We start from the raw sequence: 71,653 nt of genomic DNA, 5'->3' as shown, positions 1-71,653 counted from the left end.
GGTGTTTTCTTGCTTTTTAATGAACGGTGTTTTTAAGGCAGTAGAGATTGGGTGTCAGCAGGATTGATATATGCTGCTTCCCTTGTACACCATCTTCCCAGAAGTCCTCTTAGTTACTTTAAAAAAAAAGTTCCACTTGAGAGACTTCCGGGAAGATGGCGACCGAGAAAAGTGGGGCTTAAGAGCCCCGCTAACAACCAATCTCCATTACCACAAAATCAGCGCCTTTCATAGCCAGAAAACACCATCACCAGAGAAACAAAAAAATCACCAGGCTCCAGAGAGAAAGTGGACTGAGAACAGAGCTCAGAGCCACAGAGGAGATACACCGGCCTCACGCCTGAGGACGCGGCAGCAGCGCCATATTGCCGGTGGCAGCGGCGATTTCACCGGACGGCTACAGCAAGCCGAGGGATTCAGAGTGGAAATCAAAACCAAGAAGAAATACGCCAGCCTCACGGCCGAGGGCATGGCAGCGGCGCCATATTGCCACTGGCGGCAGCAGCAGCAAATTCACCAAGTCCAGTACGGCTACATCTGCGTACTCAAGAACAGTGAGTCAAATTGCGGGCCACAGAGGAGAAATCCCAGTACTGTACTCCCTGGGACTTGACCCAGTGGGGGAGTGGCGATGGCAGAGATATCACACCATAGGAGAACGTGCAACCTGGCACCCCCCACAGTCTAAAGCAGCCTCTATCGACTCTCTGGGTCGGAGACTCTGTGATACAACCCAGTAAAGGAGTAGTGGGGTCTGAGATACTACTGACTCGAGATCCAGAACACCTTAAGTGAAGTCATAGTGACCCAAGGGAAGAACCCAGAGAAGGCACAAACTTCCGAAATCATGGGAAAGAGGAATAATACTAGAGCAATGAATGCCCACAACCCCACAACATCAGAACCCGATAAAACAGAAAATCAGAGATTTCTAGAAGATCAAATCAGGAAAATAACTGTAGAAATAATAGAGGTGCTTCGAAAAGAACTCAGAGAGAGCCAAGAAGAGATAAAGGACGCAATTAATGAAGTAAAGGCCTCAATTCAAAGCACAAACAACCGATTAGACCACATGGAGAACAGAATCTCGCTCTTAGAAGATGATCATTTGAAAAATGAACACATAGTTTCTAATCTAGAAAAAAATATCCAACAGCAGGAATCTGACATTGAAGAAATATGGGCCCATTTTAAGAGAGCTAACCTAAGAATAATTGGAATAGAGGAGGGAAAAGAAAGTGAAACCAAAGGGACCAACAATCTCTTCAAGGAAGTAATAGCAGAAAATTTTCCAAACATAGAGCAAGAGGTTGATACACAGGTCCAGGAAACTTATAGAACTCCCTTTAGACAGGATCGGAGAAGAGGATGCCCACGCCACATCATTGTCAAAATGAACAATGTGGAAGCCAAGCAGAGAATCTTAAAGGCAACAAAAACAAAGGGCCAAGTGACATTCAGAGGCAAGCCAATTAGAATCACTCCAGACTTCCCAAACCAAGTCATGAGAGCCAGAAGGGCTTGGAGCAACATATTCCAAACTCTGAAAGAAAACAACTTCCAGCCAAAAATTTTCTACCCAGCAAAACTTTCTATCAAATTAGAAGGAGAAATAAGAAGCTTCCACGACAAACAGAAACTGAAGGAATTTATGTCTTCAAAACCAGCGCTAGAGAAAATACTCAAAGAGATTAACTACAAAGAAGAAATAGGTAACACACACCAGAACCAGAGAAATAAGATTTTCCATCCAACAGACAACTAAGATTGGTTATCTGTGGAGATTCATTATTTATGTTAGTCTTTTACCTATCTCTAAATTGTATTTTTTGCCTTTATTGTTAATTTTTAGGATTTCTAGTTGGAATATTAATATACCTTCAGATATAGCATTTGGAAATATTTTATCCCATTCTATTAGTAACTTTTAACTCTGTTTACATTGTCTTTGGATATACAATTTTTTTTTATTTTTTAGGGAGTTTGTATACTCTTCTGTTGCCTGTGCCATTGAAATCATAACCAAGAAATCACTGCCAATTTCAATGTTGTGAGGTTTAATGACCCGGATTTTCTCCTAAAAGTTTATAGTCTTAAGATTTATATTTAGGTCTTTTATCTATTTTGAGTTAATATTTGTATATGGGATTAGGTAAGGGTCCAATTTTATTCTTTTCCATGTAAGTATTATTTTTCAACAATATTTAGTTAAAAGATTATTATTTCCACCACCAAATGTTCGTGGAAACCTTGTCAAAAATAACTTGACAATATAGGGAAGAGTTTAGCTCTAGGCTTGTATTTAACTCCAATGGTTTATATATCTGCCTTTAGAACAGTACTACACTGTTTCAATTATTGTAGCTTTATATGGTTTGAAATCAGAAAATATATATCTTCTAGCTTTGTTCTTTTTCAAGATCGTTGTGGGTATCTAGAGTCCATATTCCATATTAGGATAGATTTTTTTCTGAAAAAAAATATATAAGTATATGATAGTTTCACAAAAAAAAATAGAAAAAATATTCTCTGGTAAGAAAGAAAGTAAAAAGAAATATTGAAATGTTATCTTTAAGTCATCAAAAGCTTGGTATCAGACAAATGAAACTGTTATGTGAGATTATCATTTTTAAGTTTGGATAAATTGCTATAATACTAGATGTCAACCACTAAGCCAAGCATGGGAGGGAGGGATGGGAGAGAATGGGGTGGGGATTGGGAGAGGGCTGACTGGGCGATGTGTGCATGTATGTCTACAAAAGTTTGTATCCCACTATGATGTATGAATACAGTGCTCCAATAAAAAATTAAAAAAATAAAAAAAAAAGAAAAAAAAAGTTCCACTTGAAAGGGAGATGGAAAGGAGCCCCAACTGCTACCCTGAAGAATAGTGGGCTGGTGGGAAGACCTGAGTCCTCCTGAAATCACTCTTGGGATGGACACTGTTAGTCCTTTTGTTTTAGGATTTGGCATTAAGAAAAGACACTCTTTGTCCTGAACTTCAGGAATCTCCTTTATTAGAGGTCTTTGGCCTTGCCCTCTTTGGTAATTCTCTGTTTTTTATCAGTGCTTAACACCTTACAGCAAATTAACCTATCAGAATGCTTATTTCTCAGCAGGACTGGGAGATGGTGGAAAATGGAAGGGACAGAGGGGAAGGAGCATTAGTCAAGGACTTCTGATGAGCCAGGCATGGTGACAGGATTGGTACCCACAAGTCTCATTTAATTGTCTCAACTGTGCAATTATTTTGACCTCAGATGCAAAGGGTTGATCCAACCATTATCCCTCCTTTTTGGTCAGTGCAATGTCTCTCTCCTATTTCTTTCAAAGTAAATAAGGTTTAAAAACATTATAGGTGAATAGATTCAAGTATATCTGATCATGTCAATGATTTGCAGTTATCATCCATATCCACTCTCAAGTTGTCCCAATTTTTGGTAGATGGGACCGATTCCAAATTGTTGTTTCCTTTGTTATTGAAACGACCTCATTAGCCGTTGATAGCTTCACTCTGATAAGCTGTACCTTGCTAATTGTGTACATTTCCTGCCCCATAGCTGGAGTCAGTTATTTCTCTATGATGCAGGTGGGAATTAAGCAGAAAGTGTGGCCATGATCACCTGAGAAAACAATGGGGGCAGGCCCGGGAAGGGGATCTGGGCCCTGCAGAGAGACACCTGCAGTTCAGTGGTTATGGGAGAACATGAAAATGCAAAAGGACCGGAGGGGCTGCCAGACAGGCAGGAGCAGAAACAGAGAGAGGAGCCAGAGGCCCCTGGAAAGATTTTTTTTTTTCGGTAATGGGGATGGAACCCAGTGGCATTCTACCTCCAAGCTATACCCCCAGCCCTATTTTTTATTCTTTATTTTGAAACAAGGTCTTACTAAGTTGCAGAGGGTCTCATTAAGTAGCTGAGGCTGGCCGCAAACCTGCTTTATCCTCCCAAATACTAGGATTACAAGCATGCACCACCATGCCCAACTAGGATATATTTCTAGAAGGGAATCTCACTGCTGATGAAAGGAGTTCAGGAAAAACCAGGAGTAGTCAGGCATCCTGGTGCATGCATTCCAGTACTTGGGAGGCTGAGACAGGAGGATCACAGAGTAGAAGCCAGCCTGAGCAATTTAGTGAACCTCTCAGGAACCTATCAAGACACTGTTTCAAAACAAAACAAAACAAAACAAAACAAAACAAAACAAAACAAAAATAAAATGGTCCGGAGGTGTAGCTTAAAGGTAGAATACCCCTGGGTTCTATCCCCAGCACTAAACAATAACCAACCAACCAAACAAACACAACAAGAACAAAATCTCAAATACCTCCCCCCTCCCTTTTTCTAGCTTAGGATCCTGGAGGAGAGGGATGCTGAAGCCAGAAACTCAGAGCTGCTGGAATAGGGAATCTATGTCTGGTTCCACGGCTGTAACCGTCTTCGAGGCATGGCACTGAACGCACGCGCCGGGCTGAGTCTTACTCATGGCTGTTCTGTTAAGCATGTTTCACTGAGGAGCAGCATGAAATCACCCAGTTCCAAGCAGAACAGAAAACCTGTCCAAGTTGCACAAATCTCATTTAAAATCCTAACCGTCAGCGGTAAGAAAAGTCCCTGCAGTCACATCAAAGAACGAGAATAGTTTTCAGCAATGGTTTTCATGGCTAAGTTGTTACTATAAACATGCTTTCACCCAAATAGAGCAAAAATAGGCAATTTCCTGAAAATAGGAGCTATGAAGCCACAACCCCAGAAAATCTATAATTACTGCCGATGATCCATTTGTTAGCATTTTAATGTGCGTTTTGAGGGGAAAGGACCAAGCACATCAGCAGGCAGCAACAATTAGTAGAGCTACTACCGTTTCTTCATCTAATTTGATAAAGAAAATGGCCTGATGGCTTGGATTCTTTCTTGAGTAAAAATTAGAACTTATTAATGCATTTATGCTACTAATACTTTAAGCACCAATCTAATTAAATATTAAGGCTTTATATATGCTAAAAAGTAATTTTGCTCTTCTTGCCAAAATATTTGTGTTAAATAAAAACAGACATTTACACTGGTTTCTTTTACAGTCATTGCCCATCAGTTGGGAACAGATGAAATTAATATTATTCTGAATTCTTAACCACCACCATCCTGGTCATGCAAGCTTATTTAAAAATGTACAAATGGCCGGGCATGGTGGCGCACGCTTGTTTTCCCCGCGCTTGGGAGGTGGAGACAGGAGGATCGCGCAGGTTCGAAGCCAGCCTTGCTGGCTTAAGAGACCCTGTTTCCAAATTAAAAAATATAAAATAGGTCTGGGAGTGTAACCCGGAGGTACGTGGGTTTCCAGGAACCCCAGTACCACCAAAAAATTAAAAAATAAAAAATGTACAAATGTACAATTCACAATAGCCATATCATAGAACCAACCTAGTTGCCCATCAACAGAAGAATGGACTACAAAATTATGGGATATGCACACAATGGAATTCTACTGAGCAGTAAAAAAGAACAAAATTACATCATTTGCAGGAAAATGGAAAGACCTGGAGAAAATTATGTTGTGAGCTTACCAGGCACAGAGAGCGAAGGGTCATGTTTTCTCTCATATGTGGAAGCTCAGGAGTAATCAGGACACAAAAGGGACTTTAGGTAACGGAGGGAAATCCCAGTGGAGAGATGAAGGGGGTCTTGGGAGGATGGAGGAGGAGGGAGAGTTAATGAAGGAAGCACTTCCGTTGACCTCATGTACATAGGTAAACTTATCGATGCCAATCTCAATGCCGTATACAGGGAGAGTAGAGAGGGAGCTGAGAGAAGCTCACCAAGTGCTGAGTGCATGTACGCCTCTGTCACTCTGAGCTGCATTGTGATGTGGGACTATAATGCACCAAAATATTAATTCAATAGGAAATGTGCCAATGTCGTGTTTGCTGGTCCCCACATAATGAAGTTAGAAGAGCTGGGGTGACCTCTGCATCTGTCGCCACCACGGCTAATTGGCTCTGTCTATCCCTGGCCAGTTCTTTGAACAGACGATGCTCAGAGCTGCTGGGGCTGCTAATCTTTGTCCAAGCTGGTTGCTATGGTTTGGATATGGCTCGAGTGTGTCCCCAAGGGATGGGTTCATGTGTTGAAACTTAATTCTCATTATGAGGTATTAAGAGGGAGCAAACTTCATCTGAGTATAGTGTTTAGAGGAGGGCCTCTGGGAGGTGATTAGGATTAAGTAAGGTCTTTAGGGTGGAGTTGCTATAATTGAATCCAGAACTCTTTCTTTCTTTCTTTCTTTCTTTCTTTCTTTCTTTCTTTCTTTCTTTCTTTCTTTCTTTCTTCATTTTTTCTTTTCTTTTCTTTCTCTTTCTTTCTTTCTTCTTTATTTTCTCTTTCCTTTCTTTCTTCCTTTCTTTCTTTCTTTCTTTCTTTCTTTCTTTCTTTCTTTCTTTCTTTCTTTCTTTCTTCTTCCCTTCCTCCCTCCCTCCCTTCCTTCTTTTCTTTCTTCTTTTTTTGTGGCGATGGAGACTGAACCCAGGAGCATTCTACCTCTGAGCTACATCCCCAGCCCTTTTTATTTTTATTTTTATTTGGAAACAGGGCCTCACTAAAATGCTGGAAGCTTTTCTAAATTGCTGAGGCTGGCTTTGAACCTGTGATCTTCCTGTTTCAGAAAATTCAGGAGACTTTATTAAAAATGTAGAGAGAATGGAGGAGGTATAAATACATGCAGATACATGCTCTTTGTCTCTCGCCATGTGCAGGGCTGCCTCACTTCAGGATTCTGCTAGCAAGAAAGTAATTGCCAGATGTGGCCCTTTGACCTTGGATTTCCAGAACCATGAGGGAAAATAAATCCTCTTTAAAAACAAGGCTATCTGGCCTCAGGTATTTTATTATAGTAACAAAAATGAACAAATACACTAGATGTAAGTGTTAGAGTCTTCATTTTTCTTGTGAGAGCCGCCATATACACGTTAAAGTCACTAAATAAAATTTATGCAATTTTTTCCTGTCAATTGATCTTTATATCAGTTTAGTTTTGGAATCTAGCTAGAGACCCTAAAAGGACAGAAGAGAAATTTTACCCTCCCCACAAAACTAAAAAGGCTGCCATGAGAAGATGTTCCAAATCAGTAGTAATATGATAAATGCAAGTTGGAGTGAGATAGAGCTGATCACTTATATCTACGAGAATGGTAAAATTAGACAGCTGGATTATGCCACCTGGTAATGGAGATATGTGGGGATGGAGGGAGTCATGCAGCGCTAGCAGGTGGGTTGACCCATGCTGCTGCCCTGGAGATCATCTAGGCATCTCTACCAGATTAAGGGCGTGCATATCCTTTGACTCATCAGTGCTGGCTGTATGTGTTAGTCTTTTTGAGAGCCATATACAGATGCTCCTCGACTTAAGACGGGGTTATGTCCTGATAAACTCATGGTAAATTGAAAATGCATTCATTAGACTAAACCTACTAAACATCGTAGCTTAGCCTAGCCTACCTTAAATGTGCTCAGAATACTTATATTAGTCTACGTTATATTAGGCAAAATTGTCTAACACAATGACTATTATATGTAGAAGTGTTGAGCAAGTCATGCAATTTATTGAATATCTGCATCAAAAACACAGATATTTATTTATATAACAGCTCACTGTAGAGTGTTAGTCGTTTCTCTTCCAGATCATGTGGCTGACTCAGGAGTTCCTGTTCACTCCCACTGCCCAGCAGAGTAAGAGAGTATTGGAATGTGTATCATTAGCCCAGGCAAATAAAAACTCAACATTCCAAATACAAAATACAGTTTCTACTGAATGCTTATGGCTTTCACATCTTTGTGTGTGTGTGTGTGGTTCTGAGGATCGAACCCAGAGGCATTCTACCTCTGAGCTACATCCCAAGCCCTATTTTTTATTTTTTATTTTGAAACAAAGTCTCACTATGTTGCAGAGAGCCTTACTAATAAACCTGTAATCCTCCTGTCTCAGCCTCCCAAGTACTGGTATTACAAGTGTGCGCCATCACACCCGGCTTCCATCTTTTTTTTTTTTTTTTTTTTGGTATTAGGATTGAACCCAGGGACATTCTACCTCTGAGCTACACCTCCAGCCCTTTTAACTTTTATTTTTAAACAGGATTTTGCTAAATTTGGAGGGCCTCACTAAATTTCTGAGGTTGGCTTGAATCTGTGATCCTCCTGTCTCAGCCTCCCAAAACTAGGATTACAGGCATGTACCACCACACCCAGCCTCATACCATCTTAAGCTAAAAAAACAATTATGTTGGACTATCATAAATGAGGATAAGATTCGATCCAGCAATACCACTTCTGGGTATCTAAACTAAAGGAAGGAAACCAAACTACCAAACTGATGCACGTGTATCTGTGTTCATAGCTGCACAATTCACCATAGCCAAACTATGGAACCAGCCATGATGTCCATCAACAGATGAGTGGATTACAAAACCGTGGGATATGTACACAATGGGATTTAACTCAGCCATAAAAAAATACAATTGTGGTATTTACAGGGAAATGGATGGATCTTGAGGACAATATACTAAGCGAGATTAGTCAGTCCCAAAATGTAAGGAATTGGATGCTTTCCCTAATATGTGAAAGCTAGGGTGAATGGGGTCATAGGAGGAACTCCAGGTGAAAAAGGAGATCCTATAGAGGAGCAAATAAGGCAGCCTAACTGTGGGGATGGGAGATGGGGAGAGGGAAAGGCTTTAAAGAGCATGATGTACTTATTCATATCGAAGTCAACCACTAAACCAAGCATGGGAGGGAGGGACGGGGAGGGAGTGAGGTGGGGACTGGCTGGGGGCTGGCTGGGTGATGTGTGCATTTATGTCTACACAAGTTTTTTACCCCATTATGATGTATAAATACAATGTGCTAATAAAAATATATTAAAAATTTAAATTAAAATAAATGAGGATAAGTTGGGGACTATCTAGATATCCCATATATCTGTATATATGGAGTATATATGTATATATGTATTATTTTCCTGGAGAACTGGAGAACCTTGGTTAATACAGGTGTATGTGTGTTTGTGTGTGTGTGTGTGAGACAGACAGAGAGAGAGAGAGAGAGAGAGAGAGAGAGAGAGAGAGAGAGAGAGAAAGAAGAATCTTTTTATTTCATTGTGGGTGCTAATAGTGTATAATCTGCAAGGTAGGAAGAGAGGCTGGAAATTGAGGCCAGAGTTGCTGTTGTGTTCTTGAGTCTGATGTCTGTAACTCAGGTAGAACTCCTACAATGAAGTCTAGAGGCAGAGTTCCTTTCTCTCTGGGGGAACCTCAGATTTTGCTGGTAAGGTCTTTACATGATTAGATGAAGTGCATTCTCATTAAGAAGGGTAATCAGCTGGGTGTGGTGGTGCAGACCTGTAGCAACTTAGTGAGAACCTGTTTTTAAGAAAGTTATAAATAGGCATATATATGTTTATCTATCTATCTATCTATCTATCATCTATCTATCTATCTATCATCTATCTATCACTGGGTTTAGGTCTTAGCTTGGAGGTAGAATGTCCCTGGTTCTATTCTCAGAAAAAACAAACAAACCAAAACAAACAAAACAAAAATAAGAAGCTGGGTGTGGTGGCACATGCTTGTAATCCCAGCATTTGGAGGCTGAGACAGGAGGATCAAGGTTTGAGAACAGCCTCAGCTACTTACTGAGGCTCCTTGCAATTCAGTGAGACCATGTTTCAAAATAAAATAGGATAAAAATAAGGGCTGGGAGTATAGCTCGGAGGTAGAATGCCCCTGGTTCATCCTCAGTATCAGAAAAAACAAAACAAAACAAAACAAAACAAAATAAAACAACCCCCAGCGATCTGCTTTATTAAAAAGCTACTGATTTAGGTGTTAATCTCATCTAAAAATAACATCTCTTCACAGCAGCATCTACTTTACAGCTATATCTACATTGGTGTTTTATCAAACAACTGGGCATCATAGCCTAGCCAAATGGACATAAAAAATGAACTCTCATAATATTTGTTATAGACAGAATTGCTTTCCTCCCACATTTCTATGCCGAATTCCCCAGGGCCAGCACCTCAGAATTCAAGTATGTTTGGAGATAAAGTCTTTAAAGAGGTAATGAAGTTGAAACAAGGTCTTTAGAGTGGTCCCTAGTTCAATGTCACTGGCGCCCTTATCAGAAGAGGCGCTTTGGACAGACACACACAGAGGGACGGCCATGTGAAGTCACGGGGAGGCAGTGGCTATCTGCACGAGCTAGAGAGAGACCCGGGAGAAACCAGGTCGGTGGACACCTTGGTCTTGGCCTTCCAGCTTCTAGAATTACCAGAAAACACATCATAGTAGTTTAAGCTGCCTTCACTACGGTAGCCTAGCAATATCCTCCAGAACGGAGCTGGGCTCACCCTTTGCATGGCATTTCTGGGAGCAGCTGGGAGAGTAAAGGGAAACAGGACCCAGTATCTCAATTCCCTGGGTTCCCTGTATCCACAGTTCCACGCAGCAGGGATGCTCTCTCTGTGGGGAGGAGGGCTCACAGTCTCAGGGTAGAGTCAGCCGTGGCTAAATGGGAAGGCCCTTCTTATTCATCCACCATGCAACTTGGGAGCAGAGAATTCTGAGGCTCCTGGGCTTAATGCTGGGCCAGCTCTCAGAGGGAGACTCTGGCTTCTTCCCCATCCTGAGGTTGACCTTATGTGGGGAGGGATCACGTAAGTATTAACCCTCCTCCCATTCCCCATGTTTCTGGCTTCAGCCTCGAAGTCCTCTGATTAGTGCCATGTGGGCAAACAAGCCGGCCAGATGTACGCATTTGAAGCGACCAGTCATTCACACCTTATTAAAGTTAAAAATAAAATCTAGGCTGAAATGTGCACAGGAAACGCCTGGTTTCAAATGGTTCTGCAAGTGCAGCACGTATAATCGTTTTCCCCCTAAATCCTGAGAGGGCTTTGTCTCTGCCCTCTGCACAGGAACCACGGGATGGCTGTTCTCTCTCCAGCTTCAGCCTGTGTCCTTCTGGGAAGCCCCCCACCTCTGTATCCCTTTGTGCACCCTGTGGAGAATATTTAGACATCTGGAGAAGTTTTATAAAGACCTTGTTTGGCTGTGTTAAAACCAAGCTCTTGATATGAGGGTGTCTCTGAAATGAAAGGGTTTATGAAGAGGTTATTAATAGCCAGAAAAAGTAGCTGGGACCAGCTCCTGTAGCTACCAGCGGTTGGACGAGGTAGCTGGTGGAAGTATGGCCACTGGACCTGTGCTAAGAATCCTTTTTTATACTGAAAAATTGGAAAAGGAAGATATAAATTGTTTACATGGATCCTGAGTTGGGTATAGACAGGAGGGGCGGGATTACTGTGCAGGGAAAGCTCTGGGGTAGGAGGTTCTTGAGAAGAAGCAAAATTGTGTGTCTGCATTGGTTGTGGCCAACAGTTTGTATATAAACATAATACAGTGCACTGGTGGTTGGCCAGGGTGGGATTTAAATCAAGGTTTCAACATATATCCTTTACAATTAAGTTTTTAAAATTTATCTTGTGGTACTGGGGATGGAACCTAAGAGTATTTTACAACCCCAGCCCTATCTTATTTTATTTTTTTTAATTTGGAAACAGGGTCTTAATAAGTTGTGGAGGGCCTCACAAGGTTATTGAGGCTGGCTGCAAACCTGTGATCCTTCTTGTTTCAGCCTCCCAAGTACTGGGATTTCCAGTGTGCACCACCATGCCTGACTCCTTATAATTAGGAGACTTTTAAAAATTTAATCAGTGCAGCTGGGCATGGTGGCACATGCTTGTAATCCCCGAGCTTGGGAGGCTGAGACAAGAGGATCGCACAGGTTCGAAGCCAGCCGCGCATGCTGGCTTAGGAGACCCTGTTTCCAAATAAGAAGTATAAAAAATAGATGTCTGGGAGTGTAACCCGGAGGTAGAAGGGTTTCCAGGAACCCCAGTACCACACAAAAAATTTAATCAGTGCATTATAATTATACAAAATAGTCTGATTCATTGTGATACATTTGTACATATACGTGACAGAATTTGGTCAATTTCATTGGAGTTTTTGTTTGTTTTTGGTACTGGAGATTAAACATAGGGCATTCTACCTCTGAGATATACTTTAAATCTTTTTTATTTTATTCTTATTATTTTAAAATTTTGAAATAGGGTCTTGCCAAATTGTCGAGACTAACCTTCAACCTGTGATCCTCCTGTTTCAATCTTCCAAGTACTAGGGTTATACAGGTATGCTCTACAATGTCCAGCTAAGATTTTTAAAAAAATTGTTTGAAAGCATGTTATGAGCTGAACTGAAAGAAAAAAATAAAAACAAACAACAAAAGAAACCATGTTCCTTCCCAATCATGCCTATGGGCCCCCTCCTGAGATGCACAGAGACTCTATAGGACATGTGGAGTGCTCATGGGATACCACTGGGGAGAAGGTGTACTTTGCCTCCCAGAAAGCCTTCTTTGATCTGTACATTTGAAGACAACAATATTATTCTGTCCACTTTACATCAAGGAATCCAGGGCGCACTGGAGTTAAAGGACAGCCAAGCAATGTACAATAGTAATATTTTAGATCATTTGCAATGAGGCTCATTCAAAATTGTCAACCAGGTCTGACTCCAATCCCTGCTACCTGATTTTCTTTTGCTTGGAGTGAAGAAATTGGAAGGGACCCCAGACCCCAGGGTGATGAGGAAACAGGGCTGGTAGGGGGGAGAGGGAGGGGAGGTGAGACAGTGAAATCACTGTCAGGTAAAATGACTTGGCCAAGGGCCCATGATCATGAAGTGACTGATAAGTTTCTGCCTCTTATGACAGGTCAGGCCTGGAGCCCTGGAGCGAAGGGGCCTCTGGCTGAGCAGGGTCAAGGCCTGAGCACGAGGGTCTGACCAGCAGCCAGCACCAGCAATCTAAACCAGCAGAGAGTGGATGACCCAGGATTGACAGCCTTAGTAGGAGCATTGGTTTTCATCCTCTCTTAATTATGTATAAAGTAAAACTAGGTATAAACTCTTTATGCTTACAGCTCTTGTGCGTATCTAAGACCAAATCCAAATTTCGAATAAAGGCAAGAGAAAGTACACGGGGCACAATGTCTTAATAAGTAACATTATTTTGATGGGATTTACTATGAGGCTATACCAAAAATAAATCACTGTTGTCAGCTTAATCATAGAAAGATGTGGCCTTGGGTCTAGTTCTTTATTTCTGTGTTTTGTTTTTAATAACACCCGTGCAAAGACCATCTCTCATCATCGTAGCTCCACGTGATGGTTTCGATTATGCCAAGGCTGTATTTGCTAATGTGGGACAATCACACTCTATATAACCCAAATTTGGCCAGTGAGCAAATCTTAATTGTGGATTTTAATGAAGTGTCACTCAGTAAATGTGTAGATTGCTCATGTTCATTTAAAGATATGGTTAGCATTATAGCCTCATTAAAATCTACTTTAAATGGGGTTTCTCTCCTATTGATTTTGGAATAGGAAAAGAAAATATCTTAAACGTATACTTACCACTCACTGCTGGTGAACTGCTACACACTGCTAAATGGACAGGACACAAAAGGCGAGTCTGTCTGGAGCTAGTTTGACCACTATGTGCTGGTCATTTCAGTCTGTTTTGCTTGTCTTGTGCCATGAAATTTCCTATCTTGGTCCTTCTATTTGTACTACTTCAAAATTGGCACCGTTTTACTTTGCAAAACACAAATACCACAGGTACTTCAATCTTGTAGGGCATCCCTTACAAAGGGGTAGCCAGATCATATGCAATAGTAATATTTTAGATCATCGGGAAATGGAAAAATCAAACAAGTAAATAATTCTGCAGAACTGTGGACCCCTGAGAACATGTCTGTGGATCCCAGATTGAGAAGCACTGGCTAGAAAATGGGGCTATCTGAGTGGGGTGTTGTGGAGCTTGCCTGTAATTCCAGTACTGGGAGGCCAAGATAGAAGGACCAAGGCCAGCCTTAGCAATTTGGCAAGACCTTATTTCAATATAATAAATTATCCAGTTATACCTCTCCTGGGTATCATCACAAAAGAACTTAAATCAGAAAATGATAATAATAATATATGCATAGCCATGTTCATAGCAGCACAATTCACAACAGCCAAATTATGGAACCAACCTAGGTATCTATCAACAGATGAGTGGATTACAAAATTACGGGATATACACACAGGGAATTCTTCTCAGCAAAAAAGAAGAACAGGGTAATGTCATTTGCAGGAAAATGGATGGACCTGAAGAACATTATGTTAAGTGAGATCAGCCAGTCACAGAGAGTGAAGGGCCATATGTCTTCGCCCATATGTGGAAGGTAAGGAGCAAGCCAGAGAGACTTCAGATAATGAAAGAGAACTTCCAGTGGAGCCAGGGAACTGGTTTAGGGGAAGTGGGGGGTGGGAGACAGGGAGAATCAATGAAGGAATCACTTCCATTGACATTACACACATATGTGAGAATGCCATTGCCAGTCTCAATAGCCTGTATGGGGACGGGGAATGGGGAGGAAGCAGGGGGAAAGCCTGCCAAATGCTATGTACTTTACTATTACTGTGAACTACATTACGATGTGAGACTAAAATGCATAAATAAAAGTGTATATATATATATATATATATATATATATATATATATTCTTCAGGCTACACTCCCAGATGTATTTTATATTTTTATTTGGAAACAGGATCCCTTAAGCCAGCAAGGCTGGCTCTGAACCTACGTGATCCTCCTGTCTCCGCCTCCCAAGCGCTGGGATTACAAGCGTGCGCCACCACAGCCAACTAAATAAATATATTAAAAAAAAAACAAAATAAAATAAAAAGGGCTCAGAGGTGTAGCTTGGAGGTAGAATGCCCCTGGGTTCAATTTCGCAGTAACAGCACACACACACACACACACACACACACACACACACACCCTGTTTTCTTCAAGAATGTGAAGTGACTGGATGAAGTGACTTATATTTTGTTTTTCCAAATTCCCGAGGAAGTGCCAAGCTGTAGAAACTCTGACGGGGCTTGGAGCATCCAGGGCCAGGCATTGAGGCTGTTAGGAACCTGATTATCAATTAGGAATGGTTAAGAGGAGAAGCAACTGGGAATTCTCCCCTCCCGCACACTGCGAATTCTCCAGTTCTTGCCCTGAGGACAAAGTGCAGGGCGCTAAGCAGAGAATTAAACACTTATGTTGACGACAACTACATTAGCGATAACCATTTGGAAAGACTGCAATTAAGAGGTAGAGAGCGACCAGCCCAGAGCCAAAGGCAGTAGTTCCCAACCTGGCTGCCTATTAGAGTCACCGGGGGAGCTATTTAAATGTGCTGACGCGTGGAGCCATTAAAGAAGATTTGAATTAATTGGTCTGGGGCTGGGCTTCAGCGTTTGTAAAAGTCCCCAGGGGATTCTAATGTGTAACTGGGTGGCCCACCACTGCCCTAAGAGAAGCCTTCTCTGTGGTATAATGACATTTAAGGCCACCTGAATTAATTTATTTACTGGGGGTGGGGGTGGGAGGAAAACAGTTTTTTACTGAATTTACTGTGCAGTAACTCTTTAATGAATAGAAACGGCAGCCCACATTTATTGAAAGCTTGCTACAGACTCAGAATCATGTAAGCCATGTCCCCTGTATTTAATCTTCAATACATCCCTACTTAAAAGATACTACTCCACATTACTGATGAGGAAGCAGATGCTCGGTCACACCCAGATATCTGCCTTAAATCATTTCCCTCCCTTTCGTACTGAGGATTGAATCCAGGACCATTCTACTCCTGAGTTATAGCCTACAGTCCTTTTTGTTTTTGATTTTGAATCAGGGTCTCACTAGTTGCTGAGGGTCTTACTAAATTGCCAAGGCTGCCCTTAAACCCGCAATCTTGCCGTCTCAGCTTCCCAAGTACTGGGATTACAAGTGTGCACCACCACGCCTGCCTTCAACATCAAATATGTAAGTGAAAATTATCCAAGGCCATATAGCGAGGGGCTGAGATTTCAGCCACGACTTTTGTTCCTCCTGTTGCTTCATGTTGTATCAGTAAGGCACCTAGCGGATATTTCTTGAGCATGGGCTACTGATGCGCCTGAGATACAGTACCGGTGGCAATCCAGGCAGAATTTCAGTTCTCCACTCTTACCAGAATGACAGCTAATTCCAAAACAATATGGTCAATGCTATGGGGGCTGCTCCGTTTGCCCAGGACTCTCCTCATCACTGAAAAGTCTCACACTCCAGGAAACTTCATTCCTGGCTGAACTGGGACAGCTGGTCACCTTCAATGTGACAGAGGAATGTGACAGCCGGTGAAGTGTGCATGGGGTGATACAGGGCTATGGAGGAGAGATCAGGACAAAGTTCTCTGAAGAATGATTAGAAATTCTCAGGCCAAAATGTAGAGGGAGCCTGTGCTTGGGCCAAGCATTTCTGGTAGAAGAACCAGGGAGCAGCTTAGATAAAGTCTCTGGGTGTGTTCAGAGGTTGAATGCCCCTGACCTGCAAAAAAAAAAAAAAAGTTAGAATAAGAAGTTTTTTTTTTTTTTGTTTCTTTTTTTTTAAGCTGAGGGTTGAAGATACAGATGAAAAAGTCCCGGAGAAGATGGAGGAGGGGAGAATCCACAGAGAGACTTGGAGAGCTTGGTCTCTAACGGGAGGGCATATCCTGAGACCGAAGGGAACAAGAAAAGATGTGCAGACACGCAGAGGAGTGCATGTGGGGAAGTGGGTGGCAAGGCTATTGGTGGGAGAGATGGATCCCGAGTGGGGCTTGGAGTGTGTGATGGAGGGGCGCAGTGCCCTCACACTGTGGGCAGTGGGAGAAAGACCTACCTATCCAGGAGGCACCTTTAAGCTCTCCTGTGTCCTCATCCTTCAAAGGGTCTGCTTAGGGATTAAAACGCAAGTTCGTGCAAAGGCGATGTCTAGTTTGGGCCTTCTCTGATGGGTGGCGGTGAAGACAGGTTACGGAGGGGCTGCTTCTGGACTTGGGGGTGACTCTCAACTGGAACTGAGTGCAGAGACAACAGCTGCTGCGTTTTCCCAAGCAGGCTGGGGTCCCCCTGGCAATCCATGTTAATTTTACTGACAGGCATCTGGTGGATGAACCGGCCGGCTCCTCACCCTTCATTTTCCTGGGGATGGAAGAAGGCTGAAGTCTGTTTCATTCTGTCCAGCTGGTCTTCGCCTCTCAATCAGAAGCAACTTTGATGTGTAGGAGAAAAATGTTGAACGGTAACAGGAGATGTGGACAGATGGTGCACCCCTGGCTCGGGGATGGGGCCCCTCCTCCTGTTGAGTATCTCGGGACTTCATGTCCTGTTGATATCCTGGGAAGAGCTTCTCTGTGGGTGGCACTGGTGGCTGCCACTCCATTGGCTGGGAGGATTTTTCTGGCCAATATTATGTCATCACTAGCTGTCTGCAGCTCTCCTAGGGGACACTTGAGAAACCCATAGAAACAGTTCTCTTTGGCAGTAGTCTGCAGTTTCCACGGCTGGACAATACTAACCGGATGTAAAGCAGGCCAGCAGAAAGAGGCTACCCCTAGAGACAGAAAGCCTGGTGTGCACGCTCGGTCCAACCCTGAGCAAGTTGGGTAACCTCCTTGGGCCTAATCTTCAAAATGGAACAGCAGAGAGAGCTTTGAGGAGCCTCTGGGGTTGTAAGCATGAGTGTCAAATCTCAGTACTTGGGAGGCTGAGACAGGAGAATTGAAGGTTCCAGGCCAGTCTCAACAACTTAGTGAGACCTTGTTTCATAAAAAAAAAAAATTGTGCAAAAATTTCAGTTCTTTTGATAATGTCCATTTAGAGGACATAAAAAATGATTGGGATAACAAAACAGATCTTAAATGTAATGATAGTAATTTTACATAGGTCTACTATTATTTACCACTCAGAGATAAAATTATTTATTTATTTATTTGGGGGTATGGGGATGAAACCCAGGGGCTTTGACTTCCAAGCTACATCCCCTGCCCTATGTTTTTTTTTTTTTATTCTTTATTATGAAACAGGGTCTCACTAAGTTGCAGAGAGCCTCACTAAGTAGCTGAGGATGTCCGTGAACCATGATCCTCTGGTCTCAGCTTCCCGAATGCTGGAATTACAAGTGTACCGGCTCCCTCTAATCGTTTAAATAAATAAAAAGTCACCAGGTGTGGTGGCGCACGCTTGTAATCCCCGTGTTTGGGAGGCGGAGACAGGAGGATTGCGCTAGGTTCGAAGCTAGCCTTGCTGGCTTAAGAGACTCTGTCTCCAAATAAAAATATAAAAATAGGTCTGGGAGTGGAGACCGGAGGTAGAAGGGTTTCCAGGAACCCCAGTACCACCAAAAACAAAACAAAACAAAACAATCTTCCCACATGATACTGACAGATTATTTCAATTTATTTTCTGAATAGGTATATTTTTTTGCATGTGTAGTACTTGGAATTGGACCCAGGGGCATTTTTACTTCTGAGCTATAACCCTAGTCCTATTTTATTTTTATTTTGAAACAGGGTCTTACTATGTTGTGGAAGGCCGCACTCAGTTGTGGAGGCTGGCTGAGAACCTGCTGAGTCTTCCTGTCTCAGCCTCCCAAATAACTGGGATTACAGGTGTGTGCCACCACGCTGGCTTCTGAACAGGCGATTAAAGCACATGGTTCAATATTTCAATGGTCTGAAAGGTCACAGTTACCAATTCTCTCCCTGTCCTTGCCACAGAGATCTGTAGTCCCTCTCGCTTGGTAAGGTCGCCAACTGGTTCTGGTTTGCCTGGGGCTTTCTGGTTTAGCCTGGAAAGTCCTCATACTGGGAACTCTTCAATCCTTAGAGAGCTGGACTTCCTAACAGACACTACAAATCTGATTTTTTTGTCTTTCTGAAGATATTTCAACAAAGAACTACCTTAATATTTTAAAAATCACCATGTGGAAGGAAATAAAAGATCTTTCTTATATAAAAACTAGTACATTATCCAAGCATGGTGGCACATGCTTATAATCCCAGTAGTTGGGAGGCTGAGACAGGAAGATCTCAGGTTTGCAGTCAGCCTCAGCAACTTGTGAGGCCCTGCAACTTAGTGAGACCCTGTTTCAAAATAAAATAATAAAACAGGGCTGGGGGAAGCTTAGAGGTAGAATGCCCCTGGGTTCAATCCTTAGTACTACAGAAAACAAAATCAAAACCAAAAAAACTAGTACATGATGTCGGATGGGAATGGGGAATTCATACCATGGAGGCCCAGCTGGAATCATTTTTCATAACTGCGTTCTCCAATGACCCCAGCTTCCAGAATCCTGTTCCCTCTCCCTGAAGAAGCCGCCCATCAGGTTTGGGAAACAGACTCAGGTGAATGCCATTAATCCATGGCTTGATTTCCCATGGCTACGGTGGGCTATAGGCTCCACTGTTCTTTCGTTTATAATTTATTCTTGTGGAGTTAAGAGAAGACATAAGTGTACTTGGGATTTGGATTTCATATTTGCTGAGTTATCTTTTAGATTTCCTTGTGTGAATGTCATTGGGGAAAGCCTGGTTTCAGAGAAAGCATACTTCGGACCTTATCACGTACCAACCGAGGAGCCCCGAAGGCCTTTCCAGGCTCAGAATAGACCAGGAACGAGGTGAGGTGTATTTTAGCTTCGGGACTTTCACAAACGGTCTGGCAAACTAGCACATTATTATTTTATGAATAAGGCACTGACATTTCTTTTCGACTTTCTAGCTTCAGGCTATTTTACGTTCATGCAGAAAAAGATGAATTATTTATACAAATAGGCATGGATATCATATGATAATACTCCTATTTCCAGCGGAGAGTAGAATGAGCTGCAGCTGGTATTCCGTCAGCAACACGGGCGAGGTGACCGTCTCTCATCATCTCAGTGAGCCTCTTCCCCAAAGCTATTTTAAAGAGGATGATTCTTATTAGTTTTAGGCAAAAATAGTTAAGATTAAAGTATACACAGCATGCAAAAATAGCAATATTAGGGTGCCTATATTTATGGAGAGGAGAATTTTTTTTTTTTTGGTGGTACTGGGGGTGGAACCCAGAGGCTTTCTACCTCCAGGCTATACTCCCAGACCTTTTTAAAAATATTTTATTTGGAAACAGGGTCTCAGTAAGTTGCTGAGAGCCTCACTAAGTAGCTGAGGCTGGCTTTGAACCCATGCGATCCTCCTGTCTCAGCCTCTCAAGCGCGGGGATTACAAGCGTGCGCCACTACACCTGGCAAGAGGAGAAAATTTTGATAAAGGAAAAAGGAAAATACAAATGTCCTATGATCACACACTTAGGGAAAAATTGCTATCAATACGTTGGCATATTTCCTTCCAATTTGTTTTCCTCTGGTGACCGCCCACTGTAAGTCTTTTGTTAGTCCCTGTTTCAAAAGAATGTTTGTCTTCCAAAGGGTTAAGTTTTTTTTTTTTTTTTTTTTTTTGCTCCAGACCCATTTCCTTTGAGCTGAACCAGCCAATAATACCAACAAATAAGCCAGACCGGTTTAAGGGTTGTTCTTGCTCTGAATTTGAAGGTGGTCTAGACATTGTTAATTAAGGTGTCCAGTATGCTCCTCGGTGTCCCAGGCTGGATTTCAGAAACTCTCTTTCTCAGATATACATGAAACTTGAAGTTTGGAAGAAAAGTTTACAGCTAATTATTTTCCATTTCAATGATCTTTCTCCATTGCTCTGCTATCTTATTAATAATTCACACTTGCCGAGCACTTATCATTTTTTAGATACTGTGTGAAATACATTACAAATGTTAAGTCATTAATCTTCTAAATACTCTCAAGAGGTAGGTCTTCTTAGCCAGTCGTGGTGGTGCATGACTGTAATCCCAGTATTTGGGAGGCTGAGATGTGGGGATTGCAGGTTTCAGATCAGCCTTAGAAACTTAGGAAGATGCTCAGCAACTTAGTGAGACCCTGTTAATTTTTATTTTTGCGGTACTAGGATGGAACCCAGGGGCATTCTTTCTCCAAGGTACACCCCCAGTCCTAGTTTTTATTCTTTATTTTAAAATCGGGTCTCACTAAGTTGACAAGGGTCTCACTAAGTAGCTGAGGCTGGCTGCACACTTGTGATACTCCTGTCTCAGCTTCAGGTACTGAGATTACAAGCATGCCCCACTGTGCCCGGCCTGTGAGACCCTATTTAAAAAATAAAGAGCTGGGCATAGTGGCGCACACTTGTAATCCCAGCATTTGGGAGGCTGAGGCAGGAGGATCACAGTTTGCAACACCCTTAGCTACTTAGTGAGGCCCTTTGCAACTCAGTGAGACCCTGTTTCAAAATAAAGAAAAAAAATAGGGATGGGGGTGTAGCTCGGAGGTAGAATGCCCCTGGGTTCTATCCATAGTACCGCTAAAAAAAAAAAAAAAAAAAAAAAAAGCAGGGGGTGTAGTTTGGAGGTAGAATACCTCTGTGTTCAATCCCTAGTAACCCCTCCCTCCAAAAAAAGAGATGGGTTTTTTTTTATTATTTTCATTTTATAGATAAGGAGGGTCAAGCACGATCACACAATTAGAGCTGGACTGGAACTTGTATTTATTGTGCTTATGTAAAAATATATGTGTACGCATTACATGTCTGTCTGTATAAAATAGTCCCCTCTCTCTCATTATCCATCCTGGCTTGATCTAAATTATTTCTGAACAATTTTACTCTGTATGTGAAGTGACCAATTGGTCATTTTGGCTCTCCTGTGTCCAGGTGTCTAAGGGAGAAACTGTGTGCTTAGTTTGAGGACTCCCCCATGGTGTGAGCCCTGGTGGAGAGTGGCGGGGTGCATGTGCCCCTCAGCTCTGGGTCGGGCAGGACAGCCAATCAGAGGCCACTGCCCCGGACTTTGATTTAAGCAAGGGATGCGGCACTCATTTTCGTGGATTGCAGTGTGGAGTCGGTCTTCCAGGGATGGCGATGGAGTAGCAGCCACTATCCAGGGACAGAGAGTCTGTGGTGATGGGGACAGCAGTGCGTCTGCTGGACAGCGCTGCTTACAAACCAGACCCTTCCTCGTGTCTGGTTCTGCCTCTGGCGCTAACCTCCAGCCAGCCTCCCTCTGGTCCCCAAACAGTTTACAGGCTGCACAGCGTCTGTATCCCTCCTCCTCCTTCCCAGCAGAGCCTCCTCAGGGGTTCACCCTAACCCCAGTTCCCTGATATCCTCCCCTCGCCCCTGGGGCTACAGCTCAGGATGGACCAAGCAGCCTGTGAACTGGTTTCTGCTCCACATTTGGAGCACATTTCTGCTTATGCTTTGTCAACGAGACACCATTCTGGGCTGATGGTCACTGCCACCCAGTGGCCAGGGCGCCTGGCTCCTTGTGTGATGGACACCCATGCTCTGGACAGCAGACTGGAGGGGTGGAAAGAGCCGAGGTCCTGGGCATCAGGCAGCTGCCGGATCAATCCACCCTGGAGGCTCCCGGCTGGGCCACTCCCTGAGGTGAGAGGAGAGGTTTCCTTTTCTATTTAAGTCAGTTCTACGAGTCTCCTATTTTCTGTAGCAGGAAGCATCCTAAGTGATTTTTCTCCCCATCCCTGTCACCCACCAAGGCGGGTTTCTAAGCCCAACATTTCTCAAAAGCTTTTTGGTCTCAGGAATTCCTTCCCTTGCTCCCCCTCCCTCCTCTCAGTCGAACCCAGGAGCATTCTACCTCCAAGCTACACCACCTGTGCTATTTTATTTTGCAGTTTGAACCTGTGGTCCTCCAGTCTCAGCTTCTCAAGGGCTTATAGATGTGTGTCATGGCAGAGCCCGGCCCTTTCTTTTCTTTCTCTTTTTCTTAATATTAGGGATTGAATCCTGGGGCATTCTATCTCCAAACTACACCATCAACCCAATTTTATTTCTTATTTTGAAACAAGGTCTTACTAAATTCTGGAGGGTCTCATTAAGTTGCTGAGGTAGGCCTCAAACCTGTGTTCCTCCTGGCCCAGCCTCCCAAGTACTGAGATTGCAGGTGTGGGCCACCATGACTGGCTCCCCTTTCTACTCTTAAGAAGTACTGAGGACTGCAAAGAACTTTGGCTTAAGTGGGTTACACATATTGCTATGTATTGCATCAGAAATTAAACTGTAAGCACATTTAAAATATGTTTTAATTTATTAAAATAGTCAATATATTAAGATGTTAACACCAATAACATATTTTTAGCTAGGCATGGTGGTGCATGCTTATAATCCCAGTACTTGGGAGACTGAGATAGAAGAATGTCAGGTTTGAAGCCAACCTCAGCATCTTAGTGAGACCCTTAGCAACTTACTGAGACCAAATAAAAAATAAAATAGTGCTGGGGGCGTAGCTCAGAGATAGAATATCCCTGGGTTAACTCCTTAGCGCTACCAAAAATATATTTTTAATAAAAAAGAATTAATTTTCCTAAACAAAAAATTAGAGAAGTATGGGCTGATTTGATATTTTTCTCTGCAAATATCTGTAATGTCTGGCTTAATAGAAAATAGCTTGATCCTTATATCTGTCTGTTTTTACACTCAATTTGTTGTGATGTGTTGTTTCAAAACAATGCTAATAATAAAAATATCCAGACTCATCCTGATATCTAGTAAGAAAAGGAAAAATTCAATAGCCTTTACAGATAGCTGTGAACATTTTTCTTGTTACTACACCAAAACCTGCAATTAGTTGTTTCTTATAAATTAGTGGTAATGTGAAAAATGAAACCATAGCAGTGAATGTTTACTATTTTGTTTTATCAAAGTCCGTCAGTCTGTCTTGACTTTGGATGGTTCTTCACTCAAATGACTTCATAACTGTGTGCACTGGCTATTTGGGAAATTGTCTGCTGACTTATGCAGATCTTCCAAATTTTGACACATTTTATTATAAAAAAAACTTCCACACTAAAAAAAATGTCACCACCAAGCTCATCAGAAAAGTTTTGAAGTATTGGGAAACTGTCAAGCTTATGACAGGAAGGATCGTAATTGACAAGTTTTTCTAAAAATTCTAGTTTTCAGGGGAAGGTTTGAATCTGATCATTGGCTACAACACTGTCAATCGGTATCCTTGCAATGACAGACACATTTTGTTCGTTTTTGAGAAAATGCCTGCCTGAGGCCAGGTCTGAAGTTGGTCAGTCACTCTTTCGATTAAAAACACTGTTCTGTGAGAAAAGTGGATTTGCAGCTCTAAGGATTGCATACTTGCTTTCTTTGAGCTAATGGTCAGGTTTCAGTGTGTGAAAGCAGTGACTTACCCATTTTCCCCATGTCGTCCCAGATGATATTAAAGCGTTCTGTTCCCAGGGGTCCATATTTACTAACTTCCTGGGCACCCCAAAGACATTATAAAGTGAGATTGGCTTTTCCCGTATAGTGCACAACTGTGAAGAATTCAGTTGTTTCAAGTACGGCTAGCGTTGCTTTCCTGTCACTGCTGGATTTTCTCACCATTACTTTTGCACCATTAGGTGCAAAACAGTGAGAAAAGGCAAGCCATCTTAACATCACTATGGAATTAGTTTTGTTTTTTGTACTGAGGATTGAACCCAGGGGCATTTTTACCTCTGAGCTACACTCCTAGTCATTTTTATTATTATTATTTTTAATTTGAAACTGGGTCTCACTGAATTGCTGAGGCTAGCTAGCCTTGTACCTGCGATCCTCCTGTCTCAGCCTCCCAAGTCCTGGGATTACAGGTGTGCACCATCACTCCCGGCTTGGAATTAGTTTTAACTTTGCAGATTCCCTAAAAGAGTCCCAGTGACCATATAGCACACTTTCAAAAGTTCGGCTGCAGCTTGTTGCGGTATTAGAAACAACCAAGCACGCTTCCAATATACGCTTCTGAAATCAGAGTTGTGTGCTGTTGGCTGTTACCATTGTTTCTCCTTACAAAGGCTGTTGTTTAGGGTTATTCGGATCAAAATGTTCCAGAAGCCCTAATATAGGGTGATTTAAAGGTTGGCAATAACGAGGAAGAACTGGCGATTCTAAAGTTTCACTTTGCTAAAAAAAATTTAACATGTATGCTTTCTGTCTTCTTGGTGTGAAGTCAGTATTGAATAAACAAACACGTGTACATCAGCCCATGAATTGCAACAACAGAAGGAAAGGGGACCTGACATGTTCTTTCTTCTTAAGGAGGCTCTCAGTGCCTTTATTACACGAGGTACTATTGTCTAACATTTTAGATATTAAAAAGTTGGTATTCATTGGTTAAATCCCTGGCCGAGGCCACTCAGTGGTCAAACCTCTCATCTTGGCTAAGAGGCTCCAGAGACCAAAACCTCTTTACCACACAGGAACTTTTGTTGTTACTGCCGTGCTGAGCATCAGACGCCGGCTTTGTGCTCGCCAGGCAAGTGCTCGATCACTGACCTCCATCCCCAGCCTCAGGAATTTCTGATAAGTACAAAAACCCAAGGCGGTGACATGTCAGGGCGGGACTTAGAGCACAGGGCTGCAAAGTCACGGACATCGAAGGCGGTTCTTTAAGGAATCTCCTTTATATATTCCGTCCTTATGATATAATACCGCCGACTCTCCGCTAATGTAAAAATTTTAACCTACCATAAAGTGGTATTTCAGAGTTGGAAGAGACCATATTCGCGAGGTCTAGCCATATGGCAATTGCTAACACATTTCAAATAGTACTTCCTGGGTGTTTTTTGATAATGTGATTGTTGGTATTTTCTCAGATGGCCCCGGTCATCCTCTCTTCCTGATATTCACAGAATTGTGTAATCCCTTTCTTTGAGTGGACAAAACCTGCAACTAAGAGAATAGGGCAAAGGTGTCAGAATGCCACATCCGTGATTAGGCTTCACAAGATGGTGACTTCTGTCTTGCTAGCCGACTCTACTTGGGTACTGATCTGCAAAGGGAGGAGAAACGGAGGGCAGCCTGTGGCCCATGGCCTGCGGGGAGCTGAATCCGGCCAGCAATGGCCGACTGGGCTCGGGAGCAGCCCTCTTCCGCTGGTGCCTTCAGAGACCTGGCTAGGATCGACGCTTTGATTATGGTTATGCGAGCTATCCTGAAGTAGAGGACCCAGCTCAGCTGTGCTCAGCTTCCTGACCCTCATGGATTGAGATGATAAATCTGTGTTGTTTTAAGCAGCTAAATGTTGGGGTAATTTATTATGGTAATTTGCTATGTGGCAATAGACGAGGAGTTCTCTACTATATTTATCTCTTTCTCTAGCTGGACCAGAAGGGAGCTGTTTAAGGTACTCAGAGCTCCTCCAGTATCCGTTCACAGAGACAAAGGGGGGCCCTGAAGCCCTGGGAACCACTGCTCCAGGACCACCCAGTGCCAGCCTCCCTCAGTGCCTGCTTGGGGCTCCCACCAGAACCTCCAGAACTGTCTCTCTCCACCCGAACATCATTTAGTTTGCACCCCAGATATGGAGTCTAAAACTTACTCCAGACCCCCGGGGTGGGTTGATTTTCTCAAATGCCACTCCACAGCAAAGGTGCGAATGCAAAAATTCACATCCCAATCCAGTTCATAAACAAATGTGCAAAATGCCCGGACCTTGTGTGTGTGTGTGTGTGTGTGTGTGTGTGTGTGTGTGTGTGTGTGGTGCTGGGGGTGGAACCCAGGGGCTTTTCTACCTCTGGGCTATATCCTCCCAGACCTAGTTTTATACTTTATTTGGAAACAGGGTCTCACTAAGTTGCTGAGAGCCTCACTAAGTACCTGAGGCTGGCTTCGAACCTGTGCAATCTTCCTGTCTAAGCCTCCCAAGCGCTGGGATTACAAGCATGTGCCACCACGCCCAGCTGATGCCCGGACATTTTTAGATACTCTTTTTTGAGAGAAAGAGAGAAATTGGATGTGGGGGATCAAATTCACTGCCTAGATCATCGGACAGCCCGCTTCATTCTGGAAGTCCCTCCAGTCTGGAGGGCTTATCTCCAGATTCCCCAGTCTTTAATTCTTAGCTGGACACGATCTGGGTTGCTGTGGCCCGGTCCTCTGGGTGCTACATCAACTACCAAAGGCGATGAACAGAACACCTGTTTCCAAACGGGGTGGGGCTTGCGGGATTAAGCCAAGTCCGTAAGACTAATGAATGGGCAGCCGGCCTGTCATCACTTCTTCCCGGGCTCGCGGGTCCCCCGGGGGGTGGGTCCTCGGGCCCCTGGGTGGCCTGCCCCGCCCACACGGGGCCGCAGCCCATCGAATGAGTCGGTGCAACGTGTTGGCGGCGGCGCGGGCTCTTCCGGGCTCCGCAGCTTCCCGCCCAGCGCCGCGCAGCCGCCTCCGCCGCGGGAGCCGGGCCGGGCTTTGGGCCAGGCGGACCGGGCCGCCGCCCGCACCATGCGCGCCCCGCCGATGCCGCCGCCGCTGCTGCTGCTGCTGCTGCTGGCGCTCCTGGCCGCGCCGGCCGCCCGCGCCCGCAGAGCCGAGCCCGCCCCCGGGCCCGCGCCGCAGCCCCTCCCCGAGCGCGCCCCCGGCCCCGCGCCCCCCAACGCCACCGAGCCCGGGGGCCGCGCCAACAGCAGCCGCGACGCGCTGGTGACCCGCATCTCCACCCTGCTGCGCGACCTGCCCACGCTGAAGGCGGCCGTGATCGTGGCGTGCGCCTTCAGCGCCCTGCTCATCGCCTGCCTGCTGCTGCGCGTCTTCAGGTGGGTCCCGCGCCCCGCGCAGGTGCCCCGCGCGCCCCCGCCGGCCGCCGCCGCCCCTTGGTGCCTCCGGGGAGCTCTCGGGGATGCCGGGTGCGCTCATCTGCTCCCCCCCCGGCCCCCGTGGACGTCTTAGGAATCCTGTCCCCTTGCTTTAGGGCTCTCCGGTGTCAGTATCAGATTGCATTTGTTAGCGTTCTGCGAATGCTTGACGCCAGCTGTAGCGCCCTGAGTTCCGATTCCCCTTCCATGGAGGAAAGTGAGCCGGCGGAGGTAGAATGGACGCGGCTCCATCTGAGCTTTAATCCTGCTGCCCCTTCTTCTCGCTTCTACCTGCAGAGCCGCCATGCCCCATCTACTTCTCTCTCTCTCTCTCTCTCTCTCTCTCTCTCTCTCTCTCTCTCTCTCTCTCTCTCTCTCTTTCTGTTACAGAAATATGCAGTTTCTAGCATGTGTGTGTGGGGCCTCGCGGGAGGCGCCTGGGGTTGGCACTGGACTTTGGGATGCGTAGTGACCCTTGTTGGTGGTCCAGTACCGGGGGATTCAAGTGGATCTCCTGTAGGCCAGCGGCTGGTTAAGTTGTTCTAATGAACATTCAGAGGCAGGGGGCTTCTGAGCAGCTTCCTGCTTGTTTGAGGTCATGGAGAAAGTACTTGTCTGGGAGATTAGGAAGGCCCCTGGGATAGGGCTGTGGACAGACCCCCAGGGCAGGCAAAGAGAACCACCTCCCTAAAGCCTGGGAATTCCTTTTTTTAAATTTTTTTTTGTAGGAAAGGAACTTAACATATCCTGTTGCTCCAGCTGGGCCCATGGGCAATCTGGGTGCATGTCGGTTATTAACTGTCCAGGCCCTCCCACACTGTGCTGAGGTGTTTGATAGCTGTTGAGGGTCTGGGGCTGTGACTTCCTCCCCTGGGGGGCATTTTTGGTGTCTGAGCAGAAACCAGACCTGGGAGAGAGGCAGGCTTGGGAGCTATCTGTGTGACACCGAGTCCAGGTGTTTCCTTCTGGGTCAGTCGGTGGCCTGACATCGTGGAAGAGAGGGGACTGGACACTCTCTTCCTCCCTGTGCGTCTCCTGCTGCTCTCTGGCTTCACTACCCCCTGCCCACTGGCCTGGCACCAGTGCTTACCAACGGCAGTGGCTCCTTGTGACCGTGACCCAGGTGTGGCATTTGGGGCCCTTCACGGTGGCCCCAGCTGCGTGTGGTCGTCAAGCCTGCCCCTCATCCCTTGTGCCTGTCCTTAGCTCTGTGGGGCCGGCTTGCGCTTCCCCGCCACTGGCCCGATTCCATCCACCTCTTCCAGGACCGCTGGAAGCCACCAACGCCCACGCTCATTCTTCCTTAGTGGAGACAAACTCTGGAATTTCTTTTCTGGTCTTCTCCAGCCCCTAAGCTTGTGCATCCATCAGTACAACCTTTGACTCACCTGGCTGGGCTGCTGGGTTTAGGGGGAGAGCCCTGGAGGGTGGGGACGCCCAGTTCATCTTTCCTGTTGACATGGTGACTTCCTGATTATTCCGCTGGAATAAATCTTAAATGTCTAGAGCTGCTCTGGGCTGGGATTTAGCTCAAAATAGGCTGGGCCCACATGGCTGTGTACTTTTAAAGAAGGTATGTGAACTATTTTGCCAGTCTGCTCTTTATTACCCAGGAGTGGGGGAGAAGAGAAGGAAGCACATGGCCAGATGTGGGGCAGGAGCCTGGAGGGAGGGTCCCCGTTGGCTGGGTGTGGAGCGGGGAGGGAGGGCTCCGACCTCACGAGGAAGCGGGTTGTGGGCTGCATCTGCCGCCTCTGCCTGGGAAGGCGGTCTCATTAGGGGGAGTCTCCAGGTGGACAGCTGCCGCCCGAGACTCTGATTTACTGAGGAACCTGTAGTGTTGTACAGCTTGGATGGTACTTAGTCCTCAAGTGCTCCTTTATAATCAAGAAGGTTGAAGCTGGGCGTGGTGGTGCACACTTGTCATCCCAGCATTTGGAAGGCTGAGACAGGAGGATCGCGGTTCTTGACCAGCCTCAGTTACTTAGTTAAGGCCTTTGCAACTCAGTGAGACCCTGTTTCAAAAGAATAAAAGAATAAAAAATAGGGCTGTGGGTGTAGCCCGGAGTGCCCCGAGTTCCATTCCCAGTTGCATCCCAGAGAATAGGGCAGAGTGAGGCATGGCAGCCCACGCCTGTAATTCCAGTACTTGGGAGGTTAAGACAAGGAAGATGGCAGGTTCGAGGCCAGCCTTAGCAACTTAGTGAGGCCTTCAGCAACTTGGGGAGATTCTGTTTCAAAGTAAAAACTCAGAAGGGCTAGGGGTTCAGCTCAGAGGTTGAATGTCCCTGGGTTCAATCTCTAGTTCCAAAAATAAAACAAAAACTAGCAACAACAAAAAGATAACACTCTGTAGACCAGCACCCCTGATTGCCATGTGGTGCTGTGAATGGCTGCTCCCCTTCCTTGTACCTCTGAAGGCTTTCTGAATGGTTACTCTGACGGCTGAATGTCCTGTGCACTCTTCAGCTTCTTAGCCTACAGGCCCTGAGTCCCGGCCATCGCACCACCCGTCTCTCTGTCCCCAGGAGGGAAGTGTCCCCAGCAGCTGTGGCTTCTGCCTGGACCACATCCCTCTTTCGTCTCCATATTCACGTGGTACCCATTAGACTGGGGTTCCGGACTCCATCCTCGACCCTCTGCACCCCAGCCTCCTCCTTCTTCCAGATGTTGGTTCTATCCTTCTTCTGCAACACCTGCAGAGGAAGTGCTTACAGAAGTACTCACAGCATTTTACAGCTGGGAAGAGCTTGGATGGTACCCAGTCCCCAAGGGCTCCTTTGCAACCCAAAAGGTTTGATTCTGGCAAGGCTGGCTCTTCATGGCCAGGGTCCCGCCTCCTTTATAAGCCCCCATTGGCTCTGCCCCTCTGCCCACTGCTCTGGTCCTGTGGACTTCCCGGGTTCTCTGGGGTGCCACCTGACCCTTGTGTCTTGTCCACGCTGACCCTTGCCTGGATTCCCCTGTACCACCAAGACCGCATGGCCACTCCTTGCTCTTTTCCCTCCCGTGTCTCCCTGTCTGAGGAGCCTCCCTGGCCAGGTTCCTCTGAGCTCCTAAAGCACACCCAGTTTGGAATTTTGCTGGGAGTGCAGAGTCGCTGAAGGTGTCCCTTTGCCTTGCCAGAGGAGGGCTGGGCCTTAATCTTGTGTGTCTAACACCTAGTGTTCCAGGCACAGGCTGGCATTTAATAAAGATATTTTTAGCAGAAGAATGTTGAACTCTCAACTATTTTGTATTGCTGATGCCTCTCCAAAGGTCCCGTGTGAATAGATGCGGGCTTGATGCAGGACACCTGTGGGATGGGAAGTTGGGTGACGTGGCTCATGGCCTTCACAGCGTAGGTAGAGGGGAGAGCGTTGTGTTGCTGTTTATAAAACCCAAGTCTTGCCGGGTGTGGTGGCACACGCTTGTATCCCAGCATTCAGGAGGCTGAGACCTGGAGGATCGCGGTTCGCGGACAGCCTCAGCTACTTAGTGAGGCCCTCTGCAACTCAGGGAGACCCAGTTTCAAAATAAAGAATAAAAAATAGGGCAGGGGGTATAGCTTGGAGGTCGAATGCCTCTGGGTTCCATCCCCAGACCCGCAAAAATAAAATAAAATAAAATAAAATAAAACCCAAGTATTTGCTGTTGGTTTTCTCTCAGGAATCAGTGTACCAGACTTCAGAAATAATGGGGACTCAGCCCGGTGTGGTGGCACACACCTGTAACCCCAGCATTTGGGAGGCTGAGACAGGAGGATCTTGGTTCGAGGACAGCCTCAGCTACTACTTAGTGAGGCCCATTGTAACTCAATGAAAAAAAAAATAGGGCTGGGGTGTGTAGCTTGAGGTAGAATGCCCCTGGGTTCCATCCCCAGTACCACACACACACATAAAAAAAAATTGGGGACTCAACGAAACTGTCAAAAATCAGAAGCCAAGAAATACATATTGTAGTGGAAGATAAATCTTTAAGCAAGCAACCCCGCTACTAAAAATACAATACACACATTGTATGTATTTTTAATTGTGACCCAATTCTTTGCTTCTACTGTTAATAATTGGAAGGGGAAGCCAAGATGTATGTGCAGGGATATTCCCTGCAATTCTGTTTAATAGTTAAAAGACTTAAATACCCTACATATCCACCAATTGACACTGGATAAATAAATGATGATAAATAATTGACAGTAATTCTCCATAGCTGGTAAAAATGATGATGTTGACATAAGACTGGCTACTTTTTTATGTTTTTGAGTAAAATAGGTACAAAGGAGCATGGGTAGTATGAGCTCATTTCAGTTATAGACCATAGATATTTGTGTACACGAATGTGCAAAGAAATCTGTTAGGATGTGCACACGTGTGTAATTGTCGGCAATTGTCCGTTTGCAATGCACTTACCATTCACAATGTGTTTCTGCATTGTCTGAATTCCTTTACAGAAATCCTTACACCTGTAACAGGAGCTCCTGATTTCTCTCCTTGTGTGTACACTCGCCCTCAGCTCCTTTTTTTGGGTGTGTGTGGTGCTGCTGATTGAACCCAGACATATTCTACCTGCGAGCTACACCCTCAGTCCTTTTTATTTTTTGTTTTGAAACATGGTCTTGCTAGCTTGTTGGGAGACTCACTAAGCTTCCGAGGCTGTCCTTTAACCTGAGATCCTCCTGTTTCAGCCTCCCAAGTACTGGGTTACAGGCGTGTGATACCATGCCCTGCCTACACTCAGCTTCCTGCTGCATCCTTAGACTTCTGGACCAGAAGTCTAAAACATCCAAGGACCAGAGAGCTGGTATGCCTGGAGTGGGAGTTCTGGTCCATGCACTCAATATCCTTGAGTGGGCACCAGCGCTCGTGCCTGCCTGCAGTGCTATGGATTTATATCCTTGCGTTGTATCCAACGCTTAGTATTATCTGATTTTCCAATGCTTTGCCATTGAATGGGCATAATTTGGTATTGTGTTTTGTTGGCACTTTTTTATTTTCTGCTGAGGCTGAGCAATCTGACTTCCCCATCTGCAGAACCATTTCCACCCTTCTCATGAGTTTTACCACTATGGAGACCTTTTTAGATGGGAGACCAAACTGGAAGGAGGGAAAGGCTGTCTGGAGGCAAGGGACCCTCTGGGGGACAGACACCCTGGCTCTGCTACCTGCTGCCTCTGTGTGACTTGTAGGGTGTCTACAAATAGCCTGTGTCTAGGAGTAGGAAACCATCAAATTGGGAAACATCTGGTGGGGTGCGTGGGATCATGGCTGACACATAGACCATGACATCTGTCATCAGGACCTTTGGCTCCGGGTGTCCTCTTAGAACACTGCACTCTTGGCGTTCTGGAGTGGGGTGGGGGTGGAACCCCTCTTTCTCCCATGATGTCTTTTGGCAAGCCACGGAAATGTCCCCATCTCGAGGCGGCAGTGTTTCCCCATCTTAGTGGGTTTCCCAGTTCTCTGCACAGCCCGTTTCTCTCCAGTATGTGCTGCTTGCACGCCCAGCCACTTCTTATTTCAAAATCTCCACAGAATCCTCTTCTCTTAAAGGAGGGCTCGTTTTGGTGTCTCTTCAGGGATGGGGAGATGGATCTCTGATGATCTGATAGTGCCTGGCTGTCGGTGGCAAAGGCACCTCTACCACATCCTGAAGATGCCAGCACCACAGAGGCGGTATTTGCTCAGCCAAGTCTTTAAAGGGGAATTCAAAGTGTCCTAATCTTGGCTTACCCGAATTTTCTTTTTTTTTTTTTGGTGGTACTGGGGTTCCTGGAAGCCCTTCTTCCTCCGGGCTACACTCCCAGACCTATTTTATATTTTTGAAACAGGGTCTCTTACGCCAGCACGGCTGGCTTCGAACCTGCGCGATCCTCCTGTCTCCGCCTCCCAAGCGCGGGGATTACAAGCGTGCGCCACCACGCCTGGCGGCTTACCCGAATTTTCTATGGTGTATATGTTTATATCTGTAATAATAATAAAAGCCACCTGAAAGAAAAAAAAGCTTAATTCTTCTAAGTTCAGTGTGGTGGTGCACGCCTATAATCCCAGTACTTGGGAGGCTGAGATAGGATGATTTCAGGTTTGAGGGCAGCCTCAGCAACTTAGCGAGGCCCTTAGCAACTTGGTGACCCTGTTTCAAAATAAAAAATAAAATTAGGCTAGGGGTATAGCAGACAGGTAGAACTGCCCCCAGGTTTAATCCCCAGTAACTAACTCTGTTTCTGTGTCTGTCTGTCTGTCTGTCTGTCTGTCTGTCTGTCTCTCTCTCTCTCTCTCACACACACACACACACACACACACACATATACACATACACACACTTACCCACTAAGTTCAATGCCCAGTAACTAACTCTGTCTCTGTCTGTTCCCCCCCCACACAGTTCAATGCCCAGTAACTGTCTGTCTCTGTCTGTCTGTCTGTCTGTCTGTCTGTCTGTCTGTCTCTCTCTCTCTCTCTCTCACTCACACACACACACACACACACACACACACACACACACAAAGTTCAATGCCCAGTAACTAAAACTAACTCTGTCTCTGTCTCTGTTTCTCTCTCTCTCTCTCTCTCTCTCTCTCTCTCTCTCTCTCTCTCTCACACACACACACACACACACACACACACACACACACTAATTTTAATGCTTCTAGCAGTTAGGAAAAGTTGCCACTCTGAGTGTTTCTACTTATTGCGCACTGGTATACCAGTGTTATTTTAATAAATTGGAGATTTGGGTAGAGCTATAGTTAGAAGATTCATCCTCTCTTTATGGCTTCGAAAGAGAGAATGTGGGACTTGTTTAGCATCAGGAGGCCATTTCTGATTGTTGAAGACCTTTGAGTTGAAGGAGAAAACTATAGCAGTGGGACACATTTCTCTTCTTTCATGTTTAATTTTATATAAACACAGTGAAGAAATGTTAAACAAATCTGATGCACGAAGAAATCCATTTATTACAAAAGGGAATAGAGGGCATGGCTTTGATTAAATTCTCCAAAAAAAAAAAAAGAGAGAAAATCATAACACATGGAAAGAAAGAATTGGGTCCTTCAAAACTTCAAAAGTGTTTCTTACCTGGGGAGGGTGTTGCCTACTGGTGCCATTTGGTCATATTGGTAGAACTTTTTGATTTTCCCCATACGTTTGGTATCCACCCACTAGACTGGCTGTAGTGGGTGGGGGCTGGAATGCTACTCAACATCCTGCAAAGGTAGGGACAGCCCTCTTTAAGAAAAGAGTTACCCAAACCGAATGTGGGGGCGTACACTTTTAATTCCAGTACTTGGGAGGCTGAGACAGGAGGATCACAGGTTTGAAGCCAGTCTCAGGAACTTAGTGAGACCCTGTTTCAAATTAAAGAATAAAAAATAGGGCTGGGGGTGTAGCTCAGAAGTAGAATGCCCCTGGGGGTTCAATCCTCAGTACTGCCCCCCCCAAAAAAAAAAAGAATTACCCGCCCACAATGTCACAAGACTGAAAATCGCTTCCAAGCTGGCTCAAGGTCTGCTAATTGATGTAAGCAGTCGACTACACCTTACTGGGCATCCTCTTCCCATGATTAATTAGAACATGTGCTTCCAAGGGCTGTTGGGACATTTGGCGTAAGACTGTGTCAGTCAAGTTTCTGGCTCTCTTTTAAGCAGCCAAGTGTCCTGTTGTATTAAAAAATATTCGGAAAACCTCTGTAATGTGTACCCCAACTTTTGGTCTTGCTTCTGTTCGAATGTGAGAATTCAGCCGTTTGGCCAAAATAATCAGACAGATGACTTTTTCAGATGAGATTGGGGAACTTCAGCCTCAGGAGCTCCCTTGAGGCCTCAGTTTCTTGAAGGAGGAGGTGTCTCCTGACTTCCCTGATGAGCAGGCCTGCGAGGACCTGCCGCCTGCCACTGATTCCTTCTATCAAGTAGAAAAAGGAGGGAAAAAAATCCCTCTTTAATTTAATCTTGAGCTTTCTGGGTTATGTGGCTCTGCCACAGACTCTCATGCGCACGAGTCCTTTGCATTTGGGGGGTGGTCTTTGCAGACACAAGGCTTTCTCGTAACACCAGGCACATCCAGGGCTGTGTGCTGGGGTGTGGGGGCACCTGTGTCAGTGCCCACAGAGCAGCCTGTGGGGACATTGTCAGGGGCACCGTCTGCTCCCGAGTTTGAGCAGAGAAGGCCTCGAGAGTTGCATGGGGTGTTTAGTTTATTGCCAGTGTTTCAGATCTAGCCATTTGTGGGGGGAAGTTCTGGTACCATGCGTTTAGAATCATGTTGTTAGGGTTTCACTTAAAAAATAATCTCTACTTAATCTATGGGCGGTCTGCCAGGAATGCAGGCTTGATGTTTATTTTTCTGGGTCCGCAGGGAGTAGGAAGGCCATTCTCGATGGCAGGTGTGGCTCCAGCAAGGCTCTCCCAGACTGGACACCCCGGGGCCCTGGAACCTCTCTGCTGGGGGCTTTCTTCACATTCAAAGCTCCTCTGACCTCCCCTCCCCAGCATGTACAGATGAGAAACTGGGGTCCAGAACCTGTGAGACCTCATTCAGATCACCCCTTGAGTTTGCAAAAGGAGTTGGGTGTGAGTCCAGGCATTCAGTAGCTCACCCGGGCCTTTTACGTGGCCTCCGGGATGTGGCAGGCTGAACTTTGCCCTTGACAGCTGGGTCTCCCCAGCACAAAGGAGAAGACATAGCTGAATGGACAGAGTTCTTCCTAGTGTAGCACTTACGTGAACATAGGGGGCATCGTGCTGGGTGGGGGCACACTGGGCCCAGGATCATCCAGTTCCATCTGAGAGGAGCATAATACTTGTGAATGGTTCTGCTTGGGAAAAGAAGCCTTGTAATTCTGCAGGGAGCCATGCATCAGAAACAACGCTGGGTGGAATGAGAAGGGATGCCACTGTGGCTGGGGCTCGGGACAGGGGGTCTGGGAAGGCCTTGAGGGGCAAGAGGAAGGTAGGACTCCATGGTGTGCAGAGGAAGGGCTCCTTCCAGGGCTGGATGGGGCCAGCAGGGTTTGCTGCCAGTAGGCTTTGCAAAAATGACCACTCAGGGAAAATCACGATGACGTGAATACCAGCGCGACCAATATTCCCAAGCCCTTCCCTGTGCAGCGGGCTTCGTGCTGAGCACCTTGCTTCCTCCCTCCTGCGAGGGCTGCTCTATTGGGGCCTCTATTTTGCAGATGAGCAGACCAGGGCACGGAATGATGAAGTGTCTTGCTCAAGGCCATGCAGCCGGGGAAGGGCAGGAGACCTGCTCACCTTTCCTCAGTCGCAGCAGATTTTGGAAGGTGCCAATTCCAGCCAGAGAATTTGGCGCGTTGAAAGAAGCCAATGGAGAAATACTGGCGCAAAATAATCAAAGGGCAGGGGTGGGAACGCTGACCCAGCTTAAGCCTTCCTGAGTATTTGCTGAGTGACTGGGTGTATGGTGCCAGGGCTATAATGAGGACGTGAATGAGTGGGGAGACCCTGGGCGGGGTGTTGGCAGAACCGGTTGGGAGGGCTGGAGACCCAGAGGCCTGAGTGGGTACAGAGAGGGAGAATTCAAGGAAGGTGTGGGGAGCTGACGGGCTTGGAGAAGGGGGCCATCGAGAAGGGGTGGCCGGCAGAGGGGAGGCTTGGTGAGGAGGAAGAGGAAGTGCGGGGGAAACTTGTGTGTGGAGACAGCAGCCACGTGGGGGGTCCTGGGCTCAGGGTAGAGGGGTCGGAGGTATCTGCCAAGACGGGGGGCTTCTTGAATAGTGGGGGTGAAGTCTGATGTCCCACTCCTCCCTTGTAGTGGGCAGGGAGGGCCATGTGGATGCTGCAAAGGCCATTTATGTTTTGTGTCCGAAAGCACAGGAGCTTCCAGGTCCCTTGGGTCCACAGGAGGGTCCCCTGGGTCCTTGTGCTGCTGCCCCAGAGGCTGCCTTCTTTGCCCTCAGCTTGTGGCTCTCACCTAGCACAGCGTGTACAAACAAAGCCGCCCCCACCCTTTGCAAACACACCCAACAGAGGCCGGAGGAACAGGACTTGGGGCACTGGCCGCAGCTGGGTTTCATGTGGCTCCTCAAACAGGTCAGGCGCAGGGCGTGCTGGCTGTATCCTGGAAGGAGAGTTGTTCCATCCCCCAGGGTTTGGGAGCAGAAGGGATGACCGGGACGGGAACAGATGGAGGCTCAGGCTGCAGGACTGGGATCACAAGGCTTGTTGTTGGGCTCTTTGGGGGTGATGTGTTGTGTGGTCCAGTTGGAAGCAGGAGCCCCAGCAATTTTCTGGATGCTGTGTGACGGATACCATTGTTGGGGTTTGCCGACACTGGGGCCACTTTGTTGCTCCTACGGCCATGGGGAGGGAAAGCTGCTGGCTTATATAAATAATGAGCAGTCCCCGTCGGTCATGGTTGAACTGCCGGGGAAGAGAGATAAGGAAGACCCACTTCAGACATTGCATCTGACTGGCTCATGAAGTTTTAACTGAATTATTAAATATCACTCATGCCAGACACTTATGACCAGATATACCCTGGCCCGGAAACAAAGTCAAGAGTTTGCAGACGAATGGCCCATGGATTGGAAAATGTGAGCCATACGCATATTTTTTGTGTTTTGTTTTGATCTGCACACTGATTTAAAAAAAAAAAACTGAGATGGTTGAGGATGCTTAAAAACTGGGGAAGTTTTCACATAAAAAATCTGAAGCCTTGGTTTCTCTTGACAGAGATGGGTACCTAGAAGATCAGGGCCTCTGGTCCATGGGGCCAGAAGGGGCAGGGCAGGGCTGGGCATGGCGCCACTCTTTGTGTCTCTGGACCTGAAGTCAGGTCAGAGCGTTGGCCACCACTGCCAGCGTGTTTGTGACCATGTTTACATCACAGCAGTTCTGCTTCTCGGGCTTCCTGCCTCTACAGGGTGCTGGGGCCTTGGGTTCTTGACCTGATGCTTTGAGTGACCACGACTGCCTGAGCGCTGGGTGCTGGGATCTGGAAGGCTGTGGGCCAGAGCTGGGTGCGTGCCGGAGGTTCTGAGGTGCTCGCTGCTCTACAGGAGAATGCCTTTGAGTCACGTGACACTGTGTTGGCCGGAAGTTGCCCATCTGCAGTGGAGCCGATGAGACTCATATCACACTGGTGTTTGCAGGTGTTGGGTGGAGCTTGGGGCACGGTGCCCAGGGTGGAAAGGGGGGGAGGCTGGTCATTGGCAAGGACAGCTGGGTGGGGGCAGCGGTGGCTTTGCCACTTGGACCACTAAACCAGGTCATCTGTGGATCTCGCCCCACAGCCGGGACCACAGGAGCTGGGACACGGAAAAGCTCAGCCTGGATGGGGTGTCTGGGGAGATTTGGGGAAACGGAATGCTCATGGCGTCGTGGGGTTGATAGGGTAGGAGGCGCCCTGAGGGGCTGCCTCAAGAATCCCAACCACGCCTGGCAAGAGGTAGGGATGGAGGAAGAAGTTTGGGTCAAGGATGAGCTGTTTGCTCAGAGACACTCAGACCAGGGCTTTGCAGAGCTGAGATTGAACCGCGGTGTCCGCCACAGCCCACTGGGGCTTAGTCTTGTTTTGTTTTTCTCATGGGCGAGGGCGAGAGCGGAGGGCGCCTCTGTAAGCCAAGCGGGACTGCGGTCCCGTGGCCTTGTTTGTCTAAGTGGTGCCTGGGCTCTCTGGAAACCCTGGTCTGACCAGCTGTCGAAAGGCACTTTGAGTAAACAAACTCTCTGGCGTGAGGATTACATTTCAGAATAAAAGAACTTCAGCTCTCTCTCCTGTCAGAAGTGTGTGCTTGGGTTTGAATGGAAGGGAGCTTTGCCTTTTCCAGAACTTCTCTGGCCTTGCCAGTCTTAGGAAGACCATGTGGGCATTTACTTAACACCTCCAACTCTGTCTCTTCACAGAGGTACTGGGGATTAATAGTCTTACTTTTTTTTTTTGTGGGTCCGGGGATGTAACCCAGGGGCATTTGACCTCCGAGCTACACCCCTTGCCTTATTTTTTATTCTTCATTATTTTATTTATTATTATTATTTTGGTGGTACTAGGGGGTGGAACCCAGGGGCTTTTCTACCTCTGGGCTATACTCTCAGACCTATTTTATATTTTATTTGGAAACAGGGTCTCACTGAGTTGTTGAGAGCCTCACTGAGTAGCCGAGGCTGGCTTCCAACCTGTGCAATCCTCCTGTCTCAGCCTCCCAAGCGTGGGGATTACAAATGTGTGCCACTACGCCTATCTCTATTCTTTATTTTGAAACAGGGTCTCACTAAGTTGCGGAGAGCCTCACTAAGTAGCTGAGGCTGTCTGTGAACGGCGATCCTCTGGTCTCAGCCTCCGAATGCTGGGATTACAAGCGTGTGCCACCATGCCCGGCTACTGGGATTCCAGAAAAGAAAGGTTGCAGGAGGGGCCACACCGTTGTGGTGGGTCCACAGTATCTTTTCCCTTTGTTGTTTCTCGAATCTCCTTTTTCTCCAGCAGAAAGCGCTCCGCTTGGCCACTTTCCGGGCTGCTCTTGTGCTCCACCCTGAACAGGCTCTGTCTGTAGGAACCAGGTCTGTGAACCGTGGCTGGCCCAGAACTTTCTAGAAGCAGGTGCCCGCCCCCCACTGTGAGAGTCCCTGGTGAGATGAGGGCTCGCATCACCCCGCCGGCCCCAGAGAGGCTCGGATGACTGGATTCCTGGGGCTGTGTGGTCTTTGCCTTCCCCTCAGGTGGCTGTGCTTGTCACAGCCCTGGAGGCGGACTCACCGGATGCTTGTCCTCTGTCCACGGGTAACCTCGAGCAGGAAATCTCATGCTGCTGGTACTGAGGCGCATCATGGAGGTGGCTCATTTTTCTCCGAGGGGACGAGTCCCAGGGCGTTAGGAGAGCTTGAGGAAATGGGAACATTACTCTGATGCGGAAGGCTTCCTATTGAAATGTTAAAAAAAATCCCAGAATGGTGTTTGTTATGACAGTGGAGGTTTCATTTCGGAGGACCCTGGCGGTCAGGGTTCTTTAGGTTGTGTGTAAAAAAAACCTGGCCTGGACCCGCTCTGGGACAGCGAGGAGCTTGGTCGTTAGTTGTCAAGGAGGGTGGCTTCTTTTGAGGCAGTTAGGACTGGGTGCCTCTCCTCCTTCTGTGTTCTGTCAGGTTAGCGTTGCTTTCTGTTCCTAGAAGGTGGTAAGATATCATGCGCCATCTCTGCGGGTCTCCAGGACCTACGAAGCCTGTGCCAGCCTCTATAGCAAAGGGTGCTGACTCTGATTGGCTGTGCCTTCCTCCCCTCTCCCTTGCCATTGGCTGCTGGGGGTTGGCTGCGATGCACTGATTGGCTCAGGCTTGATTCCTGTGTCCACTCCTGGAGCTGGGGGCGTGGCCAGGATACTAAGGGAGTGCCACCTTAGAAGGGCTTGTTAGAAGTGTGACTAGATCCGTGAGAAACAGGAATGTGTGGGTTGTGTTAAGTGACACGTTCCAGAACGTACATGGAGGGCGACGAGTCTTCTGGTGTTGAGGTCAAGTGGCGGCAGAGTCTAGTGAGGTGTGGGGTGGAGCTCTCCTGGGACCGGGTGGGAAGTAGCGATGGAGCTGGCACCTCTCTCCTGCAGGCACAGCTGGCTCAGGGTGACCCTCCAGGGAGGTACGAGCTGGGTGGTTCTCGGACCCCTCAGTGATCTCTGTGCCCACAGTTTTCCTGCGTTGATGCCGTCATCTGTGTGCATAAGCCCTGCATTCTCCTCTCTTCACGCACATTTCAAACCATTGGGAAGCAGTTTGACTTACCAGTGCAGGGGGGAGGCTGCTGGCAGAAAGAGAGCCTTTGGCCACTGGAACGCCACCTTCAGACCCAGCCTTGCCACTGAGCAGCTCCGTGACCATGCGCAAAACCATCTCTCTGAGCCTTGGCTTTCTCAGCTGTTTGACAGAGATAATGTCCCTTGTGGAGTTATTTAGAAATTCTGCATGTGAACATACTTATAAATTGCTTAGCCATCACTCAAGAAAAACTTGATTCTCACAGATTATTAGTAATGTAAAAAGATATAGCATTTGTCTGTTTGCTGTTGCTATTAGCACAATACCAAAGACTTCGTAGGGTATGAAGAAAAGAGGTTCATATCGGCTCACAGGGCTGGTCCTACCGGAGGGGCTGCATGTGGTGCTGGCCTCTTGCTTGCAGAGTCCCCAGGTGGTACAGGACATCTTGCAGCAAGAGATAGGGAGTGTGTGTGTGTGTGTGTGTGTGTGTATGTGTGCATGCGTGCATGCGTGCATACGCATGCATATTGCCCCCTTATAAAGCCCCCAGTGTCAATCATAGGCAGGGCTCCACCTGATGATTTTATGGAATCCTAACTCTCCTCTGAACATCATAGTCAGATTAAGCTTCCACCCACTCAGCACCAGTCCAGAGGGGGCAACCATAGTTAACCCGCAGCAGCACAGGGGCACCCCCTTAGAGGAGAGCAGGCGGGGCCGGGCCAGGTTATTCAGGCTTGGGGGCACTGCGGCTCCCCACTTCTTCACATTCTTTCTCTCTCTCAGAGGCAGGGTGCCACTGTTCTCTGAGCCCAGGACAGTGCAGTTTGGTGCTCTGCAGGCCTTTTGGAAATGCTGACCCACCCTGTCCAGAGTTCTGTGAGGGACTGATTGACTCACTGCTGCTAAAGGAAGGTTCCCCTCTATGTGGCAGATCACGGCCTCCTCCCCATTCATGCACTGCGCGGTTTCTCTTCCACTCAGCAGAGGAGGCCCTTGTCAACACGGCCCGTGTGCCTTTGCCCAGAACCGGCTGATTGTCTTTATACTTCTCACAAGGCTCACTTTTCCCTTATTAACAGGCCTGGCAGTGAAGGAGCAGAAATCGCTCTTCTTTCAGAAAGGGTGTCGTCTTTCAGGGAGTTGACTGTTTGAAATGTAATTTCTCCAGCTCATTATGTCAAAACTGGCGTTTGAAGCAGGCACAAGATGCCTGAGGGCACTTGCTAATGGCCTTTTGTATTAGTGAGGGCTCTCGGGAGAAACAAAACCAACAGTGTATGAGAGAGAGAGAGAGAGAGAAAGAGAGAATGAGCAAGAGAGAGAGAGAGAGAGAGAGAGGAAGAAGAAGAAGAAGAAGGAGGAGGAAGAGGAGGAAGAGGAGGAGGAGGGAGAGGAGGAGGGAGAGTGAAGAACCTTTTTATGATTGGAAATTGGCTCATGATGTTTTGCCCAGGCTGATGAGTACTAAGTCTGCCCTCTGCAAACTCAAGACCAAGACCCAGGAGCCAATGGAGAAAGGTCCAGTCTGAATGTCAACAGACTCCACACCCAGAGAGAGCTGATGTTTCAGTATGAGTTCAAAGTCAGGAGGAAACCCAATGTCCATGGGGCAGTTCTGAGTACTCCAGCAGGAGCAATGTTTTGTTCTATTTAGACCTTCAACTGATTGGATGGGGCCCACTCACATCAGGAGGACAGTCAGCTTTACTCAGTCTGCTGATCTGAAAACACGCTCAGAGACATACCCCAAATAATGTGTGACACATGTCTGAGCACCCTGGGGCCCCGCCAGGGTCACATGCAATGTTCACCCGCACGCCTCTGGTGTCATCTTGGGGTTCACCATTATTATCTGAGGCTGTTGGTTGGGAAGGCTGGCCTTAAAGCACTGCAGGCTGCAGAAGTCTTGGGGCTAGCGTCGATTTCCCCATTTCTCTCATCACAAGATTTATAAACAGTCAGGAAGAAGGAAGGCGGGTTAACGGGGTGATCCGCTGTCATGTGGCTTGGCTGAAGGCCCATGACCAACCGGAGCCTCAGGTTCCTGGCACGTGGGGAGGTTTCAAATCAGATTTTGTATTTTCTAAGGCTTCAGGATACTCAAAATAGCATCACACACAGCTGTGACTGCTCAGCAGGAAGCCTTGGGTGTCGTCTGTTGGAGGGTTCGCTGGGGGCTTGCTCAAGGCCGCGGGCTCATGGACATCCTTTCTAAACATCCCAGATGCTTCTCCAGCCCAGGCACAGCACGGTGAATGGAGCGGGAATCTCTGCCCCTTTGCAAAGTGCTGTTTTCAAATGGCTTTGAATAAGCCAGGTGGAGAGAGAGGTGGGGTATGTAGGTGTGTGGACATCGGGGGTTTGTGCCCTGGCTTGAGGATTCCAGGCTGAGTAATTTCTCCTGTGGCTTTGTCTTGGAACGCTTGTGGTATCCAGAGTCATTTCTGAGCTTATGTTCCCCCCAGCCAGGGGGCAATAGAGTGTGTCAGGGATTATAAACTATCTAGGGAGGCGGCAAAGGTTTATTTGATCTCTCTGGGGGTGGTTGAGAGATGAAAAGAAGTTGTTGATGGAGAAAATGTGGGTCCAACAGTATTGGCGAGGATGGATATACAATTCTGAACAAAGCCTATCTTATTTTTTTAATACAAATTTTTTATTGAACATAAATGGTATACATTTATTTACACTATACTTGGTGCCCTCTCCCCAAAACCTATCTTCAAAACACCATGGGGGCCGGGCATGGTGGCACATGCTTCTTTAATCCTAGGACTTGGGAGGCTGAGACAGGAGGATCACAGGTTCACGGCCAGCCTCAGCTAGTGAGGCACTCCACAACTTAGTAAGACCCTGTTTCAAAATAAAGAATAAAAAATTGGGCTGGGGGTGTAGCTTGAAGATACAATGATCCTGGGTTCAATCCTTGGCAACATATAAACAGAACAAGACTCCATCGGTCACTGGAGAGGTGGGAACTGGCTGTGTCCCTTTGGTTTAGCCTCTTGCCACCAGGCCTGGCATTTGTACCACTCTTCATCCCATGTTGGAATCCAGGTAGATTCCCACCTGTGCCTGTGGACAGCAGGGAGGAAAAATGGTTCTGCTATGAGGCTTGACATCCCCAGGCTCTATATCTGGCTCTTCCCTCTCCCCTCTTTTTTCCACCCAAGGACCTCCAAGGAGCAGGCACTACAGGTCATATAGATTATTCTCTGCCAGAGATGTAGCAGCACTTTTGATGTGAATGATGTGACATTTTGGCCCATCCTATTTTTGGTAGTTCATTGTAGGTATGACATGAGGCAAGTGGCTAAGAAAGTTTTAGAAAACTTGAAAGCAAAGTTTTGTTTTTATTGGTCTTGCAAACTTATCAAAGAGGATGTCTGTGCAGAGGACACAGAGAGCTCCCTCATGTCTTTGACACGGTCTCTGTAGGAATAGCTCACAGTCTGCAGGAAGAATGTGCAGGGAACACGATTGTTCAGTGTGCTCGGGACTTTGGGGGTTGGCTGGTTTCTCATAATATCAAATATTCTTACAGAGGAGGGACAGCAGAGAATACTGAGCAAGTGGGAAGAGGCTCACAGTAGTAGAGGAATAAATGCAGTACACATCGGTCATTCTGATAAAGAGTATTTTCCCTGGTGGCATCATAAACCTTCCAGCCACCCTGGTAAATATTGTAGTCTTGGAGCAGAGTTTTAGGCTCGTGGGTAAGCGGCTCAAGTCAGCCCTTCCTGTGGCCGGCAGTGACCCTCTGCCACTCCAGAGGTAACAGTGTAGCCTCATGACCGCTCTTCATACATCCTCATGATGGAAAGAACACTGACTCATTTTCACAAGTCTTTGTCACATGGGAGAGGACAGAGCATGCCTTCTCTCTAGTGTCATTCCCAACAGCAACGTTTGCCAGGCACACAGCCTCGGTAATCGCGTCCTCTCTTGTGAGCCTCCTTCACCTATGAGGAGACTATTCCTCTCATTTTATTTATGAGGAAACTGAGGCCCAAGGGGATTGATGACTGGCCCCAGATCCTACAAGCTGTGGCCTGGACCCAGGTCCACCTGGCTGTCTCATGGGACAGTACTTAAAATCTCCAGCCAGCTGTGCTGGATCCCATTATGGACTTTTTTTTTTTTTTTTGCAAGAATTTTGTCTTTCTAAGGCACTGCATTCAGATATGATCTTGATTGCCAAGTGATTGGAGCCCAGGACAGGTGTCTTTGCTGTCTAAGGGAGGATCATGAGGATTAGAGGGGCAGCAACTCGCTTGAGGTCCTGGGGCTGCTGGGAGTGGCTTGGCTTTGGTCGCCAGGCTGGAGGCAGTGGCGAGGTGTCCCCTGAGGTCGGGTTCCTTGTGCTTTCAGGTGGGAAGGAGGGACCCAGTGTGGGCTCCGTGGCCCTCTCTCTCCCAGCCATGTTCTCACAAATGTACTTCTTTTCTTCCAGGTCAGGAAAGAGGTTAAAGAAGACCCGCAAGTATGACATCATCACCACTCCGGCCGAGCGTGTGGAAATGGCCCCGCTCAACGAAGAGGACGATGAGGATGAGGACTCCACGGTGTTTGACATCAAGTACAGGTGCGGCCGGGGTCCCGGTATCAGGTCTGTGGGAGGGCTGGCCCCGGAGCGCACAGTGAGCCCAGGCCCGCACACGCGTGTCCTGGTTCTCTGGTTCCGTGTTGGGCCTCGGGGCACTCTGCTTATGGAGGGACTTGCTGCCGTCTCTTCGTGGGGTACACGGCATCCAGAAACCTGTCAGAGGAGGGCAGGCCGAGGTGTCCTTACTTTCTGCTCATCCCAGGTGACAATGCTAAGTCAGCCTTAGGGGAGGAAGACAGAGGGTCAGACCTCAGACAGCAGGCGGGTCACGCACTGGCCGTCCAAGGACTGGCCTGAGCTGCTACCCCCAAACAGAAGTTACCTTTCCGCATCGCTGAGGTCACCGACCAGGAAGGAGGGTAGGTGGGGTTCCTGCTGGAAGGAATTTACTTATGAGCTCCACAGGCAGGTGTGTCCTTAGAGGTGGCCTCTAGCAAAGTCATAAAGAATGATTTTGTGGCTTTGCAACTATAGTGTTAGGATGTACTCTGAGTGGAAGAGCTGGGGGCTCGAGTCCCAGAGACCAAAGGGAAATTGCTTGCATAAGGCCCCAGTGAGTAGGAGAAGTGGAACAGACACACCCAGGCTGGGTTCCAGCCTGCGTTTCCCCATCCCGTGGCCTCCCCACACCTTGCACAGCAAGCCCTCTACACCACTGGAGTTTCTTCTTCTCCACAGTCTCGGCTGCCCCTGACCCTTCTACGAAAGCCAGTTGTGAGAATTAGCCAAACAAGGTTAGGGATTTTGACTAGAACTGCATCGATTTTGCAGGTCAGTTTAGGGAGAATCAGCACCTTTTTGTTGACTCTCCTAATCCACAATCAGCACCTTTATGTTGACTCTCCTAATCCACAATCAGCACCTTTATGTTGACTCTCCCAATCCATGGAGTAACTTTCCATTTATTTAGGCGTTTTAGGGAATGTCTCTCAGTACTATAAAAATTAGTCCATACATTTAAAGAATATTTTTGTTAAGATATATTCCTAGATGTTTTACGTGTATATATATTATGTATGTGCATGCATGTATGTATACATATGTAATATATACACACATAGTACATATATATATGACCTGCGTACATACAAATATAATGTATTTATCAAAATTTATCCATACATTAAAGAAAATTTTTGTTAGAATATATTCCTAGATGGTTTATGTATGCATATGTATTATGTGTATACACACACACACACACACACACATAACCTTCAAAACCCTTTTATTTTTTGGATGGCAAATTAAAATTTGACCCGCATACATACATTTATTATACCACAAATCTCTAGCACAAGGACGGCATTCACACGACTGTGCATAGGAAACCTCACATCACCCTCAATAAATAGTGTATTTCCTGGAAAGATCTGGGTTTGCTAATAAGAAACTCTGTCTCACCCTAAAATTGGATCTTCACTCCCCTTTTAAAAATGTGGTACTAGGTCAGGCATGGTGGCACGCACTTGAAATCTCAGCATTCGGGAGGTGGGGACAGCCTCAGCTACTTAGCAAGACCCTTTGCAATTCATTGAGACCCTGTTTTAAAAAAATAAAAAAGGCTAAAAAATAGGACTGGGAATGTAGCTTGGAGGTAGAATGCCCCTGGGTTCCATTCCCAGTACTGTAAAAAAAAAAAAAAAAATGTGGTACTAATTTGGACAGAATTAGTGAGACGGATGTCACCTAAACTAAATAGCTAGTGAGAGGCTCGCATGTAACCTGCTGCTCTTTGGTTAGCCTGGCAAGACAATACTGTGGAGAAGGTGTATGTTTTGGGGCCACAGAGACCTGAGTTGGAGTCTTAGATATTGAATAATGTCTCTGAATCTCAAGAACACACGCTTTTATTTACACTCATTTCTGAAAAAATACGGCTGTAGTATCATGTTCACATACATATTGGTTTTGGATTGTAGCATTTGCTAATGAATCACACCTAAATTTTATAAATAACAATCAAACATTAAAGTTGGATGGTTATAGATTTATCAGAGTGGGGGAGAAACCATTAGCTATAGTTTTCATTTTAGGTAAAGAACAACACCTTTTGAAAAGAATCAGATCAATTAGTAATATTTATCCATACCACAAAATAATATATACAAATGATTCTTGGTGCTTACACTGATTTTCATGCTAAGCCATTTTACCTGTCTCACATTCAATGAAAAGAAATAAAATAGAGTGTGAAGCGAAGCACAGCCTCATGATTATTCATAATGCAAAGGGTCTGCTTCCGCTTGCAGGCCCGAGTGTAGCGTAGAGTAGGGGCGCTTCACGGTTTGAGGGGATTACTGCACCACTTTATTGATTCTGAGCCTAGAACTGTGTCTCATCCATACTTTGTGATTGAACTGATGCCACAGGAACCGTGACAGGCGGAGCCCTCTTTACACTATCTGGAATCTCACCAAATAAGAAAAGACCCTAAACAAGGGAACGCAACAGCCGGTCTGCTCAGAATTCAATCTTAGACTCTTTCTTTAGTCTCAGGTGGTCTCCAAGAAAGGCCCTGTCTCGAGGACCTGGAGACAGGCGTTACTGTGGGCTGGCAGGGCAGGTCGATGGCTTGTCTTCTGTCATGACGGTACGGGACACATCAAAACCCTGCTTGCCTGAGACCTTCACACGGCGGAAGCCCCTTCCCTTTCTGGGCTGACAGAGTCCTGTGTGGGCCTGGCAGCTGGCTGTGAACCTTGACCACCAAAGGCAAGCGATGAAATTGCACCGTTGGGCAGGTGTTCAAGTAACACACCGTACTCTTGTTTTTTGAAAGCCAGACCCACTTCCTGGCCTGTTGCAAAGGAGAGAGTGAGTGAGCATCCAGGGGTGCATGCACGTTCTAGGACATTTTCCTTGGCCCCTTTAATTACAGGTGCCCCATCTCTGGCTGATGCAGCACCGCACGGGGCCCGCTGGCACTGGATGATTTGGATACCCAGATTGCCTTAGCTCCTCAGACACCTCTGCCCTCATTCCAGGAAGAAACGCGTGACCCAGCAAATCCATGTGTATTAATCACCCATTCTGGGCCGTCAGGAACCGCTATCTCTCGGGCTCACTCTCCATGCTGGGCTTCTCCTCCTCACTGCTGTAGTGGCTTTGGGACCTCATCTCTGATATCTTAATCTTAATTAATTAATTTATTGGTGGTACTGGGGTTCCTGGAAATCCTTCTACCTCCAGGCTACACTCCCAGACACCTATTTTTTTTAAATATATTTTTATTTGGAAACAGGATCTCTTAAGCCAGCGAGGCTGGCTTCGAACCTGCACGATCCTCCTGTCTCTGCCTCCCAAGCATGGGGATTACAAGCATGCGCCATCACACCCGGCTTGATATCTTTATTTTAGTCTTGTCTTTTCTTTTGCAGAACTGGGGATTGAACCCAGCGGCATTCTACCTCTGAGCTATACCCCCCCAGCCTTATTTTATTCTTTATTTTAAATCCAGTCTCACCAAGTTGTGGAAGGCCTCATTAAGTAGCTGAGACTCGCCGTGAACCTGCAATCCTCCTGTCTCAGCCTCCCAAGTAATGAGATTACAAGCAGGTGCCACCATGCCTGGTTATCGCTGTATCTTTTTTTTTTTTTTTTTCGGGTCTGGGGATGGAACCCAGAGGCATTCTACCTCCGAGCTACACCCCTTGCCCTATTTTTTTTTTTTAATTCTTTATTTTGGAACCAGGTCTCACTTAATTGCAGAGGGCCTCACTAAGTAGCTGAGGCTGTCCACGAACTGCGATCCTCCAGGTCTCAGCCTCCCAAATGCTGGGATTACAAGCGTGCACCACCACGCCTGGCTTTATCGCTGATATCTTTAAGAAAAAAATATTTAAGAATACTTTGCTCATGGTAGCTCTCTCTCTTTTTTTTCCCTTTGGTATTCTTTTATTAAAAATCCAGCAACCTCGCCCATCTCTTAGTAATTCTGGTAAATAAGTGTGTATTCTCTTGGGTTGTGTATGTAGATGTGCCCTCTGGTAGTCACCCGTCCCTTTGGCCTCTTTCCACTGCCCTTAAGCATTTTATCTTTTATCCTTTTTGTACCGTGGGCCTCTAAGTCCATGTTAAATAGCAGGGATGATAACAGGGATCCTGTCTTACTCTTCATCTTCAAGGTATGCTTTCAATATTTGACCACCGAGAGCAGTGTTTGCTGTAGGGTTTTATGACTCCTCCTCCCCCTGGAAGTTCTCTTCTCTTCCTAGTGAGCTACGATTGCATTTCATGAAAAGCTTTCTCCAGCTTTATTGAGAAGGTCATGCTTTTCCCTTTAATCTGTTAAGGTGGCGATCTTGGACTCATTAATTTTCTACTATTTAATCAGCTTAAGTTCCTGAGACAAAATGAGCTTGGCCATGTAGCCTTAGCTTTTTATACGCACTGCTACATTCTGTTTGCTAGTAGTTTTGTTTGGGATTTTCTCGTCTCTCTTACCAAAGCCCGGCAAGGATAACACAAACTAGAAGAAATGACAGGCCACCTTAAAAAACTAGTAGGGGCATTGTTTCCTTAATTTCTTTTTTCTGAAATAGTTTGTATGAGCCAGGCGTGGTGGCGCACGCTTGTAATCTCAGCACTTGGAAGGCTGAGTGAGACAGGAGGATCGTAGGTTCGAAGCCAGCCGCAGCAGCTTAGTGAGGCTCTCAGCAACTTAGTGAGACCCTTTTTCCAAATAAAGTATAAAAATGGGTCTGGAGGTGTAGCACTGAGGTAGAAGGCCCCCAAGTTCCATCCCCAGTACCACACACACACAAAATGAAATAGTTTGTATCAGATTGGAAATACTTGATTCCTAAATATTTTGTAAAGGATACTAAAACTGACTGGGACCAGTGATTTTTTTGTGTAGGAGTTTTTACATATTTTATTTTTATTTATTTATTTATTTATTTATTTATTTATTTTTTAATTTTATTTTATTGGTGCACTGTATTCCTACATCATAGTGGGATAAAAACTTTTGTAGACATACATGCACACATCGCCCAGTCAGCCCCCACCCGATCCCCACCCCATTCTCTCCCCATCCCTCCCTCCCATGCTTGGCTTAGTGGTTGACATCTAGTATTATAGTAATTTATCCAAAATTAAAAATGATAATCTCACATAACAGTTTCATTTGTCTGATGCCAAGCTTTTGATGATTTAAAGATAACATTTCAATATTTCTTTTTGCTTTCTTTCTTACCAGAGCATATTTTTTTCTGTTTTTTTGGTGAAACTATCATATATTTATATATTTATTTTTCAGAAAAAAATCTATCCTAATATGGAATATGAATTCTAGATACCCAAAACGATCTTGAAGAAGAACAAAGCTAGCAGATATATATTTTCTGATTTCAAACCATATAAAGCTACAGTAATTGAAACAGTGTAATACTGTTCTAAAGGCAGATATATAAACCATTGGAGTTAAATACAAGCCTAGAGCTAAATTCTTCCCTATATTGTCAAGTTATTTTTGACAAGGTTTCCACAAACATTTGGTGGTGGAAATAATATTCTTTTAACTAAATATTGTTGAAAAATAATAATTACATGGAAAAGAATAAAATTGGACCCTTACCTAATCCCACATACAAGTATTAACTCAAGATAGATAGAAGACCTAAATATAAATCTTAAGACTATAAACTTTTAGAAGAAAATCTGGGTCATAAAACCTCACAACATTGAAATTGGCAGTGATTTCTTGGATATGATTTCAATGGCACAGGCAACAGAAGAATATACAAACTCCCTAAAAAATAAAAAAATATTGTATATCCAAAGACAATGTGGTTCTGGGGATTGAGAGCTATGCCTCTAGCCTTTTTTTTTTTAATTTTTGGCTTAAAAATAGGGTCTCGCTAGGTTGCTAAGAGACTTGCTACATTGCACAGGCCTTGAACCTGTGATTCTCCTGTCTCAGCCTCCCAAGTACATGGATTAAAAGTGTGTGCCACCAGGCCTGGCTGTGTGAAGAGTTTATAAACCATTGTCGTTTACTTCTTTCAATAGTTATAGGACTATCAGTGTTTATTTCTTGTTGGGTCAGTTGTCATGAGTCATGTAGGTTAATGAGGGTCTCACTATTGCTGAGGCTGTCCTTGAACCTGTGATCCTCCTGTCTCGGCCTCCCAAGTATACAGATTACAGGTGTGCGCCCCCACGCCTGGCCCCATAACTTTTTTATTATCTGAAGAATCTCTGCAACATGGGTAGCCATGGTCACCTTTATATTTCTTTTTTTTTTCCTGTGTGTGGTACTGGGGATTGATCTCAGAGGCATTCTACCTCTGAGTTACACTCCCAGCCCTATTTAATGTTTTATTTTGAAACATGGTCTCAATAAGATAAAGATTCTGAGAGCCTTGCTAAGTAGCTGAGGCTTACCTGGAACCTGTCTCAGCCTCCCAAGTCCAGGGATTCCAGGCGTGCACCATCACACCGGGCCACCTTTGTACTCTTCACATTACTGTTGGCCCTTCTCTCTTTCTCATCAGTCTTGCAGGGAGTTTAACTTGATTTGTCCACACAGAGCCGGTGTCTGACTTCTGTGGCCCTCTGTGGTCCCTCATGGTCTTCATGACCCGTGTCTTTCCTTACGCTTCCTCTGGGTGTGTCTGGTCTATTTTTGTAACTTGGTCCAGTGACTGTTTCGCTCAACTGTCAGCCGTCTCCTCTGGTGCGAGCATTTCTTCTGTAACCTTGCCTGCATGAGCTGCCTCCCACAAACGTTCCATGTTGTTGTCAAGCTCTGCCTTTATCCTGATGATTGGAACTTCAGGTAGCTCCCATTAGAGGATGAAGTTGGAGGTGAGCCTCCAGACACCAGGCCAGTGCGATTCTCAACCCAAGGACAAAGGACCACTTAGACCCAGTAGCAGCAGCGTTTCTTGTCACAGCTGCAGCGCACGTTATTGAAACTACAGGTACCAAAGCAGGAGCCGGGCATGGTGGCGCGCGCGTGGAATCCCAGCATTCGGGAGGCTGAGACAGGAGGATCTGGGTTCATGGGCAGCCTCAGCTACTTAGTGAGGCCCTTTGCAACTCAGTGAAACCCTATTTCAAAATAAAGAAAAAAAAATTAGGGCTGGGGGTATAGGTTGGAGGTAAAATGCTCCTGGGTTCTATTTCTCAATACTGTAAAAAAAAGAAAAAAAGAAAAAAAAGAAAGCAGGGAAAATAAAATCATCTGTTATCTCGCTGTTTAGCAGCAACCACTAGAGTGTGTGTGAGTCCTTAACTACGGAGTTTCTTTCTTATTGAAATAGGACCATGTTGCGAAGGGTGTTGTAGAACACTTTTTCACTGGAACCATGTATTGGGATGAAAGAACAAAGATTTTAGGCTAGTTTTATGTTCAGCATAGTGTTTTAGGAGAACTTCTGTGTCTCTACATTGGTAATCTTCATCGGCACTTGTTTTTCCTATTAAGTCATAGCTCAACCAGACTTCTTTTTCCTCTCTAGGAAACAGACTACATTTCAGTTGATGTGGTTGAGTCAGGGCTTTGGGTTTTTTTTTATTTTTATGATCGAGTGGAAAGAGGAAAATCATGTTTTTAGTGCCAGGGCAATAAGGTAGGAACCTGCTTGTTTTTACTACGGCGTTTGGAACTTTCCAATAGCATCTCGTGATTTGGAGCCTGACTCTATCAGCTGGGCTTGTTTTTCTGAGGTTTTCAGCCAGGTAGGAAATGCAGAGGAAAAGAGGGTGGGTAGGAGAAGGCTTCTGCTGACAGCCCTCTTCTGCTCTGTACAGCTGGGATGTTACCTTTCCAGAGAGGAGACCGCCATAGCTTCCTGCCAGGCAGGGGTGGGGGAGGCCTGTAGAAATGAGTTTCTAACTCTGTACTTAAACAGGTTCATTAGAGTTGGGTGTGTTGGCGCATGCCTGTAATCCCAGCATTTGGGAGGCTGAGTCAGGAGGATCACAGGTTCTAGAACAGCCTCAGCAACTTAGTGAAACTCTCAGCAACCTAGTGAGATCCTGTTTCAGAACAAAAAAGTAAAAAGGGATATAGCTTGGAGATAGAATACTCCTGGGTTCAATTCCCAGTACTAAGGAACAAAACAAAACCTAATTAGAGGGGGAAGTGATAGCTAAATGTAGTACAGAGAGCCCAGGGGCTCCGAAATGCTTTCATATTTCAAGAGGCATTGGATTTTGCTTGTGTATGTTTTGAGCATGGCTCTCTTAGCATGGTTTCTGGGAATGTTTAGGGTCTCAGCATACCCCTGGTTTATTATAGGAGACTTTTGTCACTGCCCCACCCCTATAGCAGATTTGGGCTCTTCCTCCTGCTGTGTGGCAGGCAGCCAGCAGCTATAACAGGTGCAGAGCAAAGGTGAGCTGCTGGAAGCACCCTGCTTCTGCCGGCCCTGCCTCCTGCCAAGAGGGAGGCCTCTGCCCCCATCTGTTATGGGAGGCCCCAGCAGTGTGGACATGTGTTCTAAACATGTCCGCCTCCTGTGCGTAGAGCTTGCTGTAAGGATGTAATTAGAAACGGATGAGATTCCGCTGCAGGGCCAGGACAGTGCCTGGGATCCCGTCATGGGAACAAAGAGTATCCTGGGCTGTTTGCAGTCAGCCCCGCAGGCGAGGCCAGGCGCAGGGTAAGCACACCAACCGCTTCTCCTAGGCTGAAGCCTGGGCTAAGCGCACTCGGTGGGGACTTCAGGCTGCTTGAGATGAGCGGTAGGGCTCCTCTGTGCTCTGTAGCTTTCTGCCCTGTGTGCGTGCACGCATTTATCCTTAAAGGTGCAAGGGGTATATACCTATAAAGATGCCGTGAAGGCATCGACCTGGTAGAGGATCCTGGTGTGCTCTTGGGGCCTGCTCTCGGGACCTGCTGGGCAGGTCCATGTTCCTCGCGTGGTGGAGCAGAGTCTGCCCTGTGTCTGTCCTCAGCACCTGCTAATCCCAGGTTTAGGCCGCCACTCGCTGGCGTGGGCTTTCTTTGCTCAGAGCACGCCCGGTGTGGTGTAGTGTGGAGATCCTGCCCACCCTTTTAGAGCTTGGTCACTCCTTTCTAGTTCCCAAGCCCTGTCCCTCTTCCTTGACGCTGAGCTCACTGTGGGCTGCGGTGCAAGGGCTTCTGGCAGAGTCGTACCCGGCAGGACCCTTAGCATTGAAGGGCTCTTGGGCTCTATGGTAGGGGTGAGTGACTGGGTGGGAGGGAGCCAGTCAGCCCCCAGAAGAGGGGCAGGTATGCGCTGGGAGGAAGCCAGCCTGGGCGGTGGACAGGGCTCCTAGGCATCTAATTTTTCCTCCCTCTAGCTTGCTTGGTGAATAATATAACGATAGGTGTATCTGTTTTCTTTAAACAAGTTCTTTAAGTTTTTTATTGAAAAAAGCAAAGGTTTTTTATTGGTACATTATATATCATGATGAAGTTCAGAGTGATGCACACAGCAGTCAGTGTAAACAAGTTTTTGTTTAGAGCAACTTTCAATCTCAGTACAAAACTAAAAACAGTCTAGGGAGCAACCTTATACCTTTTACCTAGATTTCCCTGTTGTTACCATTTTGCCTCATCTGCCTTATGATTGCTCTGTGTGTGTGTATGTGTGTGTGTACGCATGCACAAACTGTTCTTCTCAGTCATTTGAGGGAACATCATACATATCAGAGTCCTTCCCCGTAGATACATAAGTACAGGGCTCCTCAAGCTGTGTTGGGCTTACATCAGGATAACCCACTGGGAGTTGAAACTATAGTAAGTAAAAAGTGCATTTAACACCCGAGCCTAGCAAACACAGTAGCTTAGTAACATGGTGCGCCATGGGATGTTGGTCGTGCCACCTGGTGGGTGACCGCGTGCCACCTGGTGGGTGACCCACCTGGCTGCTGCCTGGCATGTGAGAGCGCCTGTGACCTGGTGGCACATCCTGGCAGGAGCCTGTGATGGAGCAACGTGGTTCACCTTGTCGTGAGCCAGGGAACACTAAGGAGGAAGGGACCAGGGTCCTCGGACCGAAAGACCTCCCATTAGTTCTGCCATCTCCCACAGTGCCAACCTGGGGACAAAGCATCCAACACATGGGCCTTTGGGGGACATACAGGTACAAACAGTAACAGCTTGAGGGCCAAGGATGGGGGCCACATTTCAGAGTTTGGAAAAGAATTGAGAGAATATTTCACGACATGTAAAAATTCTGTGCAATTCAAACGTCAGTGTCTATAGATAAAGTCTTTTTGGAACCCAGCCATGCCCAGCACTCCGTCCTGTGGCTGCTCCTTTGTTCCAGGGAGAGTGTTGAATAGTTGCCATGGAGAATGCATGGTCTGTGACGTCTACAGTATTTACTCTTGGACTTTTATAGAAATAGTTTGCTGACCCTTGGGGTCAGCATCTGGAGGAAGGTTAAGAAGGAGAGATGCAAGGAGGAAAGAGGTTTCACACAGGGGAGCCAGGGCAGGGGCCTGAATCCGGGCTGGGGGAATGAGTTTCCTGGATGAGGGAGCGTGCCTTCCAGGTGACATGCTCAAGGGCCTTGTGGTTGGGAATGCAGCGGCGTGTCCAAGGGCTGAGGAGACAGCTCACACGGCTGGCATGGAGATGGGGAGGAGAGCCTCAGTGTGGCTCTAGGGATGGACGGTGGGAGAGGGGCCCGGAGGGCTCCATGTCAGGTGGTGTTCACTCTCTTCTTTCTTTACTTTCAGGTAAAACCTGTTCCCCATGTGTGGGTCTCCTGCCGAGAGCTGGTCAGCCGCAGTAGCCCAGGCTGTGAAGGAGCTGGGGGCCATCTCTCTTCTAAGGTGTTTAAACCCAAACAAGCGTTATTTATGAAACCTCGGCCGCACCGTGTGTGTCCAGCGCTTGCTCAGAATGTCACCGTCAGCTTGTTTCCAAATCGCCACCGGGAGCTGCCTCTGCTGCCTCTCTGGATGCCCTTCTGAAATGTCGCCCCTTCTCCCTCCCTCCTGCTAAGAGGATTTTTTCCCTGCCTTTCTAAGGAGCAAGGGGTAGAAACATGTTGATTTAAAAAATTCTTTTTTAAAGCAACTGTTGACAATAGTAGAACATCCATTAGGAGGATCACGACTCTAAGGACAGCCTGACGGGCCTTTGGCTGGACAGTCCCACTTCCTGACGCTCTGCCCTCCTGGGTGGACCTGCTCGGCTCTGGTCTGACCCCTCTGTGGTCACCTAGTTTGCTCGGGCTCTGGCTTTATTTTGATGTAGCTGTATCAAATTTCCAGTTGGGAGTGCTTAGGCTGGTCAGCCTCTGCCAGAAGTTATGGCTCCTTTATCCTCCTCCCCTACTTTTACAAAAGAGTCTGGCAGAAAGAGACATGGCTAATTTACAAAGAATTTTGAATTTCAAATATCAGGGGAAAATGTATGTATGTGCGTGTGTCTACACACAAAATACTTTCTCCTTCTCTCAAGGAAAATGGAAAGCAGGAGAGAGATTTTGATTGGTAACATTTTGTGTGTGGGTGTATGCACTTTTGGGGGTGTGTGTTTCTCTGCCCTATTACAGTTCTATATTCTTTGTCTTAGAAATATAATTTTAAAATTCTACATCATACCTCAGGATGATGTGATGCTTAAATGTGGTTATTTTTTTAAAAAAGTTTTTCTTGGTGTTCTGTAGTCAGACATCTTAATTTAGTACAGGATTAGGTAGAGGCATCTGTGCACACATCGCTCAATTAGTCCAAAAGTGGTTATTTAAATGGATGGCGATTTGGTTGACCAGAAGAAAGGATACATTCAGGAACTATATTGGAAGTCAGTCTAGGCCAGGCTGGACTGGGGACCCTCCAGGCCCCAGGAGCTGTCTGCAGGAAGGCCCCTCCAACAGGTGTGGGCAGGGGCTTGGTGGGCGGCTCACCTGGGGGCTTGGGAACTGACAGGGATTCATCAGTGGAAATAGGACCTCGGGCCACGAATAGAGGCCTCCCATTGTGCCCTCCTGCCCCACTGATGGGCTCAAACACCTCTCCCCCCAACTCTCAGCAGTGCCTTCGCCCCGGGGTTCTCTTCTGTCTAGAAAGGTGGCTTTGTTTTTTAGCCCTCCTTCTCCTTCTGTCTTTGCCTGTGGATCGTCCTGACCTATTGATTTCGACGGGAAGCCTCCCTTTCCCTGCTCACCCCTTTCCCAGGCTCTTCTGGCTCCTGAGAAGGGCTAGGAGGAGGCTGGAGGGACGGCCTGGCTCCCGAGGCCCGCCTGGCACAGGGGCGGCGGCTCAGCTCAGCAGTGTGTGCGCCTCACTCTCCACCTGTGTTGACTCCTCTCCGCTGCCTCTTGGCCAGGGGTGGGGCTGGGAGCACACCAGCAGCAGCTGCTTTATCTCCCCTCTCCATGGTGCGCTGTGGCTAGCGGCCAGCATGGTGAGCGGGGGCCACCTCTCCCCTCTTCGCCCTCTCACCTTTGAACTGGAACTGGCTGGTGATCAGGGTCCCACGACTGCAGCTGAATGGACTGGAAACGCTGGACTCTTCTGCCCCGTGGCTAAAGGCCACGGCTCTACCTGCCAGGCGCGCTGCTCGCCCTGGCAGGAGGGACACTGACTGTGACCTTGCAACAGAGGCGCTTAAATAAAGACCTTGAGATGTGGAGCACACGTGCGCTGGGCTGGATGTTTTCTGCGGCGGAGGCCAGCAGGTGCCTCTCGGTGGTTGGAACGCGGGCACGAGGCTGGGGGCCATGGGAGGTACCTGCTTCTTGGTGGTTTAGGAAAAGGCTTAGGGAGCTGGGCATGGTGGTGCATGCCTGTAATCCCAGTCCTTAGGAGGCTGAGGCAGGAGGACTGCAGATTTGAGGCCATTCACAGCAATTTAGCAAGATCCTGTTTAAAAAAAAAAAAAAAAAAAAAACAGGCCTGGGGTAGAACTCAGAGGTAGAAAGCCCCTGGTTCAACCTCAAGGACAAAAAAGAAAAGAGGCTTAGGATTGAAACAGGGCGGGGGAAACCTGCTGCTCGTTTTCCACACACGCATTTGGAGGTTCATTTGGTTTGTTTTCTGGAAGCTGGGAGATACTGCGCCCTCTGTTTGGACACCCGTGGGGACAGCAGACATCTCAGCATGCCAGCTTGTCAGTGCCTCACACTGGCTTGGCTTGGGTGTCCCCCGATGTAGATGTGAACCAAGGTGCTGTGGGGCTTCCAGGCAGCTGTCACACCATCTCACTACCTGGATGGGGCACGGCTGGGCTGCGCTGACCTGTGAGCGAGCAGCAGCTGGGAAAAAAGCTCCTTGGCTTCCACTTGGAGGAGCTGGAGGGTGAGCTCCGCTGGGTCCTCCCGGCCCCTCGCCCTCTCCAGTGTCACGGCAGCAGTGCCTGCTCGCTCTCTAAGCAGGCCGTGCTGGAGGCAGGGGCACATCCTCCATCGAGCATCTTCCCGTCGTGGGAGGAGGGGGAGCTCCCCAGGCTGCTGGCATGGCAGCTTGCCCTGTGCTTCTGAGGATTCAACTGGGGGGGCATTCCCATCATGCTCTCTTCTACTTAAAGAAAACCTGTCCTCCTCCTCGGGCCATGGTAAGAGATCACTCATAACATCAAAGGCTTTCCTGCGCCTGTCTTGTTTCCTATCATTAAAGTATGGTAGAGATGGAGGAAGTATCTGTGAAGACAGGGGGAGGGTAGAGGTAGAGGGCGGTGTCCCTACAAAATTATCCTTTAGAAGGACACAGGCACCTTGTCCCCAAAAGGCATCTGGTAGAGTCTTAGGTCTAATTTATGTCCCCAGCCTGCCCTGTTCAGTGAGATTCTTGGATTTGGAGACCCTTTAGCCAGAGGAGATAGACCAGAAGGACAGGGTGCGGTGGTTGGCTGGGTGCACCAGTGCCCCAGACCTGCTGCTGTGACTGGCTATTGGAGCCATTTTAGGAGACTGGCACCTTGGTGTCACCCTCTTGAGAAGGGAGGAGAGGACGGTGTTAAAGGCATAAGCCACCGGGCGTGGTGGCGCATGCTTGTAATCTCAGCATTTGGGAGGCTGAGACAGGAGGACTGGTATTCGAGGACAGCCTCAGCTACTTACTGAGGTCCTTCACAGCTCAGTGAGACCCTGTTTCAAAATAAAGAATAAAAAATAGGGCTGGGGGTGTAGCTCAGAGGTAGAATGCCCCTGGATTCCATCCCAAGTACGGCAAAAAAAGAAAAGCATCAGCCAAGAGCATTAGGACCAGGCGTGGGAAGAGGGCCACAGCAAAGCGTGTGGCGGTTTCATTTTGCGCCCTCCCCTTCCCTGGCTGAGCCCCCTGCCCCACCTTCCCTGAACACACTCCCCAGAGCAGCATGAATTAATTTACAGGTTCAAGTTCTCCTGTTCCAAGCACTGGAAGCTTCCTGAGTCTTCAGAAGGTATTTAAGTCACTTCTTCTGAAAATAGCTGGTGTGTGTGTGTGTGTGTGTGTGTGTGTGTGTGTGTGCACATGCCTGGAGGAGTCCGCCCTCACACAACCAGTGCAGGACGAGGCCTCCAGGATGCTCCTGTTGGAGGCTGGGAGCCAGCGCCTATCACCCCTCAGCAGAGCCAAAATTCCTTGTGTGTGTGTTTTTTAAATTGTCAGAGAATTCCAGAAGTTCGACGTGGACTCGTCATACAGGACTCAGCACAGACTTGTGAAAACAAGGGTTGATTTTCCATCACTGTTGTGTGGGAGCTAAGTAGATGTGGAGTTTTTAAGTGGCTGTCACACCCTGCGTCGCTACCTGAGCCTTCAGTTCACAAGGCCCCTGGGTGTGACTCCCCTTATGAAGTGCCTCTCAATTAGCCGTTGTTTCTTGCTAGGTAGACTGCATTAGCTTATTAGCAAGCTCCATTTTTTCCAGGGATGGTTTTTTTGATGAGCCAGATCCACGAGGATGAGAATTCAACGAGCGCGCGTGTCTGCTAGCAAAGTGGGTGGCCCACGGTCTTTGTTTAAGTGTTAAAATGGCTCATCGGGCATGGGCGCTGGGAGCAAGTGTCCTGCTGGGAGCAGGTAAGCGTGTTTGCAATGAATTAGCCCCTGAGAGTCTTCAGGAAAACCAGCTGGGCGGTGCCAATTGTAGTGGGAACAAGACTTGGGATTCAGATAGACTGGTGTGGGACTCTTGGCTTTGCTTTCCCCATCTGTAATGTGGGCGCACACTTACTCGTTCGGTTATTGTGATCATCAAAAGGTGTGATTTAGCTAAGGATGTGCTTCAGGTGGGGCACAGGGCAGCTGGGAACAGTCAGGGCCGCTGTGGTTTCTGAGCGCCTCCTGCGTGTCAGGCCCCTTGCATGTCATTTCTTTTTCTTTTTTTTTTGCGGGTCTGGGGATGGAACCCAGAGGCAATTGAACTACAAGCCACACCCCCTGCCCTATTTTTTATTCTTTATTTTGAAACCGGGTCTCACTGAGTTGCAGAGGGCCTCACTAAGTAATAGCTGAGGCTGTCCACGAACCGCCATCCTCCGGTCTCAGCCTCCCGAATGCTGGGATTACAAGTGTGCGCCACCACGCCCGGCTTGCATGTCATTTCGTATTCAGCTCTTCAGCCAGTCCTTTGGGTAGGTGTTATCCCTGTAATGGACTTGGGGCTTCTGAGATCATTGCCACAGCCCCAGGGCCATCCCACTCAACCATGTCTCTCTTCCCGTCTCTCCATTAGAGCACAGGTCTCCTGTTTGCCTAGCATGTTAACATCCTCTGAGTCCTACCGACTGCATGGTGAGGTTGGTGACTGCCTTCATGCTGTGTGTGCAGGAACAGGTCCAGGGAGGCCTGTCACCCTCCAGGGTCCTGTGATTCATAAGGGGCCAATCTGGGACCATGAGTTTCCTTCCCTCTCCAACACATCTCCACGAAGGGAGAGGGAGAGGTCTTCTGTTTGAGAGGCTAAAAGCTCATGCTTGGGATGGTATAAGACATCTGAGCTCTGGGCCAAGGAGACTAGAGGCCACGTGTTCCAATAGGTGCCCAAGTCAAACTGCTGTCCTTCCGATGGGGAAGGGGTCAGTAGAGCAAAGGGGCTTGCACCCCTGGAGTCCATGCCCTTTTCTTTCTAGATCTCACCTGGGACCCTGGAATGTTCTCTACCCACATGTGACCAGGACCTGACTTGGGCTGCGAACTGGGGATAATGGTGCACCCAGTGTGTTAGCTGATTTTCTGTAGCTGTGATAAAATGCCTAAGAAAATTAGGGAAGGGAAGGTTTATTTTAGCTTGTGAGTTGGGAGGTTTCAGTCCTTGGTCGCTTGGCTCTGCTGTTTCTGGGCCTGTGGTGAGGCAGGGCATCACGAGAGAGGGCATGGCGGAGGGAAGCCGCTCATCTCATGACAGGAAGTGAAGAGAGGGGCGGGGCCAGGCCAAGATAGTCACCATGTGCACACCTCCCAGTGACCTGCTCCCTCCAGCTGGTCCCATCTCCTAAGTTTCTACCACCTGCCAACAGCCCTTTCAATTATCAGCCCATCCATGGGTTGATCCATGGATGAGATCGCAGACCTCTTGATCCAAATGCCTCCCGAAGGCCCTACTTTTGAAAACTGCTGTGGTGGGGACCACACTGTTGACACATGAGACTTGGGGGACACCTGTTTCCAAGTAATCCAGCTCTACACATATGAGATTACTGCAGGCCATTCGCCAGACCAGGGTTGGCTTCCAGAGGGATTGCTTGTCCATGTATCTCTTCTCTTTTTTTTGGGGGGGGCACTAAGAATGGAACTCAGGACCATTCTACCTCTGAGCTACACCTCCAAACCTATTTTATTACTTTTTAAAATTTTGAAACAGGGTCTCACTAAGTTGTGAAGGGTATAAGTTGCTGAGGCTGGCCTCAAACCCCTGATCCTCCTGTCTTAGCCTCCCAAGTACTGGGGTTACAAGCATATGCTACCACGCCCAGCTCACATTTTTATTTTAACCAAGGATGTATAGATGCATTTTAGGTTATCACTGTTCCATGATCACATGTTTTCCCTTGTGATGATCATTTTCTTGGATTATAACATTTTGAGGCCATTACTGACTCAGCTGGCCTTGACATCAATGCCCACTACCTGATGTCCTCATTCTCCCTAATTCCTCGGAGGTCTTGGTAAGTGCCTGCATCCTCTTCTTTCCCTACTTGAGCTGGAAGCATTACCCATGGAAAATGATTACTGGAAATGTTCTGGAATGGAAAGTGAAGAACCGCAGAGTTGTAGAAGCACCGCATCAGGTAGTTAATGAAATGGAATAATCTTCTTTTCATTTGGAAGTTATGCCAGGGCATGCTACCCTTCTGGTAGGTTGGTCTCCCTCGCTCTCCACTATTCACTTGCTGGTGGTGATGTGGTTTTTCTCTGCCGAGACCCCGCACTTCTTAGCTTTTCCCAAGGTGAGGAGGAGCGCCAGGCGCGCAGGGTGGGTGCTCAGCAAAGGAGACGTCAGTATGTCACACATTTGACAAGTGTTCTGGGAGACCAGGGTGCCAGGCCCCAGACCACACACGGGTTGTGGGAGTCTGATAGGCTTCAGCCTTCAGAGGGATCAGGAAATACCAGGGAGGGTGGTGACCCCAACGAGTTGGCCAGTGTCCACTTTCCTGCAACTGAGAGCCACAGCCACAATTTATTAGGCCTTTATTATGCTTCAGGTGTTTCAGAAAGAACTGGATGTACATTATAAAGAGACTTATTTGTGTAGTAAGTTGAGCATCAACTCGGAAGCCAGACTCCCTGGGTGTGAATCTAGGTTCTGACATTTACCACCTGTGTGGCCTTCGGCGCATCTTTTTTTTTTTTTTTTTTTTTTTGTGTGTGTGTGTGTGTAGTGCTGGGGATTGAACCCAGGGGTGTTCTACCTCTGAGCTATACCCCCAGACCAATTTTTTATTCCTTATTTTGAAACAGGATCTCGCTAAGTTGTGGAGGCCTCACTAAGTAGCTGAGGAGCCTGGCCGCAAACCTGTATCCTCCTGTCTCAGCCTCCCAAGCACTGGGATTACAAGCGTGCACCATCACGCCCAGCTAGGCACATCTCTTAACTCCGTGGTCCCCTCTCACCTGTAGCTGGGGAGCTGCAGTAGTGCCTGGCGATTGCGAATTGGATGTGTTGAGGTCTTTATAGTACTTTAGATGCTGCCAGGCTCACAGCACTAATGTGTTAATGTGTACCGGAGCACTGGCAAGGTGCTCCCGTGTTATTTCCACCTTCAAGTGAGGAGACCAAGGCTTTGGTAATGACCTTGCCCAGGTCTCATGCACCAGTGGTCTGCCTGCTACAGGAGGCCTGGGTGCTGTGCCTGGTGCACAGTGACACCCAGTGCTGGGACTCTGAGGTCAGGGACCAGGAGTGCAGAGAGATGAGGCTGCTCCCAGCCAGGTCCCCCAGGCCATTCCAGATTGGCAGAGGGCTGGTCTCCCAGAGAAAGATTAAGAGTGAGGTCCCTGGGGTCTAACCTGGTCTCCAAGTAGAGCTTAGATGCTGGCCAGCATTCTTGTCTCCTCCTCCTCCTCCTCCTCCTCCTCCTCCTCCTCTTCATCCTCCCCATTCCACCCTTGGCCCCTTTCAGTTTTTTAGCCTGGAACTTGGAGGAGGAGGAAGCCTGCCTGAGCGCCCAGCTCAGCACCAGAGAGTGTCTGCTTCCCGCTAAGCCGACAGTGGACGGGACCCTGTGCAGTTCTGACCCAGTGCTCTTCTCCCCTGGGATGGCGGTTCAGTGACTGACCCTGTGAAGCCTGTCAGATGAAGGTCCTTGCACGTGGCAGGACCTCCCCCCACCCCCAGGCTCTTTCCCCACCTACCACAGCCCCTTCTGAGACCTGGCTCTGAAACAGCCATTGTGGGAGCTTTGGGTGCAGTTTTATTCACTCCCAGGTGTCTAGCCAACCACAGCAGTACTCACCGTCAGAGACTCCATTCTATTTTGGAGTTTTGCATTTAAATCCTCAGCATCTTCTCTCTTGGGACTAGGTCCTAGACCTAGAGCCTGGAAAGGTCAGGCCTGGTCCGTGCCCGAGGACCGAGGATGACGCCCAGGGATTGGTTGTGTGGGCGAGTGTTTGCACCGGAGGGGCCCTGGGCACCGTGGACTTCCATGTCTACATTCTACACTTGGGGAAACTTGAGTGCAGAGTTTTTGTGAATTCCAACGGTTTCTGCCACCTGAGAAAAAATCCCCTCTGAGCCTGGCCATCTGTCGCTGGAGCCCTAAACTAGGCTGGTGCCTTATGTCTACACCCGCACTGACACAGAGGAGGATGCCCGAGTGGGCCAGGCGGACACTCCTGTCCACTTCCACTCGGGAGGGGGTGCGGCCACGGTTGTTGCAAAGCAAGAATACATTTGTATGTGTCTGTAAAAAATATGAATAAGGGCTTAGATCCACAGAGCAGCTCTTTTGAACTGTAAGCTCAGGGACCACAGGTCCAGGGAGTCTGATAGGCGTGGACTCTCTGAGGGGCAGGGGAATGCCGTGGAGGGCGGTGACCCAGCCAGTTGGTCAGGCCAACTGCAGCTTCTGCTGCAGGGAGAGCATCCGTGGTGGTTCTCAGTTGCCTGAGCTGGGGGAGGAGTTGGCGGTGTTGGGTGTCCCATGATGGGGTGCGGGGCCGAGACGTCCCAGAGGCTCCAGCGAGTGAGGCTGGGCTGAGGGGCACCACAGGCCAGCCCAGCAGGGTCCCCAGGAAGCCAAGGCCAAACAGCATGTTAAGGACAGGAGCGCTCACCACAGGACCCACACGGGGGCCCTGCATGCCAATTCCGCAGATTTGCAGCCTGAGATTTTGCATTTCCAACAAGCTCCCAGGAGCTGCCCTTGCTCCTCACCCCGGCACCCATTTTGACGCGTGAGAACTTTAGGATCCTTTTCTCTAACATCCCATGTTAGAGAAACACAGAAAGCCACTCCTTGGCTTTCTGAATTCTGTCCTGGCAGGTGTGAGCTGCTGCCCTGACGTTACCCCGTCCCCCTCATGCTCAGACACCGTGATGCCGCCTGTACCAAAATCAATATGGCCCGACACAGATGTCCTGGCCTGAGGATCACACGTGTGACTCCAGATACTACCCCAGACCGGAAGGTCCAGAGGAGGATGTTGCCCGCACTGGAGGGGAGAGGGAACTGGGGCGGGTGGCAAGGCACCCCCCATGCCCAGGTGAGCCACGTCATTTGGAGGAACAGGATTTCCACAAGGTGGACCCAACGTCTGAGGAAGGCTCAGCTAGTCTGGTGGGAGGGCGGGCTGCACGCTCCTGCAAATGTTTGATGGGGCCTTTCTAGGGGCAGAAAAGACTTCAAAAAGTACTACAGAGTTTCTGATCCTTCCCTGCAACCTACAGGGGAAAACATTCCAAGTCAGAAAGAGAAGGGCTAGTCCTTGAGGAAGATGATGTCCCCTGCAGGGCCGGCTGCTGCGACCGGGCATTGCTTAAGAGAAGGATCCTGCCTCGGCCTCCCGTCTACTATGCGTGGCCCAGGCAGGACCCAGAGAAAACAGGCCGCTGAGTCCACACCAGGGAGTTAAAATAAAGAAGGATGTTTCAAGGCTCTAGGACTTGTGGCGCAAGATGAGAATTGAGGTTGGATGAGAGAAAGATGGGCCCTGGTGTAATTATAGGGCTTTAGGCCAAATAATCACTATCTATCCAAGGAAAAGATGATCGTGGAGAAAATGAATACAGCCAAGCATTGGGAAACTTGCCACGCAGTGACACAAATTGGCCCGAGGAAGAAATAGATGCAGAGGAGAGAAGGAGAAAAGCAGTTGGATGCCTTCAGCTGAAATAGATACAAAAGCCCCAAGTGCCAACTTTGGAGGTCGAGGTGAGGAATCCCGAGACCAGCACACGAGGGCGGCCAACACAGGTGAGGGAGATTGTAAACGTGGGAGCAGTTTCAGGCTCTTGCTGGTGGTTTTCTTTGAATGCCTAAGTGATGCTTCTGCAGGTGGGGATCTAAACGCTAGAAAGGAAAAGGTCCCAGGCAGCTGGGTAGCGGGGTGGCTGTGTGGATTCAGCGGGGATGGGAGGAAAGGAGGGCGGCCCAAGAAGAACTGGAAAACGACGCCTGGTCACAGGGAGTGGGTGGGAGCAGGCTCCCTCTTAAGTGCAGTAAGTCAGGGGTGCGAATGGCTGCCCATGGGCGTTTTGGGGTGCCGTGTTCCTCTGCCCAAGCAGACACAGATACCTCTCTTAGCTCAAAGCAAGATGGCTTGGAGCCACTGCACACAGGAGAACAGAGGCTTGGGTTTGGCAAAAGCAGAGTCAAGGTCAAAGACAGCTTTCTCCTTTCTTCCTGTGAGGCCATCTACATAGTCCCTTTCCAGCTTACGCCCAAGCCCCCTGTTTTCTCTGGGAACCCCCCCTTCCCATCATCCCGTCATCTTCAATGCAATTCCCGCCTCTTCTCTCCGCCTCCCCTTCCCCACCGCCACCTGCTCACAGGTCCTTGCCACTTTTTCAGCCTCTGTGGGTCTCAGTCCATCTTCCCTTTTCACCCACACCAGTAGCCTGAGCTCTGTGGAGCGTCCTGACTGCAGAGTTGCTCACCTCCAGGAGCTGTCCTAGGTGCTGTCCTCGAGGAGGGGGAGTTATCTCAAGCAGTTTTTGTTTGATACAGGCCCTCCTTTGGCTGATAAACCTTCAGGGGCTCCCCATTACCAACAGCTCAAAAGTCCAAACTCTTTAACTTAGCTTAGGAGGTTTTTGACACTCATCCCAATGGCTCCTGCCTCAGCCTCCACTAGTATCCCTGCACAGCCCCTCCCTTGGTCCAGTTCATGCTCCATGTTTAAGTGGGTGCATAGCCCACAGTAGAGGTGGGCACTGGCTTCTTTAGGTCTTAAAATGTGGGAACTCAGATGCAACTCCACTTTGCAAGGTTCCTCCCCCCACACCCCTGTTTCTGCCTTCGGTCCATCTGCTCTGTTTACAACGTTGAATCAGCACAAGATACAATCAAAACCCAGTCCCATGAAAGGGCTGGGGGAAACGGTTTGACTTTGTGGAGGAGCTGGGGACCTCTGGGGAGGAGCAGCTTTGTGTATGGCAGGTGTGTGGACGCGCGCACACACACACACACGTGCCTTAGGTTTCTTGCTTCTAAATCTTGCCCCTGCACTCCCCACTCCATCCCAGGTCCAGCCTCATACTCTGCGCTTTTTCTTTCTCATCAATAATTCCTCCCATCCCTCTCCCACAATAAAAGAAAAGAATCCAAATCCCTCTGCCCCTTGCAGCAGCCAGTTCCTCTTCTCTGAGCCTGGGCATGGACTGTACCAGCTCGAGAGAGAGCTCGCTTTCCTTCGTAAGCACTGATCAAACCCCCACCCTACCCACCCCAAGCAAATAGCAGTCTTTGTCTAAGCAAGCGCCAGCCCCCAGCGTTCCCCATTCACTTGTTTGCGTGTCTGCAAGGTCACCAGGTCACTCTCTGGCCAGCCGTCCCCTGGGTGGCCCAGCTTCGAGGTGGGCACCGCCATGAGGATCTGGAGCTTTAGTTCCCTTTGTGTGGCCGGGCCTTGCCCTTGACCAGCAGGGCGGTGAGCACTGTTGCTCGTGACAATGGCAGTGTCAGCGTGGAGTCCTGTGCTGCGTGACCTTGGGAGTGTTTAGCGAGGAAGACAGAGTCAGCTTGCACTCTGCTGTGAGTCCTCTCACACACCAGACATCCAGGCACTGGAAAAGTCTCCTACAAAAGGAGGAGACAAAGGAAGAGGAAAATGAAGGGAGATCAGGAGAGAGGTTTGCAGTGTTCCAGTAAAGGGAGCCCAGCACCCTGGGAAGAGCCAGGGAGAGACTGAAGCCACAAGGGCTTCAAGGACAGGCTGGGACTTCGTTCATTCTCCTGAAAGGAGAAGCTGGATGCTACCCTGTGCCAGCCACTGTTCTCAGAACCAAGGACAGCTGAGTGGACCACCACCACCACCTGTTTTCCCCTTTCGTGGGGGTATTTACTAAGCAAAAGGTGGAGGCGAAGCACTTAAACCCCTGTGGACATGCTGAGCGCTCTCAGGGATAATGGTGCAGCTGCCTCCCGCGCCATGTGGGTTACGGACTCCGGTGGGGTTAGAGGGTGTGTGTGCGCCTGGGTGGGCAGTAGGGAGGCCCAAGAGGGGGATGCATTCCGAGACCATCCCAGGGAGAGCTTTCCTAACACAGAGCCTGAAACCAGGATTAGACACCCTTGGCAGAGGGATACCCGGTCACTGAGAGAGCCTGGTAGTTCCTTGCAAAGGAGAATGTGGGAGACACAGTGATGGGCATTAATGGTCCTGGTTTGGCTTTTCTGTTTATTTCACTTAGCAAGAAGAAGCTTCCAACTGGGACACAACTGCTTTCATAAAGAAGCTGCAGCTGGATCCAGGTTCATCCCAGAAAAGCAGACAGCGGGGACTAAGGGAAACGTGGGGAGGGGTCAGGTTTGTTCTTGACCCGCGGGTCAGACAACATCTCAGCATCTTCTCGAGGTGGATGGCTCCCATGGATGGGTCCCTTTCTCTTCTGTCAGCAGCAAGGACCCACCAGGAGTTCCTGGTGATGAAAGACCAGGAGGATGGCTCTTCTTAGGAAGAGCTTAAGGCCCTGGATGATGTTGTCTTCCATTAGAGCAGACAATTTCTCTATTTCCGACAGATACCCGCAGGCTGGTGCTCCCAGACTGGGACCACCGCAATCCAAGATCCCAGCTCCAGGTCCTCTGGATCAACCCGACGGCCCGAAGCTGAGCCTCAAGTCCATGGAGGGCCGGCTGAGTTCTGGTTTTTCCCTGTTTGGCAACGATTTATAACCGTTGGGGGTGGGTTAACCCTTGGCTGAGTGCCGGCCCCGTGACCTTTGTCTTGGAGCTCATCAGAAACACAGCTCAGTTTCTAAGCAGATGTGCCGGTGCTTTCAGGGCAAAGGCAGATTGGACAACTGGGTTTACTATTCTGGGTTCTCTTCTCTGGTTGTCTCTGCCTCATCTTATTATCTCTTCCCTTAAGAAGATGGCTACTTTTATTATTTTAATGTCCCACTCATCTTTTGTCATTGGCCCCAGTGGGTGATTTCAGAGCCCTGGTGGGCTATTTCCAGAAGCAGGGGTCATGGTGTCTTGTCTCGGCACTTCTTGGCTATGGGGCTTCTCGCGAGCTTCAGAGATGTGTGGGCAGGGAAGCAGAGCAGTAGAGCTTGGGGGAGGGGCAGGCGGGGAGCTCCCTGGCCCTGGGGTGAGAGTAGAGGAGGCTGGTGCATAGAGGCCACCTAAGAGAGCCGCCAGGGCTGGCGTCTTCCTGCACTTGTCGGCTGAGCCTGCATTCCTCCAAGGTGCCTCGGGGACGGCCCCGAAGGAGAGAGGGGAGAGCCGAGGGGCCTCCAGGCAGACATGCCTGCAGACCATGCTGATGGCTCCTGGGATGGAAATCTCTCTCTCTTTATAATGCTTTTCCTGACCTTGGACTTTTATCAGTTTTGGATGCCCAGGAAAACCAGGCTTCTGAGCTTGCAGAGGACAGATGGAGGCCTCGTGCCTCCTTCATCCTCCTCCGGACTCTTGAGATAAATAAGCTCACCCTCTGCAAGGGAGCCATTGGCCTTTCGGGGGAACCACCCTGCAGCAGCTCTACTCTTGTAGGTCCTCAACGTCATAACCCCCTGCGTCGACTTTCAGTTAGTGAGAAGCCTATCCACCTACTCATTTATTCATCCATCTCACAAATATTTACCGAGCACCTACTCTGTGCCGTGGCACGTTCAGGACAACACGCAGGATACAGCAGTCTACACAACAGAAAACAGAAGCCCCCTATGCGTGTGGATCTCACACGCGCAGGCCCGTTTTTCTGTGTGACGATCCATTTAGGAATCTTTCTCGCTTATAAGTCATTGGGCGGGAGTTTCTTCTCCTGTGCTACAGGCTCCCCTGTTCCCTGGAGGTGTTACTTGTCTTTGGACAAAAACGGCCAGCAGCCCAGGTTATTTTAAATTTAATTTTATTTTTTATACTTTTTTAAAATAGCCTCCTGTGGCCGGGCAGATACCTCTGCCAAGCTTCTATCTGCAGTGGGCAGGCTGCGCAGCATCAGGCTTCACGAGCCTTTCTTTACCAAGGAGGCCAAGTTGGGGGCTGCGGGATAGTCAGAGGCAGCCTGGCTTATGCCCGGGCAGCCGCACATCAGCGAAGAGAGCTTCAACAGAAGTTTATTTAGCTGCAACATTGGGACCCAGGACCGTATAAGGGCATTTCTGGGCTCAGATGTCTAGCTTAAGAGTTCAGAGACTGGGGGGTCTGAGGAGGAAAGATGCCATCCAGTTGCAGTATCTTCTAGATGCGTTCATTTGCATTTTCTTTCCATTACCTGGATTAAGAAATGGGATGTATATTTGCATGATTGCAATTTAGCATTTCTTAAAATACCTAAGTGACTGAGCTTCAGCACGACATGCGCGTCACCCGGAGGCGGCGAGGCTGCCGTGCTCCAGGGTGTGGTCCCGCCTGCCTGTCCTGGGAGGCGTCTCCGGAGCTCCTGCAACCTTCAGTTGTCACCTTGCCGCCTGTGCTCCCAGCCACGGGTCTACAGAAGGCCAAAGCATGCCTCCGTGCTACCGTCAGTTTCTGAAAAGGGACTTCTTGCTGTCCCCTGGCCTTGGAGGATGTGTGGATTCCTGCTGCTTGGTAAGAACTGGGGGATGTAGCTGCTCGACATCTCCCCACACAATCCAGTCACACAATCTACCCTCCCACGGAGTGCTTGTATGAGGCCTCATATGGAACCAGAGTCTTTATGTCACCAGTGTCCCCCTCC

The 71,653-nt window shown here is 47.8% G+C and overlaps 1 protein-coding gene across 1 annotated transcript; it reads left to right on the top strand.

Moving 5' to 3' along the window:
- Window positions 1-27,303: 27,303 nt before the first annotated feature.
- On the top strand, window positions 27,304-59,370 carry FAM174B (family with sequence similarity 174 member B; the record flags this gene model as incomplete). Its single annotated transcript, XM_080691700.1, has 6 exons — window positions 27,304-27,614; window positions 45,800-45,986; window positions 46,268-46,311; window positions 55,965-56,016; window positions 58,218-58,295; window positions 59,230-59,370. The coding sequence occupies 6 exons, from the start codon at window positions 27,304-27,306 to the stop codon at window positions 59,368-59,370; spliced, it is 813 nt and encodes a 270-aa protein (XP_080547826.1).
- Between the last annotated feature and the right edge of the window lie 12,283 nt (window positions 59,371-71,653).

Source organism: Muscardinus avellanarius (assembly GCF_963383645.1).
Source record: "Muscardinus avellanarius genome assembly, chromosome: 3".
Classification (NCBI taxonomy): Eukaryota; Metazoa; Chordata; class Mammalia; order Rodentia; family Gliridae; genus Muscardinus; species Muscardinus avellanarius.
This window is presented reverse-complemented; position numbering and strand designations above follow the sequence as displayed.